The sequence below is a fragment of the Salmo salar genome, chromosome 28, assembly GCF_965601325.2.
Source record: "Salmo salar chromosome 28, fSalSal1, whole genome shotgun sequence".
Taxonomy (NCBI): Eukaryota; Metazoa; Chordata; class Actinopteri; order Salmoniformes; family Salmonidae; genus Salmo; species Salmo salar.
The window spans coordinates 8,924,154-8,996,242 of NC_138318.1; the positions used below are offsets into that span (position 1 = coordinate 8,924,154).

Genomic DNA, 72,089 nt, shown 5'->3' on the forward strand with positions numbered 1-72,089 from the left:
TTAGATGACTGTCTTCAACAAATGTTATTTTAACCAGTGATGTAAAAATTATTCTCAGATTCCGTGTGGCATTTGAATAGTGTTAGTTTAAGCAGCGCATACACCCCAAATGTTTGCCCCACATTCAATTGATTTCAACATCATATAGATAGTGATTAAAGCCCCAGTGCAGTCAGAAACGTGATTCTCCCGTGTGTTGTCTATAATAATGGAATAATTGGAATAATACTGTGAAATTGTGAAAATTATGATACTGCCCTTATAGTGTAAGAAACTGTTTGAAAAGAACACTTTTAATTTCAGCATGTTTGGCAACCTGGTCTCAGAGCATTTTGTATTATTCTGTATGTACAATAAATCTGAGACACCGCGTTTAGTATGATATGTTGCGTTTTGTATGGTTTGTATTCATTTGTGGGTGTCCATCACCCATTTTGTATAATATGTTACGAATTAGCAAAATGTACAGTATGTTATGAATTTGCAAAATGTATGATATGGTACTTATTCTAGCTTTGTGGCTAACATTAGCTAGCTCGCTAACGTTAGCTAGGCAAGGGGTTAGGGGTTAGGGTTAATTTTAGAATTAGGTTAAAGGGTTAAGGTTAGGATTAGTGGAAGGGTTAGCTAAAATGATAAGTAGTTGCAAAGTAGCTAAAAAGTACTAAGTAGTTGAAAAGTTGCTAATTAGCTAAAAACGCTAAAGTTGTCCCAGATGAGATTTGAACTCACAACCTTTGGGTTGCTAGACGTTTACGGCAGTAAATTAGTTAACAGACCAATAAGAAAGAGAGTTCCAAACCTCTCTGCCAATAATAGCTAGTTTTCAGATCACTCCCAGACAGTCCTAGCAAAATTCTTGCTTGATTAATTTCTCTTAGCTAAGAAGCAATTTTTTGTTTCTTTTTGACTGTTTTAATTTAAAACAATCACAGCAAGGTACTTAATTGTTTACAATAAATAATTTGATATTGAAATAAAAACGGCTGATTGAACCTTTAACAAACAAAAAATGGCCTTACACTTACTGCACTGGCAACCCACTTGAATCAAAATGCAACCCTTCAAAAACAGGAGGTTGGTGGCACCTTAATTGGGAAGGACGGGCTCGTGGTAATGGCTAGAGCGGAATGGGTGGAATGGTATCAAATACATCAAATACATGGTTTCCTGTTGGTCCCCTACCTTATGGAGGTACTTAAAAAAGCCGGGGAAGACAACTGCTTTCCAGAATCTTTCTCTCAAGCAGTGATTACTGTAATCCACAAGAAAGGGAAAAACCCGCTAAAGTGCGCCTCCTATAGACCAATAACACAGATTGTCCTTAACACATTGTAAACTGGTCACCAAGATGCTATCTAAGAGACTGGAGTCATGTCTTCCCCTGCTGGTCAACCCAGATCAGACTGGCTTCATAATTAATAGACTGTCCTCCAATAATCTCAGAAGGTTCTTTGATATAATTCACCTTGCTAACAAAAACAAAATACCTAGTGTCGCAGTCTGCCTCGACGCTGAAAAGGCCTTTGATAGCGTTGAACGGCCATACCTCTTTCGCGTCTTGGAAAAGTTTGGTTTAGGTACTGTGTTTGTAATTTGATAAAATCACTAAAAATCTCCTAAAGCTAGGATTGCTACCAATGGGATTACTTCCTCCTCTTTCCCTCTCTATAGGGGGAACAGACAAGGTTGCCCAATTAGCCCCCACCTCTTTGCCGTCGCCATCGAACCGTTGGCTGAGGCTATTAGATCGTGCCCTGACATACATGGCTTTGAGGTGGGCCCCCATACCCATAAATTATCACTCTTTGCGGACGACCTTATCTTATTTCTAACAAACCCAGAACACTCCCTCTCTCACTTGCAGATCCTACTACAGTGTTATAGTTCTTTCTCTGGATATAAGGTTAACTTCGATAAAAGCGAAATCTTACCATTGTCTGTCTTTGACCATCATACCATCAAGCACAAGTTTCCTTTTCGATGGTCGCCTCTGGGCTTCACATATTTGGGCATAATGGTGGATGGTAACCTGAACAACCTCTATAAACTCAATCTGGCCGGCTTGTTGCAAAAGGTGGAGGGTGACCTGTGTAAGTGGATGGACTTGCCTCTCACTCTACTGGGTAGAATCAATGTGATTAAAATGAATATCCTGCCCAGATTTCTATATTTGTTTCAATCTCTCCCTATCCCTGTGCCCGCAGCATTCTTTTCCTCTCTCGACAAGCTGACCAGACGGTTTATCTGGCATGGCAAAACCCCGAGGGTTAGCCTGGACAAACTGACCCTGGATTACGGTCAAGGGGGCTTAAACCTCCCCAATTTTAGAATGTACTACTGGGCTGCACAGTCTAGGTTTCTGGCTCAGAGGTTTGACAATGGTCCCTCTCCCTCATGGTTGAACATTGAAAAGCTTGAGGTGAATGATGACACGGGGGCAGAATTGTTTTACAAATGGGACAGAAAATCTATAAAAACCAGGACAGACAACCCTTTAATCATACATTCTGTCCTGGCATGGTGCAAACTGCATGAGCTGTTCAGACGAGGGGGATTTCTTTCCCCTAAAACCCCTCTATGGAACAATAGATTGATCCCTATGTTTTTCCAGAATAGTAACTTTAGACCATGGTCTGATAAGGGGATCACTCTTCTGGAACACTGTTATGAGGAGGGAGTTCTTATGTCTTCTGAACAGCTGAAACAGAAATACCGCTTGTCTAACAGGGACTTCTTTAGCTACCTACAACTACGAGACTTTATTAGGGTGACTCTCAAGGGACAATAGAACCTACCTAAGATGTCACCTATTGAACAACTCTGCCATGCAGACCAACCACTATTCAAGACCATTTCCCGTGTTTACGATGCTCTTATGTCAGTACTAACACTGCCTGAGCTAGATAAACCCCGACTTAGATGGGGAAAAGATCTGGGTATTGATCTTGATGAGGGTCTATGGAGTGACCTATGCAGGGATGGTGTTACATCCACATTGAACTCCAGATACAGACTTATCCCGTTTAATTCCCTCCATCAGCTCTATATCACCCCATCTAGACTGCACAAGTTCAACCCTGATATCTCCTCCCTATGTTTTAGATGTGGCTCAGATGAAGGAACATTCCTCCATTCCACTTGGCAGTGTTCAAAACTACACGGTTTCTGGCAGGGGGTATGCGATACCATATCCTCAATCCACGGGGTTGCATTCCCTTTAGACCCGGAGGTCTGTCTACTAGGTAACTATACTAACACCAATCTTAGGCAAAGTCATACTATAACGCTAACAGTAATATTGCTAGCGATTGCCAAGAAATGTTTTGCCTTGAAATGGAAATCGGATTCCTTCCTGCCAGTTGCAATGTGGCTATCGGAAGTTAATAGTTGTATCCCACTGGAGAAAATCACTTACTGCTTGAGGAATAAGTTAAAGACATTTTACAGAATTTGGCAACCTTTTATTGACTATATGGAGAATCTCCCCTCACATCACATTGATGAATATCTATATAATTCTTATATAATGTTTCACACGTTATACCTATTATACCTAGTGGTATAATATGTAGCTTACGGCAGGTGACCATATGATTCAATGTCTCATTATTATTATTTTTTATTTTACTCTTTATTATGACTTATGTATCATGTATGTTTTTTATGTATTATGTATGTCCGTATATATAATTTTAATTTTTTTATTACACTCGTCTGTTACCGTCACTTTGTCCTTTGTTGTCTAACATATTTTCACTTTTGTTTTCAATGTTCTTAATTGGAAAATGCAAAAATAAAATATATATAAAAAAAAAAAAAAAAAAAATACATGGTTTCCTGTATCAAAATGCAAAATTGCAAAATGTGGCTGACTGTCTTCGGCAGGTTGTCCTCTAACCAGTGATGTATATGGGGTGGCAGGTAGCCTAGTGGTTAGAGCATTGGACCAGTAACCGGAAGGTCGATGGATCAAATACCCGAGCTGACAAGGTAAAAACCTGTTGTTCTGCCCCTGAGCAAGGCAGTTAACCCACTGGGTGCCGAAGATGTGGAGATTAAGGCAGCCCACCCACACCTCTCTGATTTAGAGCGGTTGGGTTAAGTGTGGAAGATACATGCAGTTGGACGACTGACTATCTCCAGTTTACATGTGTTTTTTTTTGTTGTGGTAGTTTCAAAAGTGCATACAACCTGATTTCAACCCTAATTGATACTAATGATTTCTTGCCACTTGTCACTAGTCAAAACAACAGAGTTTATAAGGTGCTCAAGGTTTAAAAAATACAAGTAATATGATTATTATTGTTGTAGATAGTACATTTTATTAGTAGGTTTTCAATATATCTCAAAATGTTTCTGCATGTTGGTTATTCATTTGAACACGTTAACTGTGTTTTGGCAAGCAGCGACAGCATTATTTTCAATTTAAGTTTTAGGAATATAAATTGAACTTTCAGCATTCATTTGTAATAGTAGGACTATTGTACTTAATCAGATTAAAAACTTCTGAATGAGTCCGAAACATGCTGTGAATCATTTATTTTTATTATATACCAGAAATCACCAAAACGAGACTGCTCATACCATCTCACCTATTCCCTATTCACCCTCTAGACATGCCCTCTACTTCCAATTCACCACACCTTAACTCACTCTGCTAATCACCACCAGTTTGTAATATTTATAAATATTTTTAACAAATTCATTGGAATATAACTGATTAAATAGTGATTAAACACACACACACACATTTCATAACAATAATTTAACACAATTACATTTTTCCAGATTTTTTGATTGACAGTGGGTCTCCCCATCCTGGTTGCAAATGAATCCCACCCCAGTTAAATTTGAGCACCTCTGACACTGCTCGCACCATATCCAGTTCCCACAGGTAACACACAAGAGCTTGTTACAGAACAAGCATTCTGCATTCTTTTAGGGTGTTTGTTGTGGTTTTGGAACCTGAAGCAACCTTTTTCAGTGGCGCCACAGCTTTCTTCAATATCACAGGTTTCTTTCTCCCTTTGCTCTCTTCCTTCTCTCTTATTTTTTTTGCCTTGTCCTCCAGGAACCTCTTGTGGGGTTGAGTCTGTCAGGACTGTACTCAGCCTGTAACGCCCTGGCCATAGAGAGGGGTTTTTGTTCTTTATTTTGGTTAGGCCAGGGTGTTACATTGGGTGGGCGTTCTATGTTCCTTTTTCTATGTTTTTGTATTTCTTTGTTTCGGGCCGTGTGTGGCTCCCAATCAGGCACAGCTGAAGTTCGTTGTTGCCGATTGGGAGTCACACATAAGGAGCATGTTTTGTCCTTTGGGTTTTGTGGGTAATTGTTTCTGTTAGTGTTTGCACCTGACAGGACTGTTTGGCTGTCAGTTTTCTCGTTTTGTTTTGTATAGTGTTCTTTCTGCTATTAAATATTCTATGATGAACACTAACTCCACTGCACCTTGGTCTACTCTCTCTCATGACAGCCCTTACAGAATTACCCACCAAAAACGGACCAAGCAGTGGAGGAAGGAGAGGCACCAGGAGAAGGAAAGGAATATGGACTTTGGAGAAAATGGAGAGGATCGTTCAGGATTCCTGGAGATGGGAGGAATTACTGGACGAAGGTGGACCATGGGCTCAAGCTGGGGATTATCGCCGCCCGCAGTGGGAGATCGAGGCAGCGATAGCTGAGAGGCGCTGGTATGAGGAAAGGGAGCGCAGCAGACACGAGAGGCAGCCCCAAAACATTTTTGGGGGGGCACACGGGGAGATTGGCGGAGTCAGGCGGTAGACCTGAGCCAACTCCCCGTGCTTACCGGAAGCAGCGTGGTACTGGTAAGACACCGTGTTATGCTGTGGAGCGCACGGTGTCCCCAGTGCGCGTTCAAAGCCCGGTGCGCTACATACCAGCCCCCCCGCAAGTGCCATGCGAGGGCAGGCATCGAGCCAGGATGGGTTGTGCCAGCTCAGCGCATCTGGTCTCCAGTGGGCCTTTTCGGGCCAGGGCATCCTGCACCAGCTCTGCGCACTGTGTCTCCAGGGCGCTGGGAGTGTCCAGTTTGCCCAATGCCTGCTCTCCGCCCGTGCCGGGCCAAAGTGGGCATTCAGCCTGGAGTGTGGGTAAAGAGCGTCCGTTCCAGAACTCCAGTGCTCCCCCACAGCCCGGTTTATCCTGTGCCACCTCCTCGGACCAGGCCTCCAGTGGATCTCTCCAGCCTGGTCCATCCTGTGCCACCTCCCAGGCCTAGGCCTCTAGTGGATCTCTCCAGCCTGGTCTGTCCTGTGCCACCTCCCAGGACTAGGCCTCCAGTGGGTCTCCCCATCCTGGTCTGTCCTGTGCCACCTCCCAGGACTAGGCCTCCAGTGGGTCTCCCCATCCTGGTCCGTCCTGTGCCACCTCCCAGGACTAGGCCTCCAGTGGGTCTCCCCATCCTGGTCCGTCCTGTGCCACCTCCCAGGACTAGGCCTCCAGTGGGTCTCCCCATCCTGGTCCGTCCTGTGCCACCTCCCAGGACTAGGCCTCCAGTGGGTCTCCCCATCCTGGTTAAGCCTGTGCCTCCTCCTTGGACCAGGCCTCCAGTGGGTCTCCCCATCCTGGTCCGTCCTGTGCCGCCTCCTAGGACCAGGCCTCCAGTGGGTCTCGCCAGTCCAGAGCCGCCAGAGCTGCCCGCCAGTCCGGAGCTGCCAGAGCTGCCCGCCAGTCCAGAGCCACCAGAGCCGCCCGCCAGTCAGGAGCCGCCAGAGCCACCCGCCAGTCAGGAGCCGCCAGAGCCGCCCGCCAGTCAGGAGCCGCCAGAGCCGCCCGCCAGTCAGGAGCCGCCAGAGCCGCCCGCCAGTCAGGAGCCGCCAGAGCCGCCCGCCTGTCCGGAGCCGCCAGAGCCGCCCGCCTGTCCGGAGCCGCCAGAGCCGCCCGCCTGTCCGGAGCCGCCAGAACCGCCCGCCTGTCCGGAGCCGCCAGAGCCGCCCGCCTGTCCGGAGCCGCCAGAGCCGCCCGCCTGTCCGGAGCCGCCAGAGCCACCCGCCTGTCCTGAGCCGCCCGCCAGCCCGGTGAGTCCTGTGCCTGCGCCTAGGGTCAGGTCTCTTACATGTCTCCTCAGCCTGGTGAATCCTGGGTCAGTGCCGCCGGAGCTGCCAGGGACGCCCGCCAGCCGGGCGCAGCCAGGGACGCCCGCCAGCCGGGCGCAGCCATCGCCGCCCGCCAGCCGGGCGCAACCAGGGTCACCCGCCAGCCGGGCGCAACCATCACCGCCCGCCAGCCGGGCGCAACCAGGGTCGCCCGCCAGCCGGGCGCAACCATCACCGCCCACCAGCCGGGTGCAGCCATCGCCGCCCGCCAGCCGGGCGCAGTCAGGGTCGCCCACCAGACCTTCGGTGCGGCCAGGTGCACCACCTAAGTGGGCGACGCCGAGGGTGGAGCAGAGGCCACGTCCCGCACCTGAGCCGCCGCCGTAAGAAGGCCCACCCGGACCCTCCCCTTCAGAGTCAGGTTTTGCGGTCCGTGTCCTCACCTTGGGGGGGGGGGGGGGTACTGTAACGCCCTGGCCATAGAGAGGGGTTTTTGTTCTTTATTTTGGTTAGGCCAGGGTGTTACATTGGGTGGGCGTTCTATGTTCCTTTTTCTATGTTTTTGTATTTCTTTGTTTTGGGCCGTGTGTGGCTCCCAATCAGGCACAGCTGAAGTTCATTGTTGCTGATTGGGAGCCACACATAAGGAGCATGTTTTTCCTTTGGGTTTTGTGGGTAATTGTTTCTGTTAGTGTTTGCACCTGACAGGACTGTTTGGCTGTCAGTTTTCTCGTTTTGTTTTGTATAGTGTTCTTTCTGCTATTAAATATTCTATGATGAACACTAACTCCGCTGCACCTTGGTCTACTCTCTCTCACGACAGCCCTTACACAGCCTTAATATTCCTAGGCCCCGCCTCCTGTATCCTTGCCCTGGAGGACAACTCCAATATGACCTCTGCCGCTGTTTGTTGTTGTCGAACTGGTACTTTAACCTAGCCTAATCCTTTTCTGTAATGCTCTAGGCTGCTGACAGTGCAGATTATTTCCAAGTTCAAACAATAGTTAACTGATTGATTAAAGATTTTAAAGATTTTCTTTAGATAATCAATATACTGTATGTGTATATTCTATAGATGTTTCTCTTATGTCTGATTTCTGAATTTCTCTGTGGCATTGTGTTGTGTGACAAAACGGCCCATTTTAGAGTGGCCTTTTATTTTACCCAGCACAAGGTGCACTTGTGTAATGATCATGCTGTTTAATCAGCTTCTTGATATGCCCACCTGTCAGGTGGATGGATTATCTTGGCAAAGGAGAAATGCTCACTAACAGGGATGTAAACAGATTTGTGCACAAAATTTGAGAGAAACACGATTTTTGTGCGTATGGAACATTTCTGGGATCTTTATTTCAGCTCATGAAACATGGGATGGATCAACACTTTACATGTTGCATTTATATTTTTAATCAGTTTAAGTACCTTACTGTGATTGTTTTCAATTAAAATGGTCAAAAAGAAAAACAAATATCTTCTTAGTTAGCGAAGGGCAATTTCTCAACAAGAATTTCGCTAGGACTGTCTGAGTATGGTCTGAGTGGGGAGGGGAAAACTAGCTGGTTTTGGCAGAGAGGTTTGGAGCTCTCTTTCATATTGATCTATTAACTAATTTACCACCTGGTGATGTAACCAGGCAGCCACCCCTGAAATTTCACTAAAAGGACATTATCATCATTTGCACTGGGCCTTTAAGAGGAGGGGTCTTCATTGCCATCGTCAAGCATGAGTAGCTATCCAACCATTAAGTGAGATCCATTCACTATATAAAAAAGGAGCGATTTTGCAGGATGGGTTATGTGCAGTGCACCTATTCACGACAATTGAAAATGTTTTACTGCGTCAGCGTAAGAAAATAACTGAGATTCTTACAACTGTCCTGTTTTATTAATTAAGGTAGTTATGCGTTAGTACGGAAATCCGCAAGTTGGGTCTCCAAAACTAAGTTGAAAGCATAGTGAATAAAGGGAGCACTGAACGCTAAGTGTGGAAGACGCTAAAGACGCTATCATTGAAATGCGCAGAAAAGAGGAGTAATTAGTCAATGGAGAAATCTGACAACGAAACCGCAGGTGCTGAAACGGACAGCTCCAAGCACAGCGTCCGTGCTCTCACCGGGTGCGTCCTGTTCATCCTGATCGTCTCCACGCTTTTTGGGAATACGCTAGTGTGCGCCGCTGTGATCAAATTTCGACACCTTAGATCTAAAGTGACTAACTTTTTTGTCATCTCCTTGGCGGTGTCGGATCTATTCGTGGCCATTCTGGTGATGCCGTGGAAGGCTATGTCTGAAGTGGCCGGCTGCTGGATCTTCGGCAGCTTCTGTGATACCTGGATAGCTTTTGACATCATGTGCTCTACCGCGTCTATTCTCAATCTTTGTATAATAAGTATGGACCGATACTGGGCAATTTCGAGCCCTTTTCGATATGAGCGTAAAATGACTCAAAGGTTTGCTTTCGTTATGATCGGAGTGGCATGGACCCTCTCCATTCTTATCTCCTTCATTCCCGTTCAACTCAATTGGCACAAGTCAGTGGAGGAAAAGGAAACAGTGGACGACACTAATCAAATCAACCAAATAGAGGACTGCAACGCAAGCTTGAATAGCACGTATGCCATATCCTCGTCCTTGATAAGTTTTTACATTCCAGTCGTTATTATGGTTGGCACTTATACACGAATTTACCGGATTGCGCAAACCCAGATCCGGAGAATATCATCCTTGGAGACAGCCGTGGAAAACGCACAGAACAATCAGCAAGCAACCGAGAAAACAAACTCATTAAAAACAACCTTTAGAAAAGAAACGAAAGTTTTGAAGACACTCTCTATCATTATGGGAGTGTTTGTATTTTGCTGGCTGCCTTTTTTCGTGGTCAACTGCATAGTACCTTTTTGTGACATTAACAATCTTGGTGATCGCCTGTGCGTAAGTAACACCACTTTTAACATTTTTGTGTGGTTTGGATGGGCAAACTCATCGTTAAACCCAGTCATATACGCTTTTAATGCTGATTTCAGAAAAGCATTCTCCGCCATTCTGGGCTGCAAAAGATACTGTTCCAGTGCTGTAGAAGCTGTCCATTTCAGCAACGAGTTAATGTCTTACCGCCACGACACTACGTTCCAGAACACAACTATCAATGCCTCTGCGCATTGTGCGCAACGCCTACCCATGGTCTCACACGGTGAAGATTTGGACCTACCATTTGACAAAGTCTCCGTTGTCTCTAATACCTCACGTAACCAAAGAGACCTTATCCTGCCTGCAATACTGCAGCTTGAATGTGAAGCAGAAATATCATTAGATATGATGCCTTTCCCCTCAACTGGACCCAGTGAGTGTTATGTGATTCCAGGTCAAATTGAGGATCTGTGAAACTAGTCTACATTTTGATCACTTTGTGTCTTTTTTTATGTTTGATCTACAAAAGTGCAGTTATTATCACTATTTTCTGACATCCTGATGGTTTTATAGTGTGCAATATTCTGGCACATCAGTGTACATAAAAGCATTGGTACAAACCCCAAGTAATTGAGTTGAAGATGAAAAAGAAAAAGATTACACTGACCAATAAATTGCTCTTTGTTATTTGTAATTTTTATAACTCATCAGGAAATGTAATTATGTTAATACAATACATTGTGTACTTTAATACCATTCCACTCAAAGGGAATGAAAGATACATCATGCGTGGGCGAGTAAGTCTTTGATGTGGTAAAATGCAGGAACCAAGTAGTATAATTACAGATAATTGGCTGTTTAATTGCAGTGGCAATTATGTGGCAGTTATCTTGTGAATGTAGCAGCAGGTTTAACTATGAAAGCATACCCACTCCAGGAGAGGTAGGGAGTGAAGAGTACAGGTTTGCTAAACATATAAGTGATATATAAAAACAAACATACATTGGAGCCAAGGTAGACATTTATGGGCCAGTTTCCCGGACAACGGAGAGTGTTTTATAGCCCAAGGCCAGGCTTAATCTGTGTCTGGGGGAGTACAATTTGGCCTGTATTCACAACCATCTCAGAGTAGGAAAATTGAACTAGAATCACTTCCGCCTTGTAAATCATAATGAATTAGAGGGGGTGGGATGTAATCCTAGATAAACACTCGTTCTCTGAAACACTTTGTGAATAAGGGCCCTGGGGCTTCATTTATAACGATTGTGTACATTTTACACTCAATTTCTGCATGCGCTATTTCTGAAAAGATGGCACAAGCACACAAATATTGACATGTATAAACTTGGCTCACGCCATACACATGTTTCCATTTATAAATCAGACTCGGCGGAAAACGTGTGGAGGATCACCAATGTTTTCTTTTCCAGTGACATTTGACCGTTTCTGAAACACAAAAAGAATTGCAAATTGTTGTGGACCTGTAAACAGATAGTTTGAATTCAATAATGTTTTGCATTTACTTTCTCTACTCAGAAGAAAATAAAAGCTACAGTAGGCCAATTTACACACTTCAATAAACTGTCTGTTCACCTTTTAAATACTTACTGTATGCTATGAACCACACTCACTGGATACATAGAGCACAAACTTGAAATAATACTGAACAAAAATGTCAATGCAACATGCAACAATTTAAAAGATTTTACTGAGGCAGAGTTCATATAAGGAAATCAGTCAATTGAATTTAATTCATTAGGCCCTAATCTATGGATTTCACATGACTGGGAATACAGATATGAATCTGTTGGTCACAGATACCTTTAAAAAAAAAAGGTAAGGGATTGGATCAGAAAACCAGTCAGTATCTGGTGTGACCACCATTTGCCTTATGCAGCTCGACACATCTCCTTCGCATAGAGTTGATCAGGCTGTTGATTGTAGCCTGTGGAATGTTGTCCCACTCCTCTTCAATGGCTGTGCGAAGTGCCTGGATATTGGCGGGAACTGGAACACGTTGTCGTACACGTCAATCCAGAGCATCCCAAACATACTCAATGGGTGACATGTCTGTTGAGTATCCAGGCCATGGGCCTCAGGATCTCGTCACAGTATCTCTGTGCATTCAAATAGCCATCGATAAAATACAATTGTGTTTGCTGTTCATAGCTTATGCCTAACCATACCATAACCCCACTCTGTTCACAACGTTGACATCAGCAAACCGCTCGCCCACACAATGCCATCGATGATGTCTGCCATCTGCCCGGTACAGTTGAAAGCGGGATTAATCTGTGAAGAGCACACTTCTCCAGCGTGCCAGTGGCCATCGAAGATAAGCATTTGCCTGCTGAAGTCGGTTACGACGCCAAACTGCAGTCAGGTCAAGACCCTGGTGAGGATGACGTGCACACAGATGAGCTTCCCTGAGATGGTTTCTGACAGCTTGTGTAGAAATTCTTCAGTTGTGCAAATCCACAGTTTCATCAGCTGTCCAAGTGTCTGATGATCCCGCAGATGAAGAAGCCGGATGTGTAGGTCCTGGGCTGGCATGGTTACACACGGTCTACTGTTGTGAGGCCTGTTGAGCCAAATTCTCTAAAATGACATTGGAGGCGGCTTATGGCAGAGAACTGAACATGAAATTCTCTGGCAACAGCTCTGGTGGACATTCCTGCAGTCAGCATGCCAATTGCAAGCTCCCTCAAAACTTGAGACATCTGTGGCATTGTGCTGTTGGACAAAACGGCACATTTTACAGTTGCCTTGCATTGTCACCAGCACAAGGTGCACCTGTGTAATGATCATGCTGTTTAATACGCTTTTTGATATGCCACACCTGTCAGGTGGATGGATTATATTGGCAAAGGAGAAATGCTCATTAACAGGGATGTAAACACATTTGTGCACCAAATTTGTGAGAAATAAGCTTTTTGTGCGTATGGAACATTTCTGGGATCTTTTATTTCAGGTCATGAAACATGGGACCAACACTATACATGTTGCATTCATCATTTTGTTCAGTGTAATTTGAGTGTCCCGGATTTCCACGTGCTATGTTACATCTAGTTTATGAGACCAGGCTGGAGGGTCAAGTCCATCTATATGTGACAAAGAGCACCACCGTGTGGTGGTCTCTGGTAGAGGTGCTGGTTTAGATTTGTATTAGTATTTATTAAGGATTGCCATTAGCTGCTGCCTCAGGCCTCTACTCTACTACCACATATCTACAGTACAAAATCCATGTGTACATGTGTGTAGAGTGCGTGTGTTAGCATGTGTATGCGTGTGTCTGTGCCTGTGTGTGTGTCTTCACATACCTCGCTGTTCCATAAGGTGTGTTTATCAGTTTTTTAAATCTGATTCCACTGCTTGCATGAGTTACTTGATGTGGAATAGAGTTCCATGTAGTCATGGCTCTATGTAGCTAATGGGGATCCTTAATAAATACAAATAATGTGTTCTGGACTTGGTTATTGTGAAGAGACCTCTGGTGGCATGTCTTGTGGGGTATGCATGGGGGGTCCGGGCTGTGTCCCCATCTTAGCTACAGTTTTGACCATGACAGTTTACAATCCAGGGTTACTCCAAGCAGTTTAGTCATCTCAACTTGATCAATTTCAATATTTTGTTGAGGTTTAGTGAGTGGTTTGTCCCAAATACAATGCTTGTAGTTTTTGAAATATTTAGGACTAACTTATTTCTTACCACCCATTCTGAAACTGACTTCCAGCTCTTTGTTAAGTGTTGGAGTAATTTCACTCGCTGTAGTAGCTGACGTGTATAGTGTTGAGTCATCCGCATACATAGACCCACTGGCTTTACTCAAAGCATGTCATTGGTAAAGATTGAGAAAAGTAAGGGGCCTAGACAGCTGCCCTGGGGAATTCCTGATTCTACCTGGGTTATGTTGGAGAGGCTTCCATTAAAGAACACCCTGTGTGTGTTGAATGTCCTTCCCTATAAGCGTGCTGAAAGTCTTTTGTCAATTTTTCCAGCAGCAGACTATGAAGCACTGAAGTCTAGCAAAACAGCTCCCACTATTGTTTACAGTAGAATAGCATTGTATCTGGTCAAACACCATTTTTTCCAAAAGTTTACTAAGGGTTGGTAACAGGCTGATTGGTTGGCTATTTGAGCCAGTAAAGCGGGCATTACTATTCTTGGGTAGCGGAATGACTTTTGCTTCTATCCAGGCTTGAAAGTACACACTTCTTGTAGACTTTGATTGATGATATGGCAAATATGAGTGGCAATATTGTCCGCTATTATCCTCAGTAATTTTCCATCCTAGTTGTCGGACCCAGGTGGCTTGTCATTGTTGATAGACGGAACTCAATATTACAATGCTTGTATTTCATAATTTGGTCAGTGATTTGGTCAGTGTAGTGTCGGTGTTTGTTGCTGGCATGTCAGGCCTAAGTTTTCTGATCTTGCCAATGAAAAAAATCATTATAGTAGTTGGACATATCAGTGTGTTTGTGATGAATGAGCCATCTGATTCAATGAATGATGGAGCTGAGTTTGCCTTTTTGGCCAACATTTCATTTAAGGTGCTTCAAAGATTTTTTACTATCATTTAATCTTTGTTTCATAGAATAGTTTCTTGTTCTTTTTATTCAGTTTAGTCACATGATTTCAAAATTTGCAGTACGTTTTCCAATCGGTTGTGCAGACAGACTTATTTGCTATTCCTTTTGCCTCATCCCTCTCAACCATAAAAATGTTCAGTTCCTCATTAATCCATGGGGATTTAACAGTTTTTACAGTTATTTTCTTATTGGGTGCATGGTTATTAGAAACTGGAATAAGCAATTTCATGAGTGTCAAGTGCAGCGTCTGGTTGCTCCTCATTACACACCACAGGCTAGCAAATATTCTTTACATCATCAACACAGGAATCACTACAAAACTTATTGTATGACCTCTTATACACCATATTAGGCCCAGCCTTCCTAGATATGGCATCTATATTGTGATCACTTCATCCGATGGATTTACAAATGCATGTTGATGATTTCATTCCTGTTTGCTGTTTGTAAATACCCAGGTAGGTTGACTGAACCAGGTTGCAGGCACTGGTTACAGTTTGAAGCTTTTTGTTGAGTGTCCAGTTTGATGAAAGACAGTCAATATTTAGTTCACCCAGAAAATACAGCTCTCTGTTGATATCACATACATTATCAAGCGTTTCACACATATTATCCAGAAACTGACTGTTAGTACTTGGTGGTTTATAGCAGCTTCCGACCAAAATGGGCTTTAGGTGAGGCAGATTAATTAACCTGTAGCCATATTACTTCAACAGTATTTAACATGAGATCCTCTCTAAGCTTTAAATGAATGTGGCTCTGAATATACACCACAACATCACCCCCATTGGCATTTCTGTCTTTTCTGTAGATGTTATAAGCATGTATTGCTACCACTGTGTCATCAAAGGTATTATCTATGTGTGTTTCAGAGAATATTAATGTTATCTGTTACTAGCAAGTTATTGATTTAATGGACCTTGTTTCTTAGGCTACATATGTTAATGTGGGCTATTTTTAGCCCTTTTCTACAATGCTTGATTGTTTTTATTGCATTACTAGGAGGCTTATCAGAAGTAGCCATGACAATGTTATTCATATATGTAAGCTGATAGTGCAGGGTGAGCTGCACACAGTGGACTTCCTACTAGGGCACACAGTGCTATGATTATTGTATGCAAGGCACATGATTACTGTATACAATAGCTGTAGGATCAATAGAGGCATTCAGGGGAGTTAGACGGACATACACTAGGTTACTTACTGCCAACACCACTGTGATAATGTAAACTCAGCAAAAAAAGAAATGTCCTCTCACTGTCAACTGCGTTTATTTTCAGCAAACCTAGACATGTGTAAATATTTGTATGAACATAACAAGTTTCAACAACTGAGACATAAACTGAACAAGTTCCACAGACGTGACTAACACAAATGGAATAATGTGGGGGGGTCAAAATCAAAAGTAACAGTCAGTATCTGGTGTGGCCACCAGCTGCATTAAGTATTGCAGTGCATCTAGATGTTTTAAAAGCGTGCATCAGAGGCTTGTGTGCAGCTTGTATGCATGGAGACCTGGAGATGCTAAACTCGTTTCTGTTAATTAATGGTAAATTACCGTGATACCGGCAGTCTTTTGCATGACAATAACCAGCTGACAAAACCAGATGACATGACCTCCACAGCCCTAGTGGGGAGTATCAAACATAGAGGAGGAAAAGCGTGGAGCATCACTCTTGGCCAATGATGTGCCAGTGTTCTCAGAAACAACCTCTCCCTCAATGTGAGCAAGACAAAGGAGCTTATCGTGGACTACAGGAAAAGGTGGGCCGAACAGGCCCACATTAACCTCAACGGGGCTGTAGTGGAGAAGAGGCGACTCCGGGATGCTGGCCTTCTAGGCAGAGTTACTCTGTCCAGTGTCTGTGTTCTTTTGCACATCTTAATCACTTATTTTTATTGGCCAGTCTGAGATGTGGCTTTTTCTTTGCAACTCTGCCTAGAAGGCCCGCATCCCGGAGTCGCCTCTTCACTGTTGACGTTGAGACTGGTGTTTTGCGGGTACTATTTAATGAAGCTGCCAGTTGAGGACTTGTGAGGCGTCTGTCTCTCAAACTAGACACTCTTCTGTACTTGTCCTCTTGCTCAGTTGTGCACCGGGGCCTCCCACTCCTCTTTCTCTTCTGGATAGAGCCAGTTTGCGCTGTTCTGTGAGAGAGTAGTACACAGCGTTGTACGAGATCTTCAGTTTCTTGGCAATTTCTCGCATGGAATAGCCTTCATTTCTCAGAACAAAAATAGACTGAAGAGTTTCAGAAGAAAGTTCTTTGTTTCTTGCCATTTTGAGCCTGTAATCGAACCCACAAATGCTGATGCTCCAGATACTCAACAAGTCTAAAGAAGGCCAGTTTTATTGCTTCTTTAATCAGGACAATAATTTTCAGCTGTGCTAACGTAATTGCAAAAGGGTTTTCTAATGATCAATTAGCCTTTTAAAATGATAAACTTGGATTAGCTAACACAATGTGCCATTGGAATACAGAAGTGATGGTTGCTGATAATTGGCCTCTGTACGCCTATGTAGATATTACATAGAAAATCTGCCGTTGCCAGCTACAATAGTCATATACAACATTAACAATGTCTACACTGTATTTCTGATCAATTTGATGTTATTTTAATGGACGGAAAATATACTTTTCTTTCAAAAACAAGGACATTTCTAAGTGACCCCAAACTTTTGAACGGTAGTGTATATACTGGTTGACCTCCACATTAGGAACGTGCTGACTGCACTAGCTTCTGTGTTGAGAAGATGGGTGTGTTACTTTCGCCCCGGCTCTCCACTGCCTGGCTAAAAGGTGAGCCACCTTCTTGTCAATGGTTATCCCAAGTTGAACTCAGAATTTATCAAAGTGGTCTCAATAATTCCTCTATCCCGCTTCGTAGTGTACATCTCAGTTCAGATCGGACAAAAGGTTAAACTACATTAAACTGTAACAAGCCCACTCCTACTGCCCAAATGTCTTCTCTTGCATGTCAAAACATCTTCAACTGAAGAGTGATACAGTGCCATTATTGGACACTCAACATCTCATGAAAACAAGGCGGCAGGAAAGCAGTAGCCTAGGTAGGAAGACAGTGTCTGTATATATATAATATCCATACTAGCCTACTAAATAGTGTGCAAAAAAACAAAAGTTTATAGTAGGCTGTGACATTTCGAAAATAGAACTTTGAATGCGTCATCTAATGCGTGATTGCGTTGACTCCTGGCATTCGTTAATTTTGGTACAGCGTGTCAATTGATCAGCGGTTGTCAAACTTGAGTCGTAAAAGACGAGTGAATTCTACTAGATCAAACGTCGAAATGCGTATGCAGTTAAGTAGTTTATGTAGTACGCTAGTATGGCTAATCGTACACTATCTTGGGAAACATCATATTGACAAGTGAAAAATGTGTAATTAACAATGATAGTTATTCCACTACCTACAAAAACAGACAAAGTAAGGTTTGGTACATAAGTGATTACATGCCACAACTACAATTTTAGTTTTTTACAGTAGGCTACAAACAACTTACAATCAAGGATTCACAAATAGCTCATTTATTTTGATGTGGCTGTTTGTGTGGCGATTATTCCCACCCAGATCCAGCCACGATACATCCAATTAGCACTAAGCAAACACTGTTCAAACATGACGTACAACTCTTAACGAGAGTTAATCAGACAGGAATATCATGCAAAAGGAACAAAGTGCTGCGAGAACATCACGCAACCACAGCATATTAGTGTAAATTAACTTCACGTTATTTCAAATGACAGACACGGTTCTCACAGCGCATTCAAACACTGACAGGGGGAAATTGACAAACTACATGTTTTGTTTTCTCTGCATAGTCTCGTCACCCTTGTGTGTTGTGTAAAACAAACCGCTTTCAAAGCAAGACAGACTTTGTAGAGGGGCAATTTATGACAATTTAGGAGTCCTCAAATTTGAAGACTTTGCTACGGCCACCATTACTGAATGAAAGGACACCGATCCTGATCTTTTAACTGTCACTATGTAGACCAAACAATACACCTTCTAACAGGATAATGATCTAAAATTGTGTCCAGCTCCTGATTTACAATACTGGATAAATAAGCCATTAGGCAATAGGCACCAATGGAAGAAAACAGACTGAAACAGGGAGTGACCACCTAGGCTTGTCCAATAAACATTTGTTTTCCATTCCACAACTTTTGAAACATTTTGCTACAATGTGCCCTAATAAATATGACCCAGACAACCCCACAAGGCAGACTTTGAAAACACAGATTTTGACTGCTGGTTGATGGAATACATATTCTATAGGTCATTCATTTACAATAACTTGGGCATAAAAATTTAAATAAATTAACACGCTAGTACAAAAGAAATATATACAATGTCTCCAGAAAATAACTACTATAACACAGAAGTTTTTTTGAATTACAGTTAGACTTTAACCAGTTGTAGTTGTCCTACACAGCATTTGTTAGAATGGCTACAGATGGAAGTGCTTCAAATGGAGAAGAAGAAAAAAAAATCTGTTTGTGCATGCATTTAGTAAAGCTGTCGCTGCGACGAACATAACAGAAACAGGCTGAGATGTTCTTCTGTACAATTAACTTGTTGTTCTTCCCTCCTCCATTCCACTTCTATCCATCCACAGAGGCATCTGGCTTTAATATCTGATAGGTGATCAAATACTCTGGATAGGCCTAGAGTAAATGACACAGGTGTCAGATGAAGTTCATTTGAACAGCTTGGTAGTCCTAAGGGCATGCTACCATACAATTAACACATTAGATCCAAGAGGAGCAGTATTACAAATGGAATGTAAGGCTGATGACAAAGAATGACAATCCAGTGACTTCAGTAGTTAGTGTCAAAATGAAAGTCACACACTAATGCCAAAGCCACTAGTTACCGTACCTGCTCTCCTCTGTAGATGACATACTCTGCCAGTGACAGTCCGTTGACACTGGGCCTCCCTGTGACAGAGTGGTGTCCTGGAGGGGAGTGGGCCATCTTCATGGCACTGAACTGCAGGAAGGACTTGCCCAGGGTCACCCTGCAGAACAGCAGGTGCCTGAAGACGCATAGAACCCATCACAGACAATCAGACATCATGCCACCTCCATTCCAATCCAATCCACTTGATACACTTGAGCCATTCTTTCTTAACGTTGTGAAAAAGTCTCATCGGCGTGTTATTAGCGCCCAGCTATGGCTTGGTTTAGTTGTACTGTGGTGACTTAGACCTCAGCTTTGATATGGTTTACTGTGGTAGAGAAACATCAAAGGACTGGATGGCTGGTTTACCTTTGGCACACGTAGCAGGACCTGTCTTTGTGCAGAGGGCAGCCTGTACCGCCTCCTATCCCGTAGACATACTGGTTACTCTTAGACGAGTTCTCAGCAAAGTAGATGCCTGCTCCGAACATGCCGCCTATGTAAGCATGCCTCTCATCGAAACCCTTGTGGATGATGGCGTTCACAAACGGCGAACCTGTTGGGTCAAGAGCAGAATGAATGCTGGAATGAGCACTTGTAAATAGGATTTCTGAGTGTCTAAAACACTTGCACACAAAAAAAATGATCAACCTTGAACACAACATGACCCAAGTGCTTTCTGGAGGGTCATGGATGATGGGTTCTCATTGGAATGTGGGCTGTGCTATTCTGTATATTATTCTCTTACCGTGGAACAACATCCGTTCATTGGAGTGATTGTGATTCTCCTCGGAGACCTCCTTCCTTCGATGGGTGTACCTCTCCCAAAGCTTCTTGTTACACACTTTCTGGATCTGCAGATGAAGAGGGGAAAATAGTGAATTAACAATGCTTTTCTCTCAAAGCAGGGATAAGAGAATACATTCCAATCATGGTTAATAAAGTTGTAATAACATGAACTGAATGTGCAGTTGAATAATGACTTCCATTAACTAGACTTCCATTAACTAGATTAAACTGGACAGAATAAAGCAGAGCTTGCTTTCCTAATGTGGATAGAAACCAGCCCACTGTACCTTAACAATGTTGTATCTGTTGAAAACCCCTCCAGCAAGGCCTCCATCTCTGTGCTCTCTGATCGTGCTCTGCAACTGTTCAAAAGCAAGACTCAAAGTCGAGTCAACATTTTCTAATTTACAACAAGATATGATCAATAAGATGTAAGACTTTGACAGCGAGTCATCGTGTCGGTTGTACCTCCTCCTCCACCAACTGAAACTCCTTGTCGTCCGACACCAGATCTATTAGTATGGTCCCACTGTTCGCCGTGTTCAGCGTAAGGTACGGATTCAAACCTGCATCACAGGAACATGAACTTCTTTTACTATTGCAGTAGTTCAAAACTTAATTCAGGATGTGAACTTCAATCGAAGCACACTGCCCTTTCATACATGAAGATCAAGTAAAAATCTAAATCTTGGATGGTTGCAACGTACTTTGAGGTCCGCTAATGAGTCTCTCTACTCCTTTGATAATCTTGTGTCTGTGTCCGTAGGCATTGATACCGATCTCTTTCAGCTCCTTGTGTCCCATCTCTACCAGGACATCCAGAGTGATCTTCAAAAAGGGAAAACTGTGAACTTTAAATAAATGTCAGATCTCACCTTCAGCATCTTAAGTAATGCTTCATAGGCCTATTGTGGAACATCAGATGCTGAAGACATCCTTGAAGCTTTTTATATAAAATAAGTTTATCTATGTTATCAGACATAAGCCAGCTGCGTTTTGGGGTTCAGCTTACCTGCTCTCTTTCAAAGATCTCTAGTAGGTGTTCCAGTCCAAGGTTGTTGAGGAACTGTCCGATACTCAGATCCACACCTGGAACCTCCTTATTGTCCGTGCCCACAGCCCCAGAGGGCCCCAGGAGAGCAGGTAGCTCAGGGAAGGCAGTGCAGGTGGAGGCAGTGGCCTGGTTGTCTAGACTGTTGCGGGAGGCCAAGGTGGACAGGGGTGTGGAGCTGGCTGAGAGGCTGGGGGGGACCACCACCCCTACAGGGGAAGACATACTGATTACCTGCGGTTTATAGCAACCGGGCAGGGCTGAAGGTGGCATGGCCGCTGTCAACAAGGCACGAACATCGTCCACCTGTAGTAAGAAAAGAAAGAAAGGAGAAAGAGGCATTGTCACTAATTTACCAAGTCGTGGAGGAGAAATTAAGAATGACACAAAATATTGACGACTCAATCACAGTACAACCATGCAGAGGAACACGATTAGACTGCATTAGCGATCGTTGTCAACACATCAATAACCCATAAGAGCATAGCAAGTATGAATAAGGCTACATGCTCCTATGTGAGCAAACCCTTGACATGCATACAGTACATTCAAGTCATTTAGCAATGTGTGATGAGAGTGAGAAATTTCCAGGCATTTCATTGCCAGAGACAGAGACAGGTCCTCTCTTCTATTTAGAAAGAGGTCATGTCACCCAGTGGTTGCTGGTGAAGGTCAGGCCATGTGAGAGTGTAGAAACAACCATTGAGAGACATTGAATCTCCTCAACAACAGCGAAACTGGAAAGAATTCCAAACAGACTATGCAAGTGATGTTTAACATGCTGTTAACACGAATCACAAGCACAATATACAATGTCAGGGTGTTGTTGTGATTTGAGGGATTTCATGTATCCAAGAGCAGCAGACATGACAAACGGGTGAGTGTGGTGGCTGTGAGGATGACAGATTATGCTACCCCTTCCCACACACTCCCGTGTTGGGGAGAGGTTGTCAGCTCGGAGACAGGATAGCGAGTGTGTGTGGACGGATACCGTGACGAGGTCCAGCGGTGATTGGCCTTCCTGGTTGCGGAGGGCGGGGTCGGCCCCATGAGCCAATAGCAGGGCACACAGCTGGGTCCTCCCTTTCTGCGCTGCCTCGTGCAGTGGGGTGAACGCCCACTTATCTGTGGCGTTCACGCATGCGTCGTACTTGATGAGCAAAGCAGCCACATCCACATGCTGCAAATGAGAACACATTGGACTCCACTTGGCTCTTGGTTCGTGTCTTGTAACTTTCTCTCGTTCTTTTGGTCAACTTGCATCTCAGACTCAGACATAGGACTTCTACTGGGCAAGACCTCTACAAGTTAATTCACCCTTTCTCTTCTACTCTCTGGTTGAGATGGTAACCCAACCAACACAGGTTTAAGAAACAAAGCAAACAAAAGGGGGAGAAACATCTATAGGGAGAGAAAGGGTTACGAATATTGGTTTAAAGAAAAATCGCAACACCCTATAGTAAACAAACCAGATGGCACCATTTTCTTGTTTTTTTTTAACGGAAAACCAGGGGCACACTCCAACACTCAGGCATAATTTACAAACGAAGCATGTTTGTTTAGTGAGTCCGCCAGATCAGAGGCAGTAGGTGAATTGGACCATTTTCCTGTCATGCTAGCCATTCAAAATGTAACGAGTACTTTTGTGTGTCATGGAAAATCTATGGAGTAAAAAGTACATTCTTTTCTTCAGGAATGTAGTGAAGTAAAAGTAGCATTTGTCCAAATATCAACAGTAAACCAAAGTAGATACCCCAAAAAAACGACTTAAGTAGTACTTTAAAGTATTTACACCACTGCTTATTTGAGATGATCCAATCTGTGTGTGGAGTTAGAGCAAGCACCAGGTGGTCGGGGAGGACTGTGGTGGTGATGAGCTCCTCGTTTCTCAAGGGTCTGATCAAAGCAATCTACTGTCCTTTTGTTTCCAACAGTGTTTTGTGTCATAGAGACATGAGTGCTAATCATTTGGCCAGCATACATACTTCACCCCTCGCCTCATCACCGAAACCAATTCATGATTACATTATTTTTAAAAGGAGCTTGTTTTAAAGGCCGCAGAAGATGCCTTTTTTTTTTTATTCAAAGGTATGCTTAATCTCTGAAACCTATTCATGGTTACATTTTTAAAGAAGCCTTTGACAAGGAACTTGGTGAGTGTTTGGTATGCCAAGTACGAGGCACTGACTCTTTCATAAAAAAAAAAACCTAGGCACATCAATCAAGCCTCTAGACATCCTGTTTACTTTTGTGTCTCTGAAGAATCATACCGTACAGGTAGTAGGAAGACTCAATGGACACCTTTAGAGTGTGATTGTGCTGTGAGTGTGTACAGTAGATTAGGGTAGCTGGGACTCACCCCGTAGGAGGCAGCGTTGTGCAGGGGGATGAGCCCTCCCTTGTCCTGGGAGTTGACCTCCGCTCCATGCTGAAGCAGGTACTCTGCTACCTCCAGGTTGTTGTAGCCAGCTGACAAAATAGACACATAATTAGTTTCATCAGAAACTGCAATTATCTGAAAATGTTGTTCTCCTAAATCCGTAGTCCCATCCTGATGGTCTGCCGGTTTTTCAGGCGTTAATGATAAGTTAGTTGAATCAATCAAATTCAGGAGAGTTGGCCAGACTTGAATGCAACGTTTTAACTAATTGCCTTGAACACAGCTCCCTAGTAACTGAACAAGCACCAGCTGCCAAACAGCCTCCATTCCCGTTTGCAACACTATGGCTACGGTCCAAACACTTAAAAGACACACCCTATCCCCTCAGCCCTCAAATTAAGCGGACACTTCTGATGACGTATCATGACGTCTGACGAGTGTACACTTGCAGGGCGAGGGGTGAGGGAGGGAGGAATGATTTTTAAATGGACCACCCTTGGCCGTTAATTCGTCACTCGTTCGTCCCGCGATGATTGTGATTTCAGCCACCGGTAGCTTGTGGGTGCTTTATATGCGCTACAGTCAATTATGAGTGCATGTCTACTTATATTAAATATATCATTTTTAATATACGCCTACTGATAGCTAGCAAATTAATTCGCTAACTAACATTAGCCTGCCTAGCTGGAACTTCTGAAGAAGGAAAATGTTTATCTATAATTTCCCCAAAACATATTTACGAGACGTATTTCTAACTTACAGTTGAAGTCGGAAGTTTACATACACCTTAGCCAAATACATTTAAACTCAGTTTTTCACAATTCCTGACATTTAAATCCTAGTAAAAATTCCCTGTCTTAAGTCAGTTAGGATCACCACTTTATTTTAAGTATGTGAAATGTCAGAATAATAGTAGAGAGAATGATTTATTTCAGCTTGTATTTCTTTCATCACCTTCCCAGTGGGCCAGAAGTTTACATACACTCAATTAGTATTTGGTAGCATTGCCTTTAAATTGTTTAACCTTGTTCAAACGTTTCGGGGAGCCTTCCACAAGCTTCCCACAATAAGTTGGGTGAAATTTGGCCCATTCCTCCTGACAGACCTGGTGTAACTGAGTCAGGTTTGTATGCCTCCATGCTCGCACATGCTTTTTCAGTTCTTCCCACAAATTGTATATAGGATTGCGGTCAGGGCTTTGTGATGGCCACTCCAATACCTTGACTTTGTTGTCCTTAAGCCATTTTGGCACAACTTTGGAAGTATGCTTGGGGTCATTGTCCACTTGGAAGACCCATTTGCGACCAAGCTTTAACTTCCTGACTGATGTCTTGAAATGTTGCTTCAATATATCCACATAACTTTCCTGCCTCATGATGCCATCTATTTTGTGAAGTGCACCAGTCCCTCCTGCAGCAATGCACCCCCACAACATGATGCTGCCACCCCCGTGCTTCACGGTTGGGATGGTGTTCTTCGGCTTGCAAGCGTCCCTCTTTTTCCTCCAAATATAACGATGGTCATTGTGGCCAAACCAGAGGACATTTCTCCAAAAAGTACAATCTTTGTCCCCATGTGCAATTGCAAACCGTAGTCTGGCTTTTTTATGGTGGTTTTGGAGCAGTGGCTTTTAGGTTATGTTGATATAGGACTCGTTTTAATGTGGATATAGATGCTTTTGTACCTGTTTCCCCCAGCATCTTCACAAGGTCCTTTGCTGTTGTTCTGGGATTGATTTGCACTTTTGCACCAAAGTACGTTAATCTCTAGGAGACAGAATGTGTCTCCTTCCTGAGTGGTATGACGGCTGCGTGGTCCCATGGTGTTTATACTTGCATACTATTGTTTGTACAGATGAACGTGGTACCTTCAGGCGTTTGGAAATTGCTCCCAATGATGAACCAGACTTGTGGAGGTCTACAATTTTTTTCTGAGGTCTTGGCTGATTTCTTTTGATTTTCCCATGATGTCAAGCAGAGGCACAGAGTTTGAAGGTAGGCCTTGAAATACATCCACAGGTACACCTCCAATTGATTCAAATGATGGCAATTAGCCTATCAGAAGCTTCTAACGCCATGACATCATTTTCTGGAATTTTCCAAGCTGTTTAAAGGCACAGTCAACGTAGTGTATGTAAACTTCTGACCCACTGGAATTGTGTTACAGTGAATTATAAGTGAAATAATCTGTCTGTAAACAATTGTTGGAAAATGACTTGTGTCATGCACAAAGTAGATGTCCTAACCGACTTGCCAAAACTATAATTTGTTAACAAGAAATGTGTGGAGTGGTTGAAAAATGAGTTTTAATGATTCCAACCTAAGTGTATGTAAACTTCCGACTTCAACTGTATTTGCATTAGTTTTTACTTACACTTGTATGTTGACTTCTCCATTGATGTTGTTTTAACGTTTTCGCAGACTTTTCTTAGCAGATGTACAATCGTCGCAAATCGAGGGTGTGTCTTTTATGGCTGTGGTTCAAACACTTAAAAGACACACCCTCGTGCTCGCCTTATGCCCTTAGGGGAATCCCCGTCGTCATCTTGGAGGGTGGTCCAAATGATTAGCCAAGCAAGGGAAGTTTGCAACGTAAGCCCCTCCGCCCTCGTTTTTAGTCGGCTTTCCGAGTGTACAATTATGTTCACTCCAAGGCCTGAAACTCCCCATAATTCAATTCACGGCGATTGTACATCCGCTAAGAAAAGTCAGCAAAAACTTAAAAACAACATCAATGGAGAAGTCAACATACAAGTGTAAGTAAAAACTAATGCAAATAAGTTATAAATTGTGCTACTAATGCACATGACGGCACAAACACGTCTCGTAAAAAGTTTTTGTTTGGTTATCTTTTGGAAATTGAAGAAATAAAACATTTCACTTCTTCAGAAGTTCCAGCTAGGCAGGCTAACGCTAGTTAGCTAATTCATTTGCTAGCTATCATACAGTAGGCGTATGTTAATAATTATATATTTATTATAAGTAGACATGCACTCATAATTGACTGTAGCGCATATAAAGCACCCACAAGCTACCGGTGGCTGAAAACACAATCATCTCGGGATGAACGAGTGACGATTTTCCTGCCAAGGGTGGTCCATTTAAAAATCATTCCTTCTTCAGCAGCCCAACTTCCACGGCCTGATGAGGTCTACCTGGGACTCCAAGCCAAACTCTACCGAGTCCAACCACCTGGATCCTTCATCTGCAGCCCTCGGCTTCACCCGGTCCATTCTCATTCCCCTCCCGGATCCTCATTCTCACATCCATTACATTTCTCAATAAATATTCTAAACCCTTAAACTTGTGACTGTTGGGTTGGAACAACCGCTTGTACACCCTGAAGCTCTCAATGACTAGGGTTCAAGATCACTATCCTTACAGAAAGCTCCAGTGCGCTGACTGACCTGCCAGGTGTAGCAGTGTAGAGTGCCGTCCCTGTGCGTCTCTACAGTTAACATTATCAGGGCTGCAGAGCTTCTCGACCCGGGCCAGACAGCCCTTCTTGGCTGCGTCCAGCAGGGCAGCGTCTCCTCTTAGCAGGTCCTGCATGTCAGTGTCCCCGTCCTTCACCAGGTCCAGTGGAGTGCTCCCATCTCGGTTCTTTTTGGTCGGGTCTGCACCGTGCTGGGAGGGGAGCGATAGGACTGTGTGTTTAGATAATCTGTGCTAGAACAGGAAGGCTCTATAGTATGTGTTCTACTGCACAGGATTAGGATGTATCTGGTCTCTCGAAATTCAAACGGAATTATTTTCAGGGTAAGTGATGACTCTAAATCATTCAAATCCAAGTGGCACTGTAGATGGTCCAACACAATTGAAAATAGACTAGCACTAATCTGTAAGAGGGAAACAAACTACTTACCTGTAGCAGCAGTTTGCAGATCTCGTATTTGCCCTTGGCGGCGGCCTCGTGCAGAGGGGTAAACTTCCACAGGTCAGCTATGTTGACCACAGCCCCGTGGATGACCAGCAATTCAGCCACCTCATAGTGACCGTAGGAGCAGGCGTTGTGTAGGGGGACCAGGCCGCTGCAGGAGACAGAGCAAGAGAGAGCGAGACGGACACACATTACCCTTCTGAGCGACGAGTCTGACTCAGGCCCATTAGAGGATAGGTAGAGCCTTGCGTTTTTCCTGACCAAATGACCTGACCGGGAAAAGCTCCTGGCCTAAGTCAGGACCTGTGCTCACCCTTTGTCTTTGGCATGGACGTCAGCCCCATGCAGTAGAAGGTACTCCACCACAGACACACGGTTATACCCCGCCGCAAAGTGGAGCGGGGTGGATTGACGGCCCTCTACATCCCTACAGTTCACATTCTGCATGGTGCACAGCTTCTGCAAACACAAAGACAGCAGACATGTTACCACGAAGACTACTGTTACCATTTGAAATAAATAACTTGTAATATGAGTGTTACAACAATAGGCCATTGGTTGGTCAGATTATGCCAAAATGTATTGGAGATAGTTACTTTAACAATCTCCAAATCTCCAGACTTGGAGGCTTCTAGCAACTGCCAGTCAACATCAGAGTTTCCAATCAGAGTTCCCTCTGAAAGACATAAATAAGGCATTTACTGACACTTGAAACGGGACCAAATATTTCAACCCAGAATGATCATCACAAACCAGGTTCCTGTCTGTTTGTGTAACATGTAACATACTCCTAGCTGTTTCCAGCCTACCATGCAGTATCTCCTGCACACTCTCATTGCCCATTTGGGATGGAGAGAAACCTTGTAGAGACATGACGAGGGGGTCGCAGCCTGCTTTCAGCAGCAGACGGCAGGTCTGGAGGTGGCCACAGTGGGCCGCACGGTGCAGAGCTGTCTGGCCCAGGTTGTCCAAGGCATTGACCTATAGGGAGATAATAGTAATTCATTTATTTCATAGGGACAGATAGAATCAAATATTGACACTTCGTATTATCAAGAATCACATGCATTGCACCGAGGGCTCTAAAGTGTGACCATTCTGGTTGCATATGCTCCTAGATATTTCCTGTGTCGACCTGACATTTTATTTTGGGAGCACCAGTGCGACCAGGGGAAAACAAAATAAAAAAAATCGGCCAGATAATAACTGTTGTAAAGATAGGCTTCCGCTGTGCAGTTGTCTCTGAGTGCCTGACCAAGAAGTGACTTTTTAGAGCCTGTTCTATAAATAACCATGTCGCGGGTCGTTCCAAAACCACTCACAGGCATTTGTTTACACCTTGTTCAGTCATGTTACCTCATTAGCTAGCTAATGGCCCAGTATATTTAAACATTTTGAGGCACAGAAAGAAAGGAAAAGGCATAGCTTCTTTAGAAGATCAATGATTGTAGCATGAATGACTGATCTCTTGCTTAATTTCAATCAATACAAAAATATATTCCTAGATTTTATTTTGTGGTCCTAACTTTAAAATTGGGAGCACTAAGGATTTTGTTTTACATTTAGAGCCCTGATGCACCATTACCACACACACACACACACACACACACACACACACACACACACACACACACACACACACACACACACACACACACACACACACACACACACACACACACACACACACGCTGAATCATAGGCCATTAAGCAAATACACACGTTGGCTTGATCTTTATGCTATTAATAACACTATGATAACACCTGAACTTACCTTTGCCTCATGTTTCACCAACACCTCGATTATGTCGTTGTGTGACTTTTCAGAAGCCAGGTGCAAGGGGGTCAGGAAGCTTAGACAAATCACATCACAAACAAGTTAAAGTGGCTGTAATTTCTTTTCCTATGGGTTGCACAATGGAAAAACCGTCAGCCTTTAGTTCAGAGTCTTATCAGAGCATTCAGACTCATTTATATCTGTCATATCAACAATGGTAAGAGTAAAGTGACTGGTAATTGCTTGTGGGATAAGGGTTACTGACTGACACTTTGCACCACTCACTCTTTAGTCTTCTCATTTACGTTGGCCCCTTTCCTCAGCAGTAACTCGCACACTTGTTTTCTCTTGGGATAGGGAGATGTCGCTGCACAGTGCTGTTAAACACACATCTTAGATCTTAAAACACTGCTTAGACGAAAGGCGAGCACAGAGTGACCCAGAAACTTAAAACAATATATGGGATACTAGCATTGAAATTCATTGACGGTATAATCTGTAGCAACACTATCTGTAGTACGTTGGCGACTCAGTAGTGAGGTGTCTTACCAGTGCGGTTTCATGGGTAAGGGGATGCTTGAAGGTGATGGTCTCCAGTGACAGGTGCTTCTTTAGGCGGGGCAGGTCAGCTTCACGTGCTGCCTGGAGCAAGGCATGACCTCTGAACTCATCTGTCACAGACACAAGAGGTCAGCTGAGAGAGGGGTTCAACTATTGCATTGGGAGAACAGGACTCATTATCAAGGTGTTGCCCCTTGCCTAAAATCATTTGTTTCATTAAGTTTTATTAGAGTATAGTAGGCGACCTCTAAGCAACAAAAAAAACCAAGGTTCATAAAGAACAGGAACAATGAAAAAGAGGGGAAAATATACATGGCTTACAGGCCAGGCGTTCTTTGAGCTGCGGTGTGGGAGACAGGTCAATGGCGCTCTGGTTGTGGCAGTTTAGGAAAGTGGGGTCGGCTCCGTAGCTGACTAGCAGGGAGCACACGTCCACCCTATTCTTAGAGGCGGCTTCGTGCAGGGGGGTGAACTGCCACAGGTCCATGGCATTCACACAGGCGCCCTGCTGCATTACCAAGGGAGGGGCGATGGAGAGACATGGGTCAAACAAGACTTGTACAATGAGCATTTGAATGTTCAATGGGCCTCTGGGTTAAGAAAAGTACATTTTATATACAGGGACACAAGAATGCATAAGCTACATACAGGAAGAATGTGTTTCAGACAAACCTTTACTAAAATGTCAGTGACTTCGTAATGTCCATAGGAACAGGCATTATGAAGAGGCACCAGATCACTGAAACGTCAGAGAGAGTCATCCGTCAGAGAAATTGCTCGCACGGTATTGGAAAGACATACAATGCCTTCCCTGCAGTGTACGATACTGATTCAACGAGGATGACGAAAGGACAGAGACCAAGTCGTACCCTTTGTCTTTAGCATGGACGTCAGCCCCGTGCTTTAACAGCAGCTGCACTGTCTTCACACGGTTGTAGCCAGCAGCAAGATGCAGAGGGGAGGACTGAAAGACGCACCACAAAGGACCATTTGAAATGGATTTGTTTGTTTGTCCAGACTGACACGCTCTTTGTTAGTAACACGTTTTGGGCACCACTATCTGTCTTTTACCTCATTTTAGTGCATTTGGAATTTTAGAGAGGTGATGGAAAAATGTGGTCTGTTCATGAATAGTTCAGGAGAGCATGTGAATTACCTTCCGACCGTCACTGGCGTGACAGTTCACATTCAACGGTGTTAACAGGGCCATCAACTTGTCTTCATTCCCACTCCTATGAAAGCATCACATGTATTAGAACATTTAGATCACAGTAACGGTCACAGTTGATTACAAGGCATCTGAACGGTGGTCATTTAAAAATCTGAGATATACTCCACCTTGCACTTTCCAGCAGGTCATCTTTTCTATATTCACCTGTGATTAGGAAAGTGTGGAAACATATTAGCCCACGTATTCCAAGATAACTTTTGTTCTTCACTGTTTTGATTCATTCAACTACGTGTTCTGTCACTCTTGGTTCCCAGAGGAACAGTTTTATTCTGTTCCCATGCCCAAAAATAGATGCAAGGAGTGCAAACTAACTCAATCATGCAATTTGGTGCTTCTAAAGTGCTTGTGAGGAACATGTTCCTCCCACTCACCGGTCAGCACTGCTTTAGTGGACGCTTCAGCCAGGTCCAGCGCTGTCCTCCCATCCGTGTTACGAATCGTTGGCTCTGCTCCGTGTTGCAGGAGCACTACAACACCAAATTCACCCATATCAGCATTTACAATATATCAACAAATAGCTTATGTTCTACACCGACAACATGGAGAGGGCACACCAAAGTTGCCATACTTGGCTTTTACAAAAGCGGTCCTTAAAGCACATTACAGACGGTATCTATGACTGATTCTTCTGGAGATGTGACCATGATACTTGAAGCCATGAGAGAACAGTCACTGTGCTTAAACTACGCATATTTTCCCAAGGGGACAGCCTCACAGGGAGGCCAGAATCCAACTGTACCTATGCAGACTTCGCTCTTCCCCTTTATGGCGGCCTCGTGGAGGGGTGTGTAACTCCAGTTGTCCCTGGAGTTGGCATCAGCCCCATGGCGCAGGAGCAGGTTGACCACCTCAGAATGGCCGAAGGAGCAGGCGTTGTGGAGAGATACGAGGCCTCCCTCATCCCGGGCATGCACGTTGGCTCCATTTTGTAGTAGGTAGTCCACCACATCCCTGCGGCCAAATCCTGAATAAGAGAGATGGTATGGATTTATAGGTGCACCTGGTCCACAGAGAGGCATGAACAGACCTACTTAGTGGTTATGCGTTGATTCATTTTCGTAATTGGAAAATGACTGTTACTGCTTATTAATAAATGCATTGATACATCAAATAGCAGGTGTAATATAACATAAGATAATACAATAGTAAATCCTCAAAATAAGTCCTTTATGAATCAACTTGATACTAGGGAATGTATTGTGGACGCACATTGTACAGACGCCTTTGTGTCTGGATTATTCTGTTACAATAAACTATTAACTGTACAGCGTGTCTCGTTACATTGTCTGCTATATTTGTTGCGTTTGCAGTGTGAAACATTGTAGCGAGATGTTTCCTGCGCCTAGCAACATGGTATCAACTGTTCTTACCAGCGGCGAAATGCAGCGGGGTGGATTTTCTGCCGGCGGTGTCTCTACTGTTTACATTCTCCGGTCTGACAAGCCTCCTCACGCGCTCCACATCTCCGTTTCTGCAGGCCTCGAAGATCTCCCTGTTAGGCTCGCCGGACCTGGGTGTATCTACTCCCGGGAAGACACCACCCAAGCCCAATACCCTTGAACACTGTCGGGTGGACATAAGTGGTGTGGTATTTTCGTAAATGTAGAGCTTGGAATTTGTGTTTGCAGACCCCCAAAACCGTGCCACCGAGGCCATGAAAAAGGAAGAGTTTCTGCGAATTTATCGCATATCGTTACAAAACATGAAAACGCGATGAATTCCGTGACATCGACAATAAATATGACTGTCAGAGTCAAATCCTTCCTGGCAACGAGAACATCAGTGCGCTGTCAAATAAGCATCCCATACCCAGTCCACATTAAAATCAGCCTGTAGGCTGCGGCTTGGAGCTTCTATCATGTTGCAGATACGTCATCTACCAAAATATCGATTCATACCGAACCCCATTAGAATTGCACAAAGCAATACATTAATTATGTAATATTGAAAGCCTCACAAAGGGTGGTTGTACGCCCAAAATAACAGAACTGCTATTCTGCTTGCAGCACTGACGGTGACGTCGCTTTCCTATGGTAATGAGGAAACCTTCAAAATTAAATCCTGCATTTCAAAACATTGCAAGGTGGATAACTAATTCAAAATATATTACATTTTAATCAATGACGATTTTTATTGCGCTTATAAGCAAATGCAAGAAGGAATTTATGGAGAATCAATCAAATCAAGACCATATTGAAAAATAGAATGTTCAGAGTGGTATGTTGACAATTGTGGGCTGAAATTGAAAAAAAGTATTATTTGTGCCAATGTAAAAGTGGTGTTGGGAGTACTCAGTAGGGTCTGTAGAATCTATATATGGTGTAATTTTATGGGGCACTAAATAATACGGAGTGTTGCAGTTCTAATTACGTTGGTAACCAGTTTATAATAGTAATAAGGCACCTCAGGGGTTTGTGGTATATGGCCAATATACCATGGCTAAAGGCTGTATCCAGGCACTCCGCATTGCGTTGTGCTAAGAACAGCACTTAGCTGTGGTATATTGGCCATATACCACACCCCCTCATGCAGTATTGCTTAATTATACCATGGGATTTTTGAATACTTATTTCTGATTGGCTTGAAGGGCATTCTAGAGCGTGCATTATTTCCCTATAATGCACTGTATTTGCACTGCACAATTCAATGGATATAGTTCATTCTTACATGTTCGATGTTTGAGCTGCTGAAAATTGAAAACATTATTGGCATTGTTGAATTCGATTTTCATAATGGCAAGCTAGGACTGATGGTTTTGTTAGCTGTTTGTTTGGTTACCATGGCAACTACAGTAGCTATCTCGTAAACTTGCCATAGCTAGCTACTTCAGTGGATGTTGAACACATTTCTACATAAGGGATAATCAACGAGGGGCTATGAGTTCTATGGAAAATAATGAACGACGTGGAAGGTGTGTTCCCCTACTCTAGTGGAGTGTACTGTAACTGACCTTCCAAGGAGTTGCATTATTTTCCAGAGAACACTGAGTTGATTATCCCTTTTATACCATGGCAATAATTTAACACATTTGCCACTAGAAATGTGTTAATTTGCCAGTAGAAATGTGTACAATGGGTGGGTCTAATCCTGAATGCTAATTGGTTAAAATCGAATTCCAGCCGGTGTCTATTCCACAAGTTACCACCGGCTAAATCTCTGACGTTAAAATGCCTATTTCCTCTGTTCCATCTGACTGCTATGGGGGAAAATTACAAACTTTGTTATGCACATGCGCTGTATTAGCCTTAACCTGTACATTTCCACTGTCTGTTTCTCTCAAGTAAGAAGAAGACAGTGTTTTTCCTCTTTTGTTTCTGAGTAACTTAGTCACACGGCCAAAAGACAAAGGGCCATCTGAGAGTGACCAGTTTTTTGGTCCATACTGTTCTTCTAGTATCTTTCAAGGACACAGCTGTGTAGAGATATGAAGAGAACAAAGGCCAGTTTGAGCAGCAGCGACAATTCTATTAGCAGAAAGGAGTAACAAAACTGGCGTTATCACTTGTTTGTACGCTATCTTCCCACCATGATCTCACACACCTGCTAATCTGCCACGTAGACAAAGGTTATAAAAGCTGAGACCCAACTCTTGTTCGTTGGGCTATTAACGCTGCACTGTTGAGTGGATTGTTAACTGCTCAAGATTTACAAATCTGATAATAAAAAGTTGTTGTATTGAAGAATCTGCAGAATCTCTTCCTTTTGATTAGAATTTCCACGACACTGCGCAATCCACTGTCTCATCAGCCCAGCCAGGCAATTTATAAACTTGATCTCCGCTATAAAAAAAAAAACATCTATACATTAATTCACAAACATTTAGTTTTCAACAGCGGAGATTTGTATAAACCTTGCGGTCTATCTCTCCGACATTTGCAACATTGTTTCAATATTCGAATTCGATCTCCAGCTGTCACATACTGTAGTAATGAGCTTGTCGGGAGTCTGGATGAGACAGACAGGCAGGCAGGCAGCTTTTCCCAGCCAGTCGAAATCATGAATCAGCATAATTTTTAAGGATATATACAAAGAACTTTTAATAAAAAACAGGTAAAACGAAACAAAGTGCTGTCACGCCTGCCCCCGCTCCCCCTCCCAGCACCAGGCTTCCCAGCATTATGCACTCCTGCCACCATCAGTACGCACACCTTCCTCAATCACCCGCTTATTACCTCCCCTATATTTGTCAGTTCCCTATCTCTGTTCCCCGCTGCTGCATTAATGTCTGTATGTCTTTGTATACCGGTGTGCTGACGCTGTTCCTGCCCTGTTACCTGTCTGTTCCTCATTAAATGTTCAACTCCCCTCTCCAGCGTCGGTCCTATCAAGTGCAGCTAGTTTGCTGTCTTTCCAGCTTCAGTTCGATGAGATTGTGTTAGTTGTGTTGTTGGCTAGCTCCGCTGAACAACAGTATCCTGACGAGAGAGCACATTTTCTATGCCAGACGAAATCGTTCATCATTAGCTCATTGTTATGGATGTATCCAAATAAATGTCACAAAAAAACAGCGTAAACAAATGCAAATGCAGCTACTTCGCTGTTATTCTGGCTTCACTGTTTGACGTGACTGTAAAATAGCCGTAGTTGGCTGGCTAGCTAGCAAGCAAGGGATAAGAATGTTGCCAGTCAGTATGGCAATGGGACATTTAGAAAAAACAACTGGGTCGCGTCCATAGATACAGAACAAAAAGACTGAACGACTGGATCTCGTTTCTGGCAACCGAACCGATAGAACAAATGACGAGCCGGTTTGGGTAGCAACCCTAGATTTGTGTAGGGAATATGTCTTGTGGAAGGATGAAATAGTATGAATAAATTAACCAAAATAAAGTTTTTAATGAAAATATGTTTATCATTATTTGAATATGTTGGTAACCTGTTGTATAAAAGTGATAATGCCATTGAAGCTGGTGTTTGAAGGATATACTGGAACGGTTTGCAGGCCCTCGACTTGATCTCGGGCCAAATAACACCATGCCAATATATCCTCCAAACACCGGCTTCTCGGACATTATCACTTAAGTGTTGAAGGACTTTTACTACACCCATTCCATAGGCTACAATGCAAATAACTGTACAGAGCATTCGGAAAGTATTCAGACCCCTTCCCTTTTTCCACATTTTGTTACGTTATAACCTTATTCTAAAATGGATTACATTTCTTTTTTCCTCATCAATCTACACACAATACCCCACAATGACAAAGCGAAAACAGTATATATATTTTTTTGCAAATTCATAAAAAATATAAAACAGAAATACCTTATTTACATAAGTATTCAAACCCTTTGCTATGAGACTCGACATTGAGCTCAGGTGCATCCTGTTTCCATTGATCATCATTGAGATGTATCTACATCTTGTTTGGTGTCCACCTGTAGTAAATTCAATTGATTGGACATGATTTGGAAAGGCACAAACCTGTCTATATAAGGTCCCACAGTTGACAGTGCATGTCAGAGCAAAAACCAAGCCATGAGGTCAAAAAAATTGTCAGTAGAGCTCCGAGACAGGATTGGGTCGGGGCACAGATCTTGGAAAGGTTAAAAACTATTTCTGCAGCATTGAAGGTCCCTATGAATACAGTGGCCTCCATCATTCTTAAATGAAAGACGTTTGGAACCACCAGGACTGTCATGTGTGTGCGTACTGGTAGCGAAGTCAGGTGCAGGGGAGCAGATATTTGTGAACAGGCGGACACTTTATTGAGGCAAAAGTGCAAAACGCGCAAAACAGTCACCTGAATTATGTTTAACAATAAACATCTTCGTGAAATACCACGGAAAAAACTAACCAGTCTGGCGCGTCAACAAATAACACGTAACACAAACAATCTTTCACAAAGACATGATGTGGAACAGAGGAATAAATACATGTAGATTGATTGGGGAATGAAAACCAGGTGTGCAGGGAACAAGAACGCCGCCCGAACAAGGAGAGGAGCCGACTTCGGAAGTCGTGACAAGGAATCTCCCTAGAGCTGGCCGCCCGGCCAAACTGAGAAATCGGGGGGGAGGGGCCTTGGTCAGGCATGTGACCAAGAACCTGATGGTCACTCTGACAGAGCTCCAGAGTTCCTCTGTAGAGATGGGAGAAACTTCCAGAAGGACAACCATCTCTCCAGCACTCCACCAATCAGGCCTTTATGGTAGAGTTACCAGACGGAAGCCATTCCTCAGTAAAGGCACATGACAGCCTGCTTGGAGTTTGCCAAAAGGCACCTAAAGGACTCTCAGACCATGAGAAAGATTCTCTGATCTGATGAAACCAAGATTGAACTCTTTGGCCTGAATGCCAAGCTTCACGTCTGGAGGAAACCAGGCGCAATCCCTATGTGATGCATGGTGGTGGCAGCATCATGATGTTTTTCAGCGGCGGGGACTGGGAGACTAGTCAGGAATGAGGAAAAGATGAACGGAGCAAAGTACAGAGAGATCCTTGATGAAAACCTGCTCCAGAGCGCCCAGGACCTCAGACTGGGGGTGAAGGTTCCCCTTCCAACAAGACAACGACCCTAAGCACACAGCTAAGACAACGCAGGAGTTGCTTCAGGACAAGTCTCTGATTGTCCTTGTGGGGCCCGCCAGAGCCCAGATTTGAACCCGATCGAACATCTCTGGAGAGACCTGAAAAAATCTGTGCAGCGACGCTCCCTATCCAACCTGACAGAGCTTGAGAGGATCTGTGGAGAAGAATAGGAGAAACTCTGTTGTGGAAATTACCACTAAGGACTCCAAGTCAAAGTTAGATGAACAAATCTTTATTATCACGTCCGAAGAGGTTACAACACACTTAATACTCAAAGTACAAGTCTGTCAGAAGCTCTGAAGGAGTGCTTCCTTTTCAGTACTCTTTATACACATGCACAAACTAGGCATCTCTGCTCTCAGGGTGCAATGGGTTCCCGAGTGGCGCAGCGGTCTAAGGGATTGCATCTTAGTGTTAGAGGTGTCAATACAGACATCCTGGTTTGATTCCAGGCTGTATCACAACTGGCTGTGATTGGGAGTCCCATAGGGCGGCGTACAATTGGCCCTGCGTCATCCGGGATTGGCCGGTGTAGGACATCATTGTAAATCAGAATTTGTTCTTAACTGACTTGCCTAGTTAAATAAAAAAATAAGCTGATCATGACCTTGCAAACATAGTTTCTAAGCATTGGGCCAAAGTAACAATGTGTTCCCTTTCTGTTCTCCTTCTATCAGTTCCCTCCCTGAGAGCAAAGTCACAGAACATCCTAACACAACAATCAAGAAACAACACTCCACAGGTAGTCACGCATTTGCAGAGACAGAGGTCACAAATATTTCCACTACACTCCCTCCTTTTATCACTATATGTGATTAAAAAAAACAACAGCTTAATACATTGTCTATCAACAGGAGTGTATTTAGTAAATACAGATTCTTACATAAAATAGGCATAACAATAGGGAAAAATCCATCTTCATATTTGATCATTTTTCCATGATCCTTTCCATTATAAGGTTGATGTGGTTTAACAACCTAACTTAAAACCTACAGGTACTTAATCAAACCATGGATACTAAGTCATTCTTGCATATTATCATCCATTGAAGGTGGAAAGGGGAGTTCCTGGAGAGACATCAAGTTATCAGTATAACCTTCTTTAGTAGCATTGAACATGATAGCCTTGATGGCCTTACAACAAGAAAGCAAAATGATCAAAAACATTAAACAAGTACTTCCTTGCACAAGTACCCCCTTGACCAGCCAATAAGTAGTCAAGTGCCTCCCTGTTTTGCAGGGTCCCCTTGCGGAGTGCTTTTACTTCTTCATTCAGAGCAACCAATGCTTCTCTAGTAGCATTTCCCTTTTTATCAGAACCCTCAACCGAACCCTCAATTCTCTTTCAGTGTTTCCAAGTACTCTCATGGCCGGCACCACCAACCCCAACAGTACACATCCCTCCCCAATTAGGTGGTAAACTCCTTTCAGTGCGATATACTTATTGTAGACAGAAATTGTATAACTCACATTTCCTGGTGCTTGTAGTACAGAATCATGTACTACAAGAGAGCAGTTATTGCTACCATTAACCAACATAGTACAGTTACAAACATTTTCACCCAAATGGTTACTTCCATTTCCTCTAATACACTAGGGGGCTACCAGGGATCCTACTATAGGGATGGGTGAGTCACTGCAATTGTTTGTCTAGGATTTACAAGGCTGACAGTAACATTGTATATCGCAAAATAAGTCATGGGGTCAAGATTCTTTGGGGGGAATTGGCAAATGACAGTATTGAAGACAGTTGAATAGTTAAGTTCACCCTCAAGGGAACCCCTACATATGGGAGACCATTACCTACTCCCACAGGACTCAACCCACATACCCAACAAGATGTCTTATGAGGTGCCATTTGTCACCAATCCAGCTCGAGAGAGGAACAGATTCTCTTCCTCATCTTGACCTTTTACTTCTCTTTTCCTTTGGCTGACTTCTACTTCTGGACCACTTCTCTGGGTCTGCGGTGGTCCCTTCGGCTCAGGACTTTCATCTTCACCTGAACGGTCACCCACGGGAGGGCAATCAACTGTTCCAATCAACACATTGGTGCAGATCCAGACAGGCAGGCCACACAGCCTAAGGGATGGGACTCCCGCCATCCTCCTCAGGGGCAGGAATTTGTCTGCAGTGCGAGACGTGAATCCAGGTGTCCCTCTCAGCTACCTTTACCGCAGTCGGGGTGGTCAGCAAAACCTGATATGGTCCTCTCCAATGAGGATCCTTCCAGCTCTTCCCTCTGTAGCCTTTTACCACCAAAAACTCTCCAGGGCACAGACAATGCTCAGTTCCTCCTGATAGGTTGGGCAGAGAAGCCTTCAACCGTGGGACGTGAGTCTTAAGAACATTGTTAAGTGAGACACAGTATGCTACCATGTCTTCTTCCATTCCCTGCAACGTCAACCTGTTTTGAGGAAATGGCATGTTAGGTCGCCCTGTCAGCACCTCAATTGGAGCGAGACCAGTCACTTTGTGGGATTTCTCTCAGAATAGCCTTTACCACAGCTGCTGCTGTAGCTCTTCTTCAAGGAAAAGCTTCAATCCATTTTGAAAATATGTCAACAATCACCAACTCAATGAAGTCCATCATCAAATGCTTAAAGGGGCCCTCTGGCCTGGGATGGGACGCGGGGGATACTGAAATGCCGTGTCCAACATTATTTGTCATACCGATCACACATTTCTTACAAAAGATTTCAGCAAACACAGTAAATCCTACAGTACTCAAATATTTATTTACAAGATCCACCATCCCTCCTTTTGACACATGGTCTTGACTGGGTGGCCTGGGAGGAGGATGGGAAGTGGTCTTCATCAACAGCAACCTTTTGTGACCCTTTCTGGGTTACTACTCAAACGATACCAAAGAAAGAACTGATTCCTACCGAAAGTATGATGGTCGTGTTTCCCAAGATAACTCCCACATACAGTACCACGGCTGGGTGAAGTGCCAGAACAGCTCTGGGCTGTCTCCAAGACCGATATTGGGAAGAAGAGAGATGCCATTCCGGTGAAAGTTGTTTCTTTGGTGAATGATACCGTGATATTTAACCACGGGGTGGCCAATCGTATCTTCAATTAGCATTGTGAATCCTGTCAGTTGTAATAGGTAATAGGTTTTCAATATCGACACCTCTCTCCTCAAAATGATCTGTGAAGGCTTTTGCTACATCTTCTCCTTTAGTAGTACCATGTATGGGTTTGAGACAAAGCAGCTCCTCACGTACCCGCTCTGAGTCACAGTATCTTGCAACAACTGCCAGACGTGGAATGTCATTCCCATCCACACTCTCATCAAGAGCCACACTTTAAACGCTACAGTTTGCTGCTCCTTTACATTGTCAGTCATCTTAACGCACCTTTCAACAGTTCTGGCAGACGCAGGCATATCTTTTATCTTTGAAATGATTGTCTTTGTTAGGCAATCCTTCAAATACTGCCTGTGAACTTCTGAGGAAAGCCTCCTTGATATTTTCCATGTTTAGCAATGCACTGTGCGACTGTATAGCTCCCCTCTGTAGCTTGATCTTTGACTGCATGTTGATTTGTAAACACACTGATTTGCTTTTGATACCAGGACACGGCCCTCTTGATTCCTTCAGCCTCGTCCGCCCCATGCTTAAAGTTTTTCTCATGTCTCGTTTCAAAATAATGCCGTACACTTCATGTCTGACAAACAACAGTTTCACAACAGAGAGTGCAAACAGACTGGTCCTTCAGTAAAACAAATCAATACTCCTCTATCCAAGAGGCAATAAATGACTGAATATCTGCCTTATTTTCCTTTGCTGATTACATTTTGCGCCCTTAACTTTTTAAATAACAAAAGAAGGCTGCTGCTAGCCATGTAAAAACAAATCCCTCATCTCCAGTACTGCCTTGGTTTTGAAGGGAGAGGTGGGTCGTCTTGTGTTGAGCTAATAATATGAAACTCCTGCAAAATCATGAAAGCCCATTGGCTAATCAGGATTGACATACCTTGGGAACTAAAACGTTGCGGTGAATACCAATGCAATTTCGAAACCAATGCATGCAATTTAAATTATTTTCTCCAGTTTATAACAAAAAATAAACTGGCAAACGTCCAGTCAAGGCTTAGCATGCCATGCAAAGGGGCTTGCAAAGTCACAGAACATCCTAACACAATAATCAGGAAACAACAGCTAGTAGCTAGTAGTCACACATTTGCAGAGACACAGAGGACACAAGAATGTCCACTACAACTCCCCAAATACAGGTGTGCCAAGCTTGTAGCATCATACCCAAGAAGACTCGAGGCTGTAATCGCTGCCAAAGGTGCTTCAACAAAGTACTGAGTAAAAGGTCTGAATACTTATATAAATGTGCTATTTCCGTTTTTTTTTTATTAATGTGCAAACATTTCTAAAAACTTGTTTTTGCTTTGTCATTATGAGGTAATGTGTGTAGATTGATGAGGGAAAAAACATTTTAGAATAAGACTGTAATGTAACAAAATGTGGAAAAAGTGAAGGGGTCTGAATACTTTCCGAATGCACTGTGTATGCATTACATATTGGCTTATAGATAAAAAACGATTATTTGTGCCGATGTAAAAGTGGTGTTGGGAGTACTCAGTAGGGTCTTCATAGGGCACAGTTTTTTCTATTGTTGCGAATGTAATAGGCGGAGTAAAAGGCCAGCAACACTGTATTATTCTGTGCCCCATGAAATGACACCATATATAGATTCTACAGACCCTACTGAGTACTCCCAATGCCACTTTTACTTTTGCACATGGAGTTGTTTTTATAAAAATAAATATGTAATTTATAGGCCTACAGTCTTCTGCATTGGGACCACTGGAATGGGTGGACTAAAAAGTGCTGCTGGATATGTAGAACTCAGTCCCCCAAGAAGTAACACCATATATAGGTTCTACAGACCCTACTGAGTAATCCCAATCCCACTTTTACATCAACACAAATAATAGTTTTTTCTATATAAACCAATATTTAATTAATGTGCAGTGTATTGCATTGCAGTGCATGGAGTGGGTGGAGAACGGAGTCACCAGTACTCTGTATTACACCCGCTGCCCAGCACAATAGAGCAATTTACGTTTTGTAGACTTTATTGAGTAATTCCAATTACACATATTGTATTTTATTAAAAGTGTTATTTCTTTACCCTACACAATCACTTTCAACATTCCAGTAGTGGTGTAAACTTACGAAAGAAATGCTGGTATAAATAATACAATATTAAAAAGTATGTCAAATCATCCTTTTTTTGAAGGCAGTTGCAATGCTGTGAAAAACAATTGTACAGAACGAGAGTTTAAAAATAATCGATGTTTCCAAATTCTATCATGTCTTTGTAGGGGGACTCTTATTTGGAGAATAAACAAATCAGCGATTGTGCTGCTAGCATAATGCTGCCAGGAGAACGGTTCTAAAAAAAAACGAGATATTTTCACCCATCACGTGATGAGACGCCTAAAATCCAGTCGTGCTGCTGTGCTGAGCATCGCCTCTGGTTGTGACTCCTTTTTGTAATGAAACCACTTATGAAGCATTATGCACTGACTGGAAATCGAGTTATCTATGAAATAAAGGTCACACTTACTTAAAAAACATAATTTCATTATTATGAGGAAGAATATGATCATCTAATTGTCTCTTCACTGCAGTCTTCTCTTCTTAATTTGTCACTGGATGGTGTTCATGGTCACATTTTTGCAGTAGCAGGCCTATATGCCTGTTATATTTATACCACCTATACAACCCTACAGAAAATGCTCAAAAATGGTTTATACTTCAGGTGGAAAATAATATGGGAAAGAATTTGATGCAATATTATTATCAAGTTATTACCCCATACTGTCTATTTAATGTAATATACGTCTATGCTAGTTTCATGGTATGCTGGGCCTGCTCTTGCCATACATCTCACCTCTTGTATCTGTCCAATGGCTTACCACCAGTTTTCACATTTTTTTTTTTTTAAGTGAGTTTGACCTTGAATTTTCTGTGTAAATACTGGTGTATTGGCTCCACTTCAAGTGGTCTGGACAACTGAGCAGTGTCCGATTTATCACAGATCAGATAGCCAGTTGTGCCATCCCAAAACCTGCACATGAAATTAATAATGTGTTCTCTATGATAAATATGTAAGGAGGATAATTCAACCCTTCAAATAAAGAAACATATACTGTATGTGCTATTTTCATTTTCTGATTACTATTTTCTATCTTATTGTAAATTCACTGAGATGGAAATGTATTGTAATGTTGTCTATTTATAGTCTGTATGTAATATCAAGACTCTGGACTGTTCATATTGACTATACAACTAGAAATATACCATATCACCAACATTTTCCAAAATGGATATATATACTGTACCAGTCAAAAGTTTGGACACACCTACTCATTCAAGGGTTTTTCTTTATTTTTACTATTTTCTACATTGTAGAATAAAACTATGAAATGTCATATGGAATCATGTAGTAAACAAAAACACAAAGATTGTGCAAAGCTGTCATCAAGGCAAAAAGGGTGGATACTTGGAAGAATCTCAAATCTCCAATGTATTTTGTTTTTTTTTAACAGTTGTTTAGTTACTACATGATTCCATATGTATTACAATGTAGAAAATAGTAAAAATAAAGAAAAACCCTGGAATGAGTAGGTGTCCAAACCTTTGACTGGTACTGTAGTTCTTCGGTTGAAGGGTTCCATTTTCAACACAAAAAAATCGAATGAAATTGATGATATGAAGTTACTTCTAGTTCCAATGACCTATGTAACTACAGTCTGGTGAGGACAAGGCAAAAGCATCTGAACCTGCGTGCTAAAAATACTTCTCAGTAGCTGCCGGGCCCCTGTTTCTGGCCCTCTATTCATATCAGCACCCCCTATAGGCTGTTAGGAGAGTACTTCAATGTGGGAAGATCTGAATGTGGGAATGACTCCATGTTCTATGATGTCATTTCATATGGTAGTGTGAATCATCAGTTTATTGGTTGATACTGTATATGAACCAAATAAGCCACATTCAAAAAGATACCAACAAATAGCTCAGTAGACTATACTTATCAAAAGTTGTGGTACATGTTTACAAAGGACCAATCATCATTTTGTTGGCCCAATACAGTATGGATTACATCATGATATTTTTAAAGGGACGAGTATGCATTTTGGCTGCATTTCAAAAATATGTCCCTACTCCCTAAGAATCATTTATGTCATTTCAAGTCTGAAACAATGTATTTTTCTACTCAGTTGGGTTGTTAGACAGACTGCCAGATTAAACACTGTAGAGTGAATCCTTCAGGTAGGCCTACCATCTGACTTTACCGATCCAGAATTCATAACAATTCATTGTTGTGATATGGGTACTCTACCACTTGCAGGGATATCAGCCAGGAAAGCATTTTGACCTGAATAAAGTTTGAACTACGCATCTTGGTCAATCATTCAAACCACATCCAAATGCTAGAGGAAATATCCAACACAAGAATAGAAAAGATTTTGTTACAAATAGAAATAATAATAGCATAACTATAACAGAAGTTTGCAGTGTTTTCTTGGGCCAGTGCCTCAAGTATAAGGAACTATAAAGATTTGGATCTGAAGGCGTTCCCACACAGTATTGTTTTGCCTCAGGAAACGTATTAATAATGCTGACTCATTTCAAATTCCAATGACAGTATGGTGGAAGAAAACGCAGGTGAGGTGTGCACTTTTAAAGGATATTGAACCATGTGAAACTAAGCCTCAATGGGTCCTGATAAAAAGAAAGCAACAGGCACACTATTATGGCTATTTTAGGCTGCTGCTGCAATTTCATCCTTACTTAGATACTATATTTAGAGATTCACTTACACTATCTCTGTGTGTCACTAGTATGTCTTTCAGTTGCTCAGGAAGTTACTGTATAACAGTGAGCATGCATTCTGCAGATATGCAGACCGTCATTAAACTTAACTTCCTGTTATGCAAAAACCAACGAATTTGCAAGAACTCCTGACTGTGACCGCTAGACCTACAGTACACTACACTGAACCAGGGAAGCGCAGTACTTGGCTTCAAGCCAAATGGTTGCTATGCGGAAATAGGTTGCAATCAGAAACGTTTTTAGACAGACTACTGTGTGAGAAACCTTTTTTGCCTTTACCAAGTTTTTATAAGCCATATCTAGATTGGATTGTTTTAGTATTTGCTTTTACATTCGGGGATATTACACATCATATTGTGAAAGTAGATCATCCATTTACACAGTTGTAACTCAAGTCAGTTATGGAACGGAAATTCTTTAAATATTCCTACTGCAATGATGTAAGAGTCATGTATAGCACCTTATCTCCCCGTAGAGACTAGAAGAATCTCAGTCACGTCCAAGCTAAGAAGAGCTACAGTAATCTGCACTGCTCTAAAGCCAGCAGAGACAAATATAAACAGTTTCCCCAGGACGCTTCAGTGCAGAAGTTGTCCTCGCTAGCATGGCACCTAGCAGATGATCATACCCCTATGATGAACTGATACTCTGCTCAGACAAGTTCAAATAGATTTGCTGTGTCAGGGTGGAGGTATTTCAAAGCCTACAGCTGCCTGAGATCTCAAAGAAATGTCTCCCAGCCCAGGCTCCCACTTTGGCATGGTTATATTTAGATTATGATCCCCTAATTTTCCAACTAGAGTTAGTTAGACCTGGAATTTCACAAATAGTCTAATGGAATGGTCCGAAATGCCTCAGGTCTATCTTCAAAATATGAGATATGGTATTATAGATGTCTATAATGTATAGACTACAAACTATGTGTTATTGACATGCACATATTTAGTTGCTAAACATAAAAACAACCAGTAGAGGTCTATTATGACTAAAAATCGAAATATTCTCCATTCCCCATCCTGCAACGTAACCTGAACCGACTAGACATTTCAGCACCTCGGGTAGGACGGTAGACGCGCAACGCTGAGCTGGTCGCTGATTGCTCGAGCGCTCGGCGTTTGGCTTTTCCATTGGCTATCATCCGGGGTTAATTTGAAGCAGTATGCGAGTCGTCCGGATGTACAGATGGAGACTGGAGAGCGCTTAAGCCATTGTCAGTACAGCTGGACTGCAGAGGTGAAGTGGGCGTGCCACGCAGCGTTCGGGATCCTCAACCTTCATTGGAATGGAAAAATAAAAAAATAACACAATTCTGTTCTTATGAAGTTAAGTCCGTTTATTCATCAGCAACATTTAATGTTTCGGGCTGTTTCAACGCTTTCCAATGAATTGCACAAGGTAAGCTCACAGTGCGTCAGATATGAAGCGCTTCGATAGAACGAACTACTGTCATTGGATGGGGCATGAATTTTGAACTGCGCAATTCATAAAAACGAAAAGTTTCTTAAATATAATCGTTTTTCAATCCCAGGTGAGATTACATCTGTAGATGAAATAGAATAGATTGACTCACTAACCAGTTTTCTTTTGCCTGTGATACTTTTTATTACATTTTCATTGACCGGCCAGTATTGTTGCATACCACTAGATAAAAGGTCACCTATTTATACCCAAGCCTACTACCCCCATCATCTACATGAAAACTATAAACCTATAGTCTATGTGGCACAGCCATTATCGTGTGAGCAAGGACTTGAAAGTTGGATAGCTGTTTATCTTCTGGACTTTAGTAAGCTATTGCTGAATATTTTCTGGAAAAGAATTAGGCCTATTTAAATTGTAAAAGTATGCAATATAGCTCCCTACATACGATTATTATAGCCTGCTATAAACTATTTTGAGTATTATTATCAATGTAGATGTTCAAACTGTTCCAGGAACAAATGTATTGAATACTTTTACACATCTGTGTTGGATTAATTTAGATGACAGGTCTCTTTCAATTAATGAACTACATCAATCCCCAAAAATAACGAAAGCATTTCTGCATACAATATTACTACGAAAGTGTGGTTTGAGTATGCCTAAAATATTGTTACCTCTTACACAGCATAGCCTGTGCACAGACTTCTGACATGAATTACTTTCTTTCTATTACTTTCTTTGACCACGTCCTGCATGGGCTTGACTATTTTCAGTTTCACCTGAACATATAACAGTTTCACCTAGAACCTCGTTGTCCTCTTGGTACGGTCTTCTTTTTCAACAGGGTCCTACACATGTTGAACACCAGGCCGATGCCAGGTCCTATCATGCCAGTAGATGTAGCCATGAGGATCTGCCTGGCAAGCTCTCCGCCCCTCCGCAGCTTCTTCAGCACGTACGAGGACTGCCGATCGCGAAACCTGGCCAACTGCTACAAACCACTGAGGCCGTGCATCAGCTCCAAACAGGAGGTAGAGGCCTCCAGCCTGGGATGGAAGAGTCCCAAGGCCAACGGGAAGAAGCGGGTGGTCTTTGCCGATTCAAAAGGCATGTCACTAACGGCCATCCACGTGTTCAAGGAGTTTGAGGAGGACCCACTGTCTGACCTGCAATTTGACCTGTCTGACCTGGCCAATGACACCAACGGCCTGAAGGTCTCCATAGAGAAAAGTTTTACTCTGGACTTCCCTCAGCCTGCTGCAGATTACCTTGACTTCAGGAACCGGCTTAAGAAGAACCAAGTGTGTCTGGAGAACTGCACACTCCAGGAACGGTCACTCACTGGCACTGTGAAAGTCAGGAACGTAAGCTTTGAGAAATTGGTCTCCATCCGGATAACGTTTGACTCGTGGAAAACACACACGGACATTGCATGTACGTACCTGAACAATGTGTACGGTTGTTTGGACACGGACACCTTCGCTTTCACCGTCGACCTGCCAAGTTCTGTGCCCTCACAGGAGCGTGTGGAGTTCTGCATATGCTTCACCACCCAGGATCAGACGTACTGGGACAACAACGACGAGAAGAACTACAAGTTGCTCCACAACGACACAGACGCTGACCAGACCAGCAACCCCATCATCCGGACCACGGCACCAGTTGAGTTCAAGAGAGACGGCAAGACGACGGAGATGGAGTTTGACCAGTTCGGGAGCCCGAGGACGTCCAGTGGATTCTTCCCTGAATGGCAGAGCCAGGGACGCATAGAGACCACGGCCCCATACTGGTGAAGCAACAACAGGGCCTTTATGAGAAATCCACAAGATGCACTCATAACATCAACTCCATTTGAGTGACAGCAGAACATTTAACTGTGTGTTCATATGAGAGTGCTGCCCCCCCCCCCTAACAATGAAGATATAACCACAATCTGAACCGTTAAGATGATTGGAGCGTCAACCGTTGCGGTCATTGTGGGGCCCTAGAATGGACATGTTTGTTTTTGTCACTGCAGTGGAAAGGTTCAGAATGTGCTGTCTCTTCATGTTTGTGGGTATATGTGAAGAAACAGAAATCTATAAACAACCATTTGATCCTGTAACCACCTGTTGTTGTCACCGAGTTAACCCCATAATCATTGTGTACCTGTACACAACATAAAGCATTGTGGTAAAATGCCATCATAGCCACACAAATATTATGATTTAAATTGTCTGGAATGAATTACAAATTGCAAAGGGCATTAGAGGCTCAGATATAATAGTGTACTCAATTGTTGCAGTGAACTAAAGCATTTTATAGCCTTGGAAATGTGTTCAATTATGATTTGTCGTAACATAGATGCCTTCCTTTGTAATGTTACTTTGATTGTCCGTTAAGCAGTTTGTAATACAATGGCATTACTTCACCACCTGTATACACAGTGAGTAAAGCTGATTTCAAAAGCAGAAAGAACACTCCAAATTTGGTAGCCTGCACTTTAATTCATATTTTTAGCATTTAGGTTTAGCATTTTGTACATGGAGAGTTGTTTTGGTGAGTTTATATCAACATAATTAGCTTTATTTGCCCTATAATAGCTGGACCTATTCCTTGGTGTTAGATGTACGGTAAACCACCAGAATATCAGTATAATGTAAGTAAGTCACCCGAATGTTGCCAGACATTGTTGCCAGAGCACCCGACTTTGCACTGACCGAAATATGGTATGCCTTTAAAATGTGAGAATGTGAAAGAATAAGAAGTTGAAAGTGGAATAATTTGGTACGACATAAAGTACTTCATATTGAAGTTGTCTAAAATGCCATGGTACCATTTGATTGAAGACTTTCAGGTGAAAAAACGAAAAGCAATACATGTAAATATGCATGACGATACCCCAGCATATTATCAATTAGGTGTAGGCCTAAATGGAGCACCTTTCTTTTTTTACTTACCGTTTTTCCTACGTCCATTGTATTTGTGAAAATCCTTCACATGCAAACACATTCAATGTGTTTCTTCCTAACCTGCTCTTCTAATTGTTTGCTGCTACTGTACGAATGTGCTGTTCTATCTTCAATGTGTTTCATGGACCCATGCTATGTGAATTGTCTCCTATGGGAAAAAAAGGGGGATGAGAGTGGGGGCAGTGGGGATGTAATTTAAGGAATGTATGAGTAAGTAAGGGAAGTGCTTAAAAGGGAAATGAATGGAAAATAGGTCAGTGTTAGAGGGCTATGCTTGGGACTGAGGATCCAGAGTTTACCAGACAGCGGTGAACACTGTTACCTACTTTGTTTCTGAAATGGAAATAGGGCCGAATGTAAAGGGCTACGACACAAGCCGTGGTGTCTAACCGCCAGCATGTTTTTTTCTAGAGCAAGGAAAGGTCTCTGTGTGTGTGAGAAATGGTTTACTGTTTTCTGTGTTCCTTTCAGAAATAAAAAATCTAATGTTTATAGGGTGAAAGACTCCTGACTTTTCAATCTGGATTTTGTGTATGAGATTATTATGTTGTCTAAGCAGTATTATCCAGCTGGGATCACCGTATGTGAAATACCATTGTCTAAAGCTCAAGTACAACATTCTTAATGACATTTTGTGACTAAACAGGGTGCACAAATTATAAAAGTGGTGTGACTCTTATTACAAAGTATATTTATACAGGGGTGACCCGTTCAAACAATCAAGCAATTGAGAGCAGACACAAACAGTCATCTGGTCATCTATGCACATTTGAACATCTTGGCTATGTTCTGTTATAATCTCCACCCGGCACAGCCAGAACCAGGCCACCCCTCATAGCCTGGTTCCTCTATAGGTTTCTTCCTAGGTTCCAGCCTTTCTAGGGAGTTTTTCCTAGCCGCCGTACATTGCTTGCTGTTTGGGGTTTTAGGCTGGGTTTCTGTACAGAACTTTGTACAGCTGATGTAAGAAGGCCTTTATAAATACATTTGATTGATTGATTGATTGATAGTAGGTCAGGGTCTGGTCGATTGTTGGTCCATATGTTTCCAGTGTCGCATGTGACGCACTTCTCTCAGAAAGAGCAGAGATCCTCACTTAAGAATGCTGAGGAGACAAATAGCCACGCAGGCAATGTTAACAGACGGCCGTAGAGCACTGGGCAGACAGAGAGCATGTCTCATTGGCCAAGATTGATGAGATGCCAGATGTATGAGCATAGATCAGACAGGTCGGTGCTATTATTAGAGACAGAGAGCAGAGCAGACGATAACACAGACTGTGTGCCTGCTAACCAGCACGTACAGCCATTTGCTGCAAAAGCTGTTTAGAAATGCAGTTTTCTTCAGGATGTACTGACCCGGAAGAACTTGGCATGTTTGTCTTTGCATTCAATCAGAGTGTAGAAGAGAGAGAATGACACAGAGACGAAGGGAAAGAAAACTTCTCCCGGACAGGTCGAGTGGGGAGACTTCTGTGTTTACTGTTTGAACGTCAGAGTTGAATTGAGCGAGTCAGTGACTATCAGGTTTAGATTGGTTAAAGCAAGGAGATAGATCCGATTAGGTAGCTAAGAAGCATCGTCTTGATAGCATTCAGTGGTCTGTCCCCTAGCTGAGGCTTATCTCTTGTTTTCAGATTCGTCTTGTTCTGCTTCTGACCGCCTGTCTGACACAGGGACAGATGGTCAGAGATTGAGAGTCAACGCACTCATCACATGCATGAATCGATCAGCACGTAAACACCTGAACAAATATCACAAACCAAATAATACTATTTTCAGCTAGTTCAAATAAATTGTATCAATAGAGTACAAAAACATTGTTGGAATTGGCATAGCCTACCCTGCAAATAATGGGACCCTGAAATGATATAATCTGCTTGTTAAAAACGCAGGACACTTCAATAATATCATATGGATATGCATTTCACACATACATTTACCAAGGCTATCACAAGTATGATGGACGTAGCCAGCTTTTGTGATTAATCAGACATGATCCATCTCTAGGTAGTCCGTCAACTTTCTCATAACTTGCTTATAATAATCTACTGTAAGTAGAAATGGGGAAGATTTGCGGCAATCAAGCCATGTGTCCTTGTGTGCGTTGGCCAGGATCTCACCACCTTTTCGAAGTCAAAAGGTCAAATACAGTACTTCAGATAGCAACTGTGGGCGCTACTAACTGTCCAGTCACTCTACGACTAGACATGTCATATTACTTACTCATTCACACCTGACCTTTACACTGCCAATGCCTTACTCTAGCCAGCATCCCAGAATGGATCCTTGGTTATTAACACCTTGTCAATGAGCCCAACAGCCTGCCTCATGTGTGTTAACTTTGGTTACTCATCAGATAGAGTTGAATGAGTCGTTAGGGAATATAGTGTTACCAAAGACGTTATGGAGTTATAATGACAAATACATTTGAATTCCATTAAAATTCCAAAGAATTCCATACACATGTCCCTTAAAGGTGGATACAGTATATGGGGTTGTCAGTGGGTCACCAATAGTAGAGAATCCACAACAGGTCAACTCAGTATTGACACGGTATCAGCTTGAACATTGAAGCCAAAGTAAAGATCAGTGTTTGTAATCAGGTTATTGGGAAACAGGATGTTTCATCATTGTTTACTGACAGAGTTCAGTAATTTTCATGTTGCTGGTTACAGTGAAAATTATGTTATTTTGGCAGGGACAATATAATGGCCGGTCTCAATTCATTGTTACAGGATCAGCATATAAAACTGGATTCAGACTTGAAACATTGGTTTTGTCTTTCCATGTACTGTACACTGTTAAAAAATCCTGTTGTTTTTAAGGTAACAGTAATCCTAACATTAACCTTACAGTAATGTACTGTTAAACCAAAGTTTCTTTGGTATTTACGGTAACATACAGTACAACATTTTACAGTAACTTACAAGTAACTGGCTGCCAGTAAGTTACCGTAAAACAACAGGATTTTTTAAAGTGTATGTATGTCCTTAATCTTTTGACAAGAAATTGACAAACCAATGACTGGACTCTGTCAACTGACGTTATTGCATACTATTTCGGGTAGAGGTCAGAGAGGTCAAATGAAAGAATCCATCTCTATGAACTTGAACTTCATCTCAAGTCCATGGAACTATGGTGATTAGTCAAATGTCAGTCTTGTGTAAACATGTCTTTAGAAGGGTAGGGTTTTCTGTTCTTTCACTTGGTCACCTACATGTCACACCTTGGAAAGAAGCATATAAAACACTTGCTCTCTCTCCTTAGTATTTGGATTTACTTTGGAATTACTTCATGTGGTTTTGATACGTGCTACTCTGATGTGAAAGCATTGTAGCTGTGATCTTCTAATGAGACACGGCATATTGGCAGACAAAGACATTATTCAAATTCCGTCCATTATTTATTCATTATCAACTTGTCTACTGCAGAACGTTTTGTAGAGTTGACACTTGTCTCTTCATTTGATACAGAGTTCCGATTTACAAAAATAGGTCTTCTACCTAGAGAAACTAGGGACACGAGTGGCTTGTTCCGAAGTACATCTAAAGCTTGATTATACCTATAGGGCACAAGATAACGAGAGTGACTGACTGTTTTATATGTCAGACAGAATTCACTTGGGGGGGAAACAACGTCTAAAGAATTCTTGCTAAACTCCAAGCAACCCCCAAAATACCAGACACTACCCCATAGAGGCAAAACATGGCATCTATAGTGAATTCTAGTAACTTCTGATCGATCATCAAGTGTGTGTGTGTGTGTGTGTGTGTGTGTGTGTGTGTGTGTGTGTGTGTGTGTGTGTGTGTGTGTGTGTGTGTGTGTGTGTGATTGTAATGTCTATAACTTAATGGTCCAACTTTTTTACTAGTGGGTGACATTGGGCAGGTTAGTGGCCCCAACATCTCCAAGGTGTCTCTGTACTGTACATCATCGGAAGAGGTGGACACTGAATATGTAACACATACTTTGTCCTAAAGTCACATGCTGTGACCAGATCATGTTAACATCCTCCTCTTATATGTTGTCCTGTCAAGCCCTCACATAGAATGTAATGACATCATAGGGGGCATGAGGTGACATCACTAGTGATTCATAGAGCACAGCACACAAATAATGAATGTGAGCTTTTTTTCCAAGCTTTCTTCCTAGTCTCCATTCCTTCCTTGCAAATTGACCCTATTCTTGGCGCATGCCTCAGCTGCCTGGCATGGTGGCAGAATAATCAAAATGTCAACCGTCACTCACACTAGCCAGGGTCCTGGATTGCAGAGTACGTAACTTCTCATAGTTGTACAGAGAAACATTGTTATACAAAAGTAAAAGGGTACAGTTTACATGCAGAGTTGGATATTATTTTATGCAGTTTACCATTAAATAGTATGTATGCTCGCCATTTGTATGCTCACATTGGACAGAGAAAGATATCCCACGCTAATATAAAGAATTGGCAATGTCTCTTCCTTGTACTTCGAAATCTTCTTTATTTCAAAGTATTAACTTTAAGTGTAGCCTATTTCCCATTACAATGTTCATAAACTAAAACTTAATATACTGAAAGTACAGAACTAACCAAACCTCTTCAACTCTCAAAAGGCTACATGACATCTGTCTGGTCTAGTGGGGACCCTGGAATGTCGAAATCGAATGAGGAAATAGAATGTAAACAAACAGTATGATGTAAACCATGCAGAAAGAGTCACGGGGCTCTTGAGCAAGAATGCTATATTATTGCTTAAAAGGAATACAGGAGACAGAGGAGTATTTAAGCATTAAATGACCAAACATCAGAGTGAGCTTTGATTTCAAATCGACATGCCATAAGCATTAACCCCCCCCCTATAGTCAATGTCCGCGCATCCGCATACATCTAATTAGCATAATACACAAATCCCTATACAAATATTTCTTTTTAAGCTAGAGATATGTGTTTTTCGCATGGGCTGCGTCTCAATCAGCCGCATCCGCCAATGTCGGCCATCCGCATATGCGGTGGAAGCGGACAGTGCTACAACGATGTTTGTAAGACCAGGAGACTTCTCACGGAAACGTCTGTAGCGTCCGAAACGGTTTGGCCTGCAAAACTAATATGACCCCTCTATGGAAAGACGAGACTCCCACAAACACATTGTTTTGCTGAAGGTAGCCAGTGCCTACAGTGCCTTCAAAGTATTCATACCCCTTGACTTTTTCCACATTTTGTTGTGTTGCAGCCTGAATTTAAAACGGATTAAATGTAGATTGTTTTTGTCACTGGCCTACCCACAATACCCCATAATGTCAAAGTAGAATTATACATGGGGTGCCTGTACCGAGTCAATGTGCAGGGGTACAGGTTAGTTGAGGTAATTGAGGTAAAATGGTTGTCTAGCAATGATTAACAACCAATTTGACAGAGCTTGAACATTTTTTAAAATAATAATGGGCAAATGTTGTACAATCTAGGTGAGGCTCTTAGAGACTTACCTAGAAATGTAATGTAATCGCTGCCAAAAGGTGATTCTAACATGGATTGAGTCTAGGGGGTTTGAATATTTTATTTTTTTAGATTGTTGACAAAAAAAAAAGACAATTAAATCCATTTTAATCCCACTTTGTATCACAGCAAAATGTGGAAAAAGTTTAGGGGTGTGAATCATTTCTGAAAGTACTGTATAGATAGAAGTAGTTTAGTGCAATAAAAAGGAGTTATATATGGTTACACAAATTATAATAATAATCATTTCCTGATCTTTCTTATATAGGATATAGGACCGACAGACACTTCAAAACAAACGTATTTTTTATGTATTTTTTGACTAATCTGTCCTTCCATGTACGGTTCTGTTACTCAGTGCGTTTCTATGTGGTAATAGATGTAAAGCCAAATTCAATGTTTTATCAAATCATTTTTGTATATATTTTGTTGTGATACCAAAAGAAGTCCTAAAATTCCAAGTCAAATAGCTAAATGATCCTTGGTATGACTACTGTAAAAACAATTCCATATGTTAGTTTAGTAGAACCTCCCGCCGCCGCCCAATACCCTGTCCCGCCCAATAGACCAGACAGATGAGATGAAAAGGAATGAGTGTCAAACTGCTTAGTTCACAGCGACTTCTGATATAATTAGTTCTCACAGTGAGTCTGAGGTGTCTACTGTACTGCACATACCTGCTGCTTTCAGTTGGACATGACTGCACTTTCTAAAAGCCATGTCACATGTTCAATGAACAAGGAAATACTGAGAAAATAGAATTAAGCCTGTATCTCAGGGCTGTTGTAGATGAGCAAGTTAGGCATATGAGTTCCCCAAAATAACATTGTTGAGTAACACCTTGAGTTCTTCATTATACATTTTTTTTAAACACTCTTCTGTGGCTATGGCATTGCCCCATATCATCCCTTTCACATGGACATTTTTTTGTTTGTGTTTTGAAACTGATGGACTGGCACAGGGATTAGTGCTGAATATCCCTTGGCTGTGACGTGCGTCAGAGCGTGTGTCGTTTGATGCAAATCCACATCGGAGTGGGCGGTGAGGACCGGAGGGGAGAGAGAAAGCACGGAGAACAGGGAAATTATATCATCCAACAGGGACACCATTCTTCCCTCAATTTAAAATGTGCTTATCACACTGACCATCGTTGTCTTGCCCAGGCTCAGACAGGGAAACTCCAGGGCCACGCGCAGAGGTTTATCCTCATAGTTGCGATTTCTCATGACTGACCTGATATGTACAGGGAAAACTCAGAGCCATAGTTACTACTAACTACAACTAGGTTAAGTTAGGAAAAGTGAAGTTTAGTAGCTAGGGCCCAGTCTTCTGAATTATATAAATTTGACTGGATCATATTCTCCAAAATGTGAAAGGGCGTGCAATATTTGAAAGGGCGTGAAAAACTTTCACTTATATAACTCTCTTTCCAATATCAGATTCACAGCCATGTCATTACATTGTAAATCACAAGGCTCCATCTGTCATAAACTTCTTTTAAAAAAAAGCCATCAGTCTTTATGTATATAGCAATATATCACCCTAGACGAAAGTCTTATATATTTCATTTCAGCCTGTGATATAACCACATAGGCCTACTGTATCTGCTCTGAATATTACTATAAACCTATAGCCTGTTCAAACAAAGATTGGATTCTTCAGCTTATCATCTACAAAATGAAGCTAAGCTAACATATGTTAGCCTGTTTCAATGAAAATGCTGCACATACCCTATTTAAATTGTGATTATACAAAGCCTTAAGACCCTCAACAGCGTATAGTGGATTTGTCTTGTTTGATATAGAGTACACTCTAATATGACCCAGTTCAAGACGTCAAACTTTCATTGCAGAGGCTATCATAAGAGAGCTACAGTACTTTCATATTGATAGCAAGGTATGTCTGAATACCCTCTGGTCAGAGCCTTGAGCTTTGGCATAGAGATGACAGGGTATCCTATTAAATAAGGGGAAATTGAAAACTTACTTCCAAAGTCTTCACCTGTTTTGCCTCAGCGTAACGGCACGCTCCACTAAATTCTTTCCAAATCCTCCCTGGATTTTCCATTAATGAAAACATCAGGGCATAATAACCCACCCCATCCCCCGTCCATCTATACCTCCATCCCTCCATCCTTAAATCTGGTTGACCAGGGGCTCAGCTACTATTATTCACCAAATAACATTCTTCATCCTCTAAAATGCTTTACTTTATACATTTATATTTACCCCAAACAGTAGTTTGAAAGCTACTGTAAGAGATGAAGATACAGTATTTTACAAGAATTGATCATCCAAATTGGTTGTATTCTTTGTTGTGTGTCTTTCCTGATCTTGAGCCGATGTGCGATGGGGAAAACTGTCCTTAGGGTCTTCCTGACCTAGGTTACCTAAAGGCCAGTAAGGTAATATGTGGCCTTTTTTCAATTAGAGTCGCTCACCTCCTTCGTCCTCTTTCTCCTCCTTTTGAAAAAGGTCAAAGTTAACCGGGGAGAGTCGGCGAGGAGAGTGAACGTGGAATGGTAATGCACTTGCTTGAAATGAGATGGTCGTTCTCCACTCCCGCCTCATTAGGCATAGGACGTTTACAGGGGGTGGATCCCAAAATAAATGTGTAAAGTGATCAAAACTAATGAAGTTAGTGGTGCAATATGTTTCATAGATAAAACAATACAAAACAAATGAAGTTAGTGGTGCAATATGTTTCATAGATAAAACAATACAAAACAAATGAAGTTAGTGGTGCAATATGTTTCATAGATAAAACAATACAAAACAAATGAAGTTAGTGGTGCAATATGTTTCATAGATAAAACAATACAAAACAAAAGCTGACTCAAAGGCGGTGTGGCAGATTTAAAAACTCTTCCGCGGTAGAATACACATGAGTATCCTCAATGAAAGGTGGCTATCGGGGAGGGAAGGACACTCTACCGTTTGCCTACTAATGAATTGACACACTCCGCATCCACTCAACCACTTATCGGTTTTCTCGGGTCACGGAGGAGAGAGTATTTTGCCCAAACGAGAAAACCCCTGTGTCCTTGCCCAAGGAAGTAGGGGAAAGGATAAAGCTGCCTGACCTGGAACGTTTTGAATTATGGGGGTAAAATCTCTCGAAAGAGTAGCATTGACACTTTAGAAGTTTAGATGGTGCTTGGCTGTTTATCTTTGATTGGGTATGATTCCAAACATGCAACTGTGAACCGATCTGAAGTCTGATTACAGACCAGAGAATGGAATGTATCATGTGGGAAGTACTGGTGCTATGTACCATGTGTGGCATACAACATGTCATGATATCCTGGACTTTGTACTGAGTTTACCCAGTCACAGCTTATAGGCCAAACATGAAGACAAGGGGAGAGGGTGGGTCCCAACGGTCACCCTTATTTAAAGGTGCAATCCAGAGTTGAAACAATAACAAAGCGGTTACTCTGTATTTTGGTAAAAATCTGAGGGATGGGCCTGAAGAAATGTAACCCCTTTTAAATTCATAGACATAGCTATTGATGCAAGGACTGACCATTCAAGATATCCAAATCATAGTTTTAAGCATATTTTGAGGGTATAAAGTGTTTGTTAAGCTGCAATTTACAATGTTAACAAACATTGGGGTAAAACAAGCTTATATTTTGGGTTCTGATGGGGTACGACAGTTGAACTAAGCTCGGGGCATGGGGCATTTGTAAGTTATATTCTTCAAGAATCAATGAGTATATTTCAATCATTTATAATGGATGTAGCAACTACGGATTGCCACTTTATTATATTTTATTGAGATATTGCTGGTTTCAAATAGTCCCCATTTGTTGAATAGATAGCAAACCAAAAGCCAAAGACATAGCCTGTTAAATTTAGTGGCTTTCATTTATATTCAAAGAGGGGAGTTCTTCTAGATTCCACCAATGTTTTTAAGAGGACTTCCAAGCCCCAATTAGGTCAAGTAGGAAGAGAAGTTTATGTAAGGAAAGAGTGTTGTTTTACTGCTGTGTCTACTTGGATCTATGTTTTTTCCCCTTTATTTTAATTAACAGGATTTTCTTTCCCACATACAGTGATGACATACAGTACCATTCAAAATGTTGGACACACCTACTCATTCAAAGAAAATATTGTTAATAAAAATAAAGGGGGAAAAAATATAATATGGAATTATGTAGTAACCAAAAAAGTGTTAATCAAATCAAAATGTATGTTATATTTTAGATTGTTCTAAGTAGCCACCCTTTGAGGGCTCCCCAGTGGCGCAGTGGTCTAAGGCACTGCATCTCAGTGCTAGAGGCGTCACTACAGACCCTGGTTTGATTCCAGGCAGTATTACAACTAGCCGTGATTGGGAGTCCCATAGGGAGGGGCACAATTGGCCCAGTGTCGTCGGGGTCAGGCAGGCGGTCATTGTAAATAAAAAAATATTCTTAACTGACCTAGCTAGTTAATTAAATATTAAATACATTTACCTTGATGACAGCTTTGCACACTCTTAGCATTCTCTCAACCAGCTTCACCTGGAATGCTTTTCCAACAGTCTTGAAGGAGTTCCCACATATGCTGAGCACTTGTTGGCTGCTTTTCCTTCACTCTCTGGTCCAACTCATCCCAAACCATCTCAATTGGGTTGAGGTCGGGTGATTGTGGAGGCCAGGTCATCTGATGCAGCACTCCTTCACTCTCCTTCTTGGTAAAATAGCCCTTACACAGCCTGGAGGTGTGTTGGATCATTGTCCTGTTGAAAAACAAATGATAGTCCAACTAAGTGCAAACCAGATGGGATGACGTATCGCTGCAGAATGCTGTGGTAGCCATGCTGGCTAAGTGTGCTTTGAATTCTAAATAAATCACTGACAGTGTCACCAGCAAAGCACCCCTACACCTCCTCCTCCATGCTGCACGGTGGGAACCACACATGCAGAGATCATTTGTTCACCTACTCTGCGTCTCACAAAGACAAGGCGGTTGGAACCAGAAATCTTAAATTTGGACTTGTCAGACAGATTTCCACCGGTCTAATGTCCATTGCTCGTGTTTCTTGGCCCAAGCAAGTCTCTTATTATTACTGGTGTCCTTTAGTAGTGGTTTCTTTGCAGCAATTCAACCATGAAGGCCTGATTCATGCAGTCTCCTCTGAACAGTTGATGTTGAGATGTGTCTGTTACTTGAACTCTGTGAAGCATTTATTTGAGCTGCAATCTGAGGTGCAGTTAACTCTAATGAACTGATCCTCTGCAGCAGAGGTAACTCTGGGTCTTCCTTTCCTGTGGCGGTCCTCATGAGAGCCAGTTTCATCATAGCGATTGATGGTTTTTGCGACTGTACTTGAAGAAACTTTCAAAGTTCTTGAAATGTTCTGCATTGACTGACCTTCATGTCTTAAAGTAATGATGGACTGTCGTTTCTCTTTGCTTATTTGAGCTGTTCTTGCCATAATATGGACTTAGTATTTTACCAAAAATGGCTATCTTCTGTATACCACCCCTACCTTGTCACAACACAGCTGATTGGCTCAAACGAATTAAGAAGGAAAAAAATTCCACAAATGAACTTTTAACAAAGTACACCTGTTAATTGAAATGCATTCCAGGTGAGTACCTCATGAAGCTGGTTAAGAGAATGTCAAGAGTGTGCAAAGCTGTCATTTGTTTATTTTTTATTATTTCACCTTTATTTAACCAGGTAGGCTAGTTGAGAACAAGTTCTCATTTGCAACTGCGACCTGGCCAAGATAAAGCATAGCAATTCGACACATACAACAACAGAGTTACACATGGAATAAACAAAACATACAGTCAATAATACAGTAGAAAAAAAGAAAACTAAAAGTCTATATACAGTGTGTGCAAATGAGGTAAGATAAGGGAGTGGAGGCAATAAATAGGCCATGGTGGCGAAGTAATTACAATATAGCAATTAAACACTGGAATGGTAGATGTGCAGAAGATGAATGTGCAAGTAGAGATACTTGGGTGCAAAGGAGCAAGATAAATAAATAAATACAGTATGGGGATGAGGTAGATAGATGGGCTGTTTACAGATGGGCTATGTACAGGTGCAGTGATCTGTGAGCTGCTCTGACAGCTGGTGCTTAAAGCTAGTGAGGGAGATAAGAGTCTCCAGCTTCAGTGATTTTTGAAGTTCGTTCCAGTCATTGGCAGCAGAGAACTGGAAGGAAAGGTCGGCCAACGGAGGAATTGGCTTTGGGGGTGACCAGTGAGATATACCTGCTGGAGCGCATGCTACGAGTGGGTGCTGCTATGGTGACCAGTGAGCTGAGATAAGGCGGGGCTTTACCTAGCAGAGACTTGTAGATAACCTGTAGCCAGTGGGTTTGGCGACGAGTATGAAGCGAGGGCCAACCAACGAGAGCGTACAGGTCGCAGTGGTGGGTAGTGTATGGGGCTTTGGTGACAAAACGGATGGCGCTATGATAGACTGCATCCAATTTGTTGAGTAGAGTGTTGGAGGCTATTTTATAGATGACATCGCCGAAGTCGAGGATCGGTAGGATGGTCAGTTTTACGAGGGTATGTTTGGCAGCATGAGTGAAAGATGCTTTGTTGCGATATAGGAAGCTGATTCTAGATTTAATTTTGGATTGGAGATGTTTAATGTGAGTCTGGAAGGAGAGTTTACAGTCTAACCAGACACCTAGGTATTTGTAATTGTTCACGTATTCTAAGTCACAGCCATCCAGAGTAGTGATGCTGGACGGGTGGGCAGGTGCGGGCAGTGATCGATTGAATAGCATGCATTTAGTTTTACTTGCATTTAAGAGCAGTTGGAGGCCACGGAAGGAGAGTTGTATGGCATTGAAGCTCGTCTGGAGGTTAGTTAACACAGTGTCCAAAGAGGGGCCAGAAGTATACAGAATGGTGTCGTCTGCGTAGAGGTGCATCAGAGAATCACCAGCAGCAAGAGCGACATCATTGATATATACAGAGAAGAGATTCGGCCCGAGAATTGAACCCTGTGGCACCCCCATAGAGACTGCCAGAGGTCTGGACAACAGGCCCTCCGATTTGACACATTGAACTCTATCAGAGAAGTAGTTGGTAAACCAGGCGAGGCAATCATTTGAGAAACCAAGGCTGTCGAGTCTGCCAATAAGAACGTGGTGATTGACAGAGTCGAAAGCCTTGGCCAGGTCGATGAATACGGCTGCACAGTAATGTCTCTTATCGATGGCGGTTATGATATCGTTTAGGACCTTGAGCGTGGCTGAGGTGCACCCATGACCAGCTCTGAAACCAGATTGCATAGCGGAGAAGGTATGGTGGGATTCGAAATGGTCAGTAATCTGTTTGTTAACTTGGCTTTCGAAGACCTTAGAAAGACAGGGTAGGATAGATATAGGTCTGTAGCAGTTTGGGTCTAGAGTGTCACCCCCTCTGAAGAGGGGGATGACCGCGGCAGCTTTCCAATCTTTGGGAATCTCAGACGATACGAAAGAGAGGTTGAACAGGCTAGTTATAGGGGTTGCAACAATTTCAGATTGTCTAGCCCGGCTTATTTGTAGGAGTCCAGATTTTGCATCAAGTCTGCATCACCAATCTGTCATCAAGTCAAAGGGTGGATACTTTGAAGAATCTAAAATATAAAGTATATTTTGATTTGTTTAACACTTTTTTGGTTAGTACATGATTCCATATGTTAATTCATTGTGTTGATGTCTTCACTATTATTCTACAATGTAGAAAATAGTAAAAATAAAGAAAAGGCCTGGAATGAGTAGATGTGTCCAAACTTTTGACTGCTAAAGTTGGAAGAAAAAAAATAAGAAATTCCCTTATGTTGATGATTTTTTTCCAATCCAATCAGTTTTCCACATTGAATTTTTTGGTTGAAATGACATGGAAACCATGTTGATTCAACCAGTTTTTGCCCAGTGGGATAAGCTCTCTTTTGACATGTGTAACGACCAAAATAAAGAACAAAAACCCCTCTCTATGGCCAGGGCGTTACAGTACCCCCCCAAGGTGCGGACTCCGACCGCAAAACCTGACTCTGAAGGGGAGGGTCCGGGTGGGCCTTCTGACGGCGGCGGCTCAGGTGCGGGACGTGGCCTCTGCTCCACCCTCGGCGTCGCCCTCTTAGGTGGCGCACCTGGCCGCGCCGAAGGTCTGGTGGGCGACCCTGACTGCACCCGGCTGGCGGGCGGTGATAGCTGCGCCCGGCTGGCGGGCGGCGATGGCTGCGCCCGGCTGGCGGGCGACCCTGGTTGCGCCCGGCTGGCGGGCGGTGATGGTTGCGCCCGGCTGGCGGGCGACCCTGGTTGCGCCTGGCTGGCGGGCGGCGATGGCTGCGCCCGGCTGGCGGCGATGGCTGCGCCCGGCTGGCGGGCGGCGATGGCTGCGCCCGACTGGCGGGCCGCGATGGCTGTGCCTGGTTCCGGACAGGCGGGCGGCTCTGGCGGCTCCGGACAGGCGGGCGGCTCTGGCGGCTCCGGACTGGCGGGCAGCTCTGGCGGCTCCGGACTGGCGGGCAGCTCTGGCGGCTCCGGACTGGCGGGCAGCTCTGGCGGCTCTGGACTGGCGAGACCCACTGGAGGCCTAGTCCAAGGAGGCGGCACAGGAGAGACCAGGATGGGGAGACCCACTGGAGGCCTGGTCCGTGGAGCAGGCACAGGACTGACCAGGATGGGGAGACCCACTGGAGGCCTGGTCTGTGGAAACGGCACAGGAGAGACCAGGATGGGGAGACCCACTGGAGGCCTGGTCCGTGGAGGAGGCACAGGCTTAACCAGGATGGGGAGACCCACTGGAGGCCTGGTCCGAGGAGAAGGCACAGGATAAACCGGGCTGTGGGGGAGCACTGGAGTTCTGGTACGGACGCTCTTTACCCACACTCCAGGCTGAATGCCCACTTTGGCCCGGCACGGGCGGAGAGCAGGCATTGGGCGAACTGGACCCTCCCAGCGCCCTGGAGACACAGTGTGCAGAGCCGGTGCCGGATACCATGGCCCGAAAAGGCGCACTGGAGACCAGACGCGCTGAGCAGGCACAACCCGTCCTGGTTCGATGCCTGCCCTCGCATGGCACTTGCGGGGGGCTGGTATGTAGCGCACCGGGCTTTGAACGCGCACTGGGGACACCGTGCGCTCCACAGCATAACACGGTGTCTTACCAGTACCACGCTGCTTCCGGTAAGCACGGGGAGTTGGCTAAGGTCTACCGCCTGACTCCGCCAATCTCCCCGTGTGCCCCCCCCCAACATTTTTTGGGGCTGCCTCTCGTGTCTGCTGCGCTCCCTTTCCTCATACCAGCGCCTCTCAGCTCTCGCCGCCTCGATCTCCCACTGCGGGCGGCGATAATCCCCAGCTTGAGCCCATGGTCCTTTACCGTCCAGGATTTCCTCCCAAGTCCACGATTCCAGATAGCTCCTCTCCTGGTTCTTCTCCTTGCGCTGCTCCTTCCTCCGCTGCTTGGTCCATTTTTGGTGGGTAATTCTGTAACGGCCGTCGTCAGAATTAGACCAAGGTGCAGCGGAGGATGTGTTCATCATTAGAGTTTTTATTCAAAAAGAGAACACTTTACAAAAATGAAACAAAAACTACCAGAAACAGTCCTGTCAGGAAAACACACTAACAGAATACAATTACCCACAAAACCCAAAGGAAAAACATGCTCCTTATGTGTGACTCCCAATCAGCAACAACGAACTTCAGCTGTGCCTGATTGGGAGCCACACACGGCCCAAAACAAAGAAATACAAAAACATAGAAAAAGGAACATAGAACGCCCACCCAATGTAACACCCTGGCCTAACCAAAATAAAGAACAAAAACCCCTCTCTATGGCCAGGGCGTTACAACATGACTTGTAATGATAAACATTAAACTGTAACATGTGTCCTGGGTATAAATAATAGCCTACAGAGTACAGATAATGCAATGTATGTTTTTATCATAGTAAAAGCTAGCATATAGCCTTAGTGAAAAATATGGGTTATTTATGAATTCGTAGGACAAATAAAAAGGGATAAAAACACAGGTGCTGGATTTTAGGCCGGTAGCAACCACCACAGGGTGTCCATTCAGAACACCAGGAAGCAGTAGTTCCAGTTCAGGGGTTTAATGAAGATCCACACACACACACATACAACACCACTCTGATACTAATTCGGGTTATTTAGCTGCACACACAACAAACATCAGAAAAGAAAAGCAATTTTTCTTTAAGGAGGTAGAATAAGCAGGAGGGTAAATCGGTTGGTCATCGTAATAGAAACTACTGACTGACTGAGGCGCTGCTAGGTCGGGTCCTATGCTAAGTGCCGGGAAAATAGGCTGCTTATTGGCTAATAAAATAACGATGATTTGGCGTGACCTTGGTTCAATAAGAAAACCAAAAGAAAGTTGGGGTCTTGGAAAGGAGATGAGCTGACCGTTTTTACACTTAGCTACCCCATAACCTAAATACATTTCATACCATAACAGCTATCGACTGAAAAATACATCTTATGGTGTACAATATCGAAGGCCATCAAAAGCCATCACTATGTTACAGAGAGTCAAAATAACTTATCCGCAGTGATGTTTACATATCTACCAGTGGTGTTCAAAACAAGAGCTTCCTGATTAAGCAAACACACAGTAGATGACGAGCTCAGACAGGAAAACAACCTCTATAACGGGGCCAGATCGAGAATCAGGGGGGGAGGGGGTGTGGATGTGGGATTAACAGGAGACCTATCACCAATCTGTGATGCAGCAGATATTGTCTACATGGAGATGACAGTACAGTATTCACCTTATTCCCTCTTTGATGCAGATGTTTTGTAGCTTGTGGACATAAAGGTTAAGGTGTAAAGCAAGGCTCCATTGTTGTTTTGACATGACCTGACTCTCTGCACTCTTGTACCCACAACCGCAGATATATGAGAGAGAGAGAGAGAGAGAGAGAGAGAGAGAGAGAGAGAGAGAGAGAGAGAGAGAGAGAGAGAGAGAGAGAGAGAGAGAGAGAGAGAGAGAGAGAGAGAGAGAGAGAGAGAGAGAGAGAGAGAGAGAGAGAGAAGGGCAGACCAGCCTTTAAGAGCAGAATCTGAGAGCACCCTCTGCTCCACCCTCAGGCCTGCACAGCACTTAAAGGGATGGGTGTGAGTGAGTGACTAAGCGAGTGCATTCCCAGCGTGTGTTCTTCACTGAGCACTCTATCCTTTCTGACTGTGCTGCCCAGCCACAGAGGCAGTGATGAACGTGGGATGACAGACATGTCTTGGAAACTTTCCCATTTCTAAAATGATTCATTCAGATGTGTGCCTCAAAGTGAATGAGTCTTGTCAGATGAAGAAAATGACAGAATGTCTAGATCGTCCTTTCACCATCAAACTGTTGAATTAATGTCATCCATCCAACCATGTCAATGGTGTGATCTAGTTCAGACTCTGAAAGTGGGTGTGGATTTTATTCCTTTGTTTGGTTTTCAGGCCTTTACCTGTCCTGAGAGATAGCAATTTTGATCTAAGTCCAAGCAGGAGATGGGTTTTATAACTCTCCCGCCGCAGGCGAGATAGAATTTATAAATAGCTTCGCTGGAATGTCGTGCCTCTTCTTTTCAGTAAGCATTGGAAGCTACTGAATAATGTGATAATTCTACAGTACCCTTTGTCACTACTCCTTGACCACTGTCAAGGGCAGTGGGGTGGTGGTATCCATTTTATGATCTGTTGATTCACTCGTACATTAGTATGGAAGCATTTACTCTAACCATGCACAGTCAGTTCCATTATTATTGGCACCCTTGATAAAGAGGAGCAAAAAAAGACTGTTTAAAATAAGTACAAATACTGAGCTATATTGTATGCTTAAAAAAAAAAAGATATTATATTTCTACAACTCAGTGAAAGCGACTTGTTTAACAACTAAATAAAACAATTCTCAAAATTATTGGCACCCCTGTTGTCACATTCACTGTCTTCAAACTCCCTGTCATAAATAAGCCAAGGCGCAGGTTGCCGGTAATTCCACATCCTTTAATCGAAGTGAACCTTACACAAACAAACAGAACAAGAACGTGACGCAACCGTGGTGCACACAAAACACTCACAGAAATAATAATTACCCACAAACACAGGTGGGGAAAAGGCTGCCTAAGTATGATCCCCAATCAGAGACAACGATAGATTGGGAACCATACCCGGCCAAACAAAGAAATAAGAAAACTAGATTGCCCACCCAAATCACACCCTGACCTGACCAATTACTTACGGGTCCTTTTCCAACAATGCAGAGTTAAAGATAAGATAAAACATAAAATACAAAATGTAAATAGTGACACAGTGAATAACAAATATAAAATAAAGAGTAAAAATAACATGGCTATTTATAGGGAGAAGAAAATAAAGATGGCTATATACAGGGAGTACCAGTACCGAGTGGATGTGCAGGGGTACGCGGTAACTGAGGTAGATATGTACTGTACATACTGTATAGGTAGGGGTAAAGTGACTAGCAGCAGCAACAGTATATTTGAAAGTGTGTGTGTGTGTGTGTGTGTGTGTGTGTGTGTGTGTGTGTGTGTGTGTGTGTGTGTGTGTGTGTGTGTGTGTGTGTGTGTGTGTGTGTGTGTGTGGCATCAGTATGTATGTGTATAAAATAAAATAAAATAATATTAGTCACATACACATATTTAGCAGATGTGATTGCGGGTGTATCGAAATGCTTGTGTTCCTATCTGCAACAGTGCAGTAGTATCTAACAATTCACAACAATACACACACATCTAAAAGTAAAGTAATGTCACGACTCATACCGAAGGTGGCTCCCCTTCCTGCTCGGGTGGCGCTTGGCGGTCGTCGTCACCGGCCTACTAGCTGCCACTGATTCCCTTTTCCCCCTTTCCATTTATTGTGTGCACCTGTTTTTGATTGGGCTGATTAGCTGGGCTATTTTAGCCAGTAGGCCCGCCTGCTCTGTGTGCAGGATTATTATTCTGTGTGTTGCTTATGTACATGATCATTTTGTGTTTATGGTGCTAGTGAGTGTTTGCGCCGACTATTTTCTGTCCCCTGTGTTTGGGGCATTTTGGTTCGTATGCGCTCGGATCGCTGTTGGGGTGGCTTGTGTTCGCCGTTGTGTTCATTAAAAAACACTACCCCGTATTCTCTGCTTCCTGCACCTGACTCCTCACCCACTACACCCAAGCCTTACAGAATCCCGCACCACTAATGGAGTCAGCAGGAGCAGCTGCCAACCCCCTTCCCTCGATGGAGGAACGCGTTCTCCATCACAACCTCAGTTCTCCATCGGATTGGATCGGTGATGGAACAGATGATGGAGAGGATGGACCGATGGGAGAGGAGTGGTCTCCTCTCTCCACCTCCGGCTCCTCCGACTCATCCACCTCCTCCTCCCCCTGCGTCCGGCTCCGGTGCGCTTCATCTTGCGCTCCTGAGGGAGTATGATGGAGCGGCGGCTGGGTGCCAGGGATTTCTGCTCCAGCTCGAGCTGTACCTGGCTACCGTGAGACCAACTCCCTCGGGGGAGGAGAGTGCGAGTGTCCTCGTTTCCTGCCTGACGGGCCGAGCTCTGGAGTGGGCTAACGCAGTCTGGAATGGTCCGGTCTCGGCGAGGGATCACTACCCAGAGAGAGAGAATACCCGGGAGAGCGGCTATTCCACCTCAGGCAGGAGACGAGGAGTGTGCAGGATTCGCGCTGGAGTTCCGGACCTTGGCTGCTGGGGCAGGGTGGAACGACAGGGCCCGAATAGACCATTACCGGTGTAGTCTCCGGGAGGATGTCCGCAGGGAGCTAGCTTGTCGGGACACCGCTCTGTCTCTCTCGACGAGCTTATAGACATGTCTATCCGACTGGACAATCTGCTGGCTGCCCGCGGGCGTTCGGAAAGGGTCCTGTCTGTTCCACCTCCGTGCACTCCCGCCCCTATTCCTATGGAGTTAGGGGGTGCCGTGCCGAGGGGTACCGGAGGAGGAGGCTCCTCCTGCACCAGCTGTGGTCGGAGAAGACACACGGCCGACTGGTGCTGGAGGAGCCAGCATGGGAGTCGAGAGGGCAGTCAAAACACTTCTCGGTCACCCCAGGTGAGTCAGCACCAAACTCACCCAGAACCCCCCATCGGTCACATGTTCGTATTCATTTTTTTTCTTCTCATTTTTCTCCCTCTTCCCAGCATAAGGCGCTAGTCAATTCAGGCGCAGCTGAGAACTTTATGGATCGCGGACTCGCCATCAAGCTGGGCATTCCGCTAGTGCCGATAGATCCCCCCTTCCCCGTGCACTCCTTAGATAGCAGGCCATTAGGGTCAGGGTTGGTCAGGGAGGCCACGGTTCCACTGCACATGATAACTCAGGGGAATCATAAGGAACGGATTAGTCTCTTCCTTATCGATTCGCCTGCATTTCCGGTGGTGCTGGGGGTTGCCTGGCTGGCTAGTCACAATCCCAGGATTTCGTGGAGACAGGGGGTTCTCCAGGGGTGGTCAGAGGAGTGTTCAGGGAGGTGTATGGGAGTTTCCATAGGTGCCACGTCGGTGGAGAGTCCAGACCAGGTTTGCACTGTGCGCATTCCCCCTGAATATGCCGATTTGGTGATCGCTTTCTGTAAGAAGAGGGCGACCAAATTACCACCTCATCGACAGGGGGATTGTGCGATAGATCTCCAGGTAAACGCTGCACTTCCCAAGAGTCACGTGTACCCACTGTCACAGGAGGAGACGTTGGCTATGGAGACATATGTCACAGAATCTCTGGGACAGGGGTACATTCGGCCCTCCATTTCACCCGTCTCCTCGAGTTTCTTTTTTGTGAAGAAAAAAGAGGGAGGTCTGCGTCCGTGCATTGATTACAGAGGTCTAAATACTATCACGGTGGGGTTTAGTTACCCGCTACCTCTCATCGCTACGGCGGTGGAATCATTTCACGGAGCAAGGTTCTTCACAAAACTGGACCTTCGGAGCGCGTATAACCTGGTGCGTATTCGAGATGGAGACGAGTGGAAAACCGCATTTAGTACCACATCGGGCCATTATGAGTACCTCGTCATGCCGTATGGGTTAAAGAATGCTCCAGACGTCTTTCAATCCTTTGTAGACAAGATTCTCAGGGACCTGCACGGGCAAGGAGTGGTTGTCTATATCGATGATATTCTGATATATTCCGCCACCCACGCCGCGCATGTGTCTCTGGTGCGCAAGGTGCTTGGGAGATTGCTGGAGCATGACCTATACGTCAAGGCTGAGAAGTGGGTGTTCTCCAAACGAGCCGTCTCCTTCCTGGGTTATCGCATTTCCACCACTGGGGTGGTGAAGAGTGTGACCGCGTTAAGGCCGTGCGTAATTGGCCGACTCCAACCACAGTGAAGGAAGTGCAGCGGTTCCAATTACTACCGGAGGTTTATCCGGGGTTTTGGCCAGGTAGCGGCTTCCATTACCTCACTGCTGAAGGGGGGCTGGTGCGTTTGCGGTGGTCGACTGAGGCGGACAGAGCCTTCAAGAGGTGTTCACCGAGGCACCTGTGTTGGCGCACCCGGACCCCTCTCTAGCGTTCATAGTGGAGGTGGACGCATCCGAGGCTGGGGTGGGTGCCGTGCTATCACAGCGCTTGGGTACGCCACCGAAACTCCGCCCCTGCGCTTTCTTTTCGAAGAAGCTCAGTCCAGCGGAGCGCAACTATGATGTGGGGGACCGGGAGTTGTTAGCGGTGGTAAAAGCCCTGAGGGTGTGGAGACACTGGCTTGAGGGGGCTAAGCACCCTTTTCTCATCTGGACCGGCCATCAGAATCTGGAGTATATCCGGGCAGCTAGGAGACTGAATCCGCGTCAGGCAAGGTGGGCCATGTTCTTCACCCGATTCAGGTTCACCATTTCCTATAGACCAGGCTCCCTGAACACGAAGGCCGACGCGCTGTCCCATCTCTATGACACTGAGGACCGGCCCATCGATCCTACTCCCACCATTCCAGTGTCTAGGCTGGTGGCACCGGTGGTATGGGAGGTGGACTCGGACATCGAGCGGGCGTTAAGGGTGGAACCTGCGCCTACACAGTGTCCCACGGGTCGCATGTACGTACCGCTTGGTGTCCGTGATCAATTGATTCGGTGGGCCCACACACTACCCTCTTCGGGTCATCCTGGTGTGGCGAGGACAGTGCGGGGTCTCAGGGGGAAGTACTGGTGGTCCACCTTGGCTAAGGACGTTATGTTCTACATCTCTTCCTGTTCGGTGTGCGTCCAGAGTAAGGCTTCCAGGCACCTTCCGAGAGGGAAGTTACAGCCCCTCCCCCGTTCCACAACGGCCATGGTCTCACCTGTCAGTGGACTTCCTGACCGATCTCCCCCCGTCTCAGGGGAACACTACTGTCCTGGTTGTTGTGGATCGGTTTTCTAAGTCCTGCCGTCTCCTCCCGTTGCCCGGTCTCCCTCAGGCCTTACAGACTGCGGAGGCCCTATTTACCCACGTCTTCCGGCACTATGGGGTGCCGGAGAACATTGTCTCTGATCGAGGTTCCCAGTTCACGTCCAGGGTATGGAAGGCGTTTATGGAGCGTCTGGGGGTCTCGGTCAGCTTGACCTCCGGTTATCACCCCGAGAGTAATGGGCAGGCGGAGAGGGTGAACCAGGAGGTGGGCAGGTTTCTGAGGTCGTATTGCCAGGACCGGCCAGAGGAGTGGGCGAGGTACATACCATGGGCAGAGTTGGCCCAGAACTCACTCCGTCACTCCTCCACTAACCTGTCACCCTTTGTGTGTTTTG

At 43.6% G+C, this 72,089-nt stretch overlaps 3 protein-coding genes across 4 annotated transcripts; 2 read left to right on the plus strand and 1 right to left on the minus strand.

Moving 5' to 3' along the window:
- The first annotated feature begins 8,835 nt into the window (after positions 1-8,835).
- drd6b (dopamine receptor D6b) lies at positions 8,836-11,775 on the plus strand. The gene has a single exon (XM_045710159.2). The coding sequence runs from the start codon at positions 9,100-9,102 to the stop codon at positions 10,435-10,437; it is 1,338 nt and encodes a 445-aa protein (XP_045566115.1). The 5' UTR covers positions 8,836-9,099; the 3' UTR covers positions 10,438-11,775.
- A 6,312-nt stretch (positions 11,776-18,087) lies between these two features.
- LOC106589378 (poly [ADP-ribose] polymerase tankyrase-2) lies at positions 18,088-33,614 on the minus strand. Of its 2 annotated transcripts, XM_014179267.3 has the most exons (26): positions 32,517-33,614; positions 31,886-32,110; positions 31,518-31,613; positions 31,254-31,290; positions 31,072-31,147; positions 30,785-30,879; positions 30,588-30,654; positions 30,237-30,423; positions 29,904-30,025; positions 29,640-29,731; positions 29,352-29,430; positions 28,387-28,558; positions 28,174-28,253; positions 27,891-28,036; positions 27,563-27,728; positions 27,105-27,324; positions 23,678-23,787; positions 22,310-22,498; positions 21,280-21,624; positions 20,975-21,095; positions 20,736-20,833; positions 20,555-20,629; positions 20,227-20,332; positions 19,848-20,034; positions 19,458-19,614; positions 18,088-19,243 (listed from the first exon to the last, which is right to left on the minus strand). In XM_014179267.3, the coding sequence occupies exons 1-26, from the start codon at positions 32,800-32,802 to the stop codon at positions 19,181-19,183; spliced, it is 3,597 nt and encodes a 1,198-aa protein (XP_014034742.3). In that variant the 5' UTR covers positions 32,803-33,614; the 3' UTR covers positions 18,088-19,180. The 2 variants fall into 2 exon arrangements, with proteins under 2 accessions (XP_014034742.3, XP_014034743.3); XM_014179268.3 differs by lacking the exon at positions 22,310-22,498 and having other exon boundaries at positions 32,517-33,606.
- A 13,134-nt stretch (positions 33,615-46,748) lies between these two features.
- LOC106589379 (protein phosphatase 1 regulatory subunit 3C-B) lies at positions 46,749-49,120 on the plus strand. Its single transcript, XM_014179269.3, has 2 exons — positions 46,749-46,930; positions 47,802-49,120. Exons 1-2 carry the CDS (start codon positions 46,917-46,919, stop codon positions 48,748-48,750), a joined length of 963 nt encoding a protein of 320 aa, XP_014034744.1. The 5' UTR covers positions 46,749-46,916; the 3' UTR covers positions 48,751-49,120.
- Positions 49,121-72,089: the final 22,969 nt, after the last annotated feature.

Bases quoted from the DNA above. Each gene is read 5' to 3' on its own strand.
- drd6b (XM_045710159.2), top strand. From the start codon at position 9,100: ATGGAGAAATCTGACAACGAAACCGCAGGTGCTGAAACGGACAGCTCC.
- LOC106589378 (XM_014179267.3), bottom strand. From the start codon at position 32,802: ATGGCCTCGGTGGCACGGTTTTGGGGGTCTGCAAACACAAATTCCAAG. The intron at 29,732-29,903 runs GTAAGACACCTC...TGTGTTTAACAG, and splicing joins TTACCCATGAAACCGCACTG to CACTGTGCAGCGACATCTCC. The intron at 27,325-27,562 runs GTAAGTAGTTTG...CTCCCCTCCCAG, and splicing joins TCTGCAAACTGCTGCTACAG to CACGGTGCAGACCCGACCAA.